The sequence below is a fragment of the Eutrigla gurnardus genome, assembly GCF_963514095.1.
Source record: "Eutrigla gurnardus genome assembly, chromosome: 19".
Lineage (NCBI taxonomy): Eukaryota > Metazoa > Chordata > Actinopteri > Perciformes > Triglidae > Eutrigla > Eutrigla gurnardus.
Window position 1 is genome coordinate 1,335,222 of NC_139930.1, and position 68,123 is coordinate 1,403,344.

At 43.3% G+C, this 68,123-nt stretch overlaps 2 protein-coding genes across 2 annotated transcripts; both read right to left on the minus strand.

The window, feature by feature from the left end:
* Positions 1-9,428: 9,428 nt before the first annotated feature.
* On the minus strand, positions 9,429-32,053 carry auh (AU RNA binding protein/enoyl-CoA hydratase). Its single transcript, XM_084034448.1, has 10 exons — positions 31,807-32,053; positions 28,316-28,383; positions 26,529-26,616; positions 25,998-26,084; positions 25,230-25,322; positions 23,213-23,269; positions 16,064-16,251; positions 15,878-15,928; positions 11,492-11,539; positions 9,429-10,167 (listed from the first exon to the last, which is right to left on the minus strand). The coding sequence occupies exons 1-10, from the start codon at positions 32,000-32,002 to the stop codon at positions 10,090-10,092; spliced, it is 954 nt and encodes a 317-aa protein (XP_083890574.1). The 5' UTR covers positions 32,003-32,053; the 3' UTR covers positions 9,429-10,089.
* A 29,194-nt stretch (positions 32,054-61,247) lies between these two features.
* On the minus strand, positions 61,248-65,586 carry nfil3 (nuclear factor, interleukin 3 regulated). The gene is made up of 2 exons (XM_084035680.1): positions 65,406-65,586; positions 61,248-62,623 (listed from the first exon to the last, which is right to left on the minus strand). The coding sequence occupies exon 2, from the start codon at positions 62,504-62,506 to the stop codon at positions 61,391-61,393; it is 1,116 nt and encodes a 371-aa protein (XP_083891806.1). The 5' UTR covers positions 62,507-62,623; positions 65,406-65,586; the 3' UTR covers positions 61,248-61,390.
* Positions 65,587-68,123: the final 2,537 nt, after the last annotated feature.

Genomic DNA, 68,123 nt, shown 5'->3' on the forward strand with positions numbered 1-68,123 from the left:
CATGACAATAACAAAATAAATTCAGAATTGAATTCATCAATATTACACATATACACATGAATAAACTGAATATAAATCATGTACCATAAATAAATAAACAAGTAACCAGAAGGTTATTTTCCCTCTCTATTCCTATAACCAGCCATTCATTCAAACATGATCTGTTTCTTTAGCCTTTTGGAATGCTTGAGTCATATCTTCATTTTCCATTAACTTACTTACTTTAAAGAATATTTGTGATTTTATCTCCGCAGGCCAAAGCACGCTCTTCTTATAGACTTATATACTTTTTTACAAAATAAAGCCATGAAACGCTTGGCATGGATGAAGCACACGTTAAAACGTTCTTATGTTTTCAGGATGATGGGATTGGTTTTAGAGCTTAGTTCGGGCCCAGAAAATCAAGCCGACCCTACCCGAGCCCGTGCACATTCTGTCTGAGCCCGGCTCGGCCCAACACATCAACTGTAATTAAGAGCCCGAGCCCGATTTCAACCCGACAATTATTTTTAATGCATGCATAGACTGTTGTATGTGCATATCCGTGGAAAGTGGGGGTGCAGCTGCACTACAAAATAATTTTATAGGCTACGTTAGTGGTGCCGCAATTAGGATAGGCCTACTGTAATTTTAAAACAACGCATCATTAGAATAACACGCTGTATTCCGCTATTGTGTTGCACCCCCGTGCACATTCACAGCATGCGTAACTCCTTTATTCTTTGATTTAGCTGCACAGAGCAGAACCATTATGAATGAGGTGTGCGCACTGTGTAGCGTAATTTGTTACGTAGGCCTACCCTGCTAAACATATAACCAATAATATTGAATGTTTATGGCCTAGCCTTCTCCTCAGATTAGGCCAATAGAGCAATGATTAAAAAAAAAGAACGAACGAACACAAACGCTTGATCAAAGGCCCGGCCCGATCCGGCCCGAGGGTAGTGGCGGGAAATATCGGGCGGGTCGGGCTCGGGCTTGGGCAGAGAAGCTAAACCCTAAATCCCGGCGGTGTAAAACAGACTTGGGAGCAAATAAAATAAATATAAAAACATAATTCAAAGTGGTCAGTAGGCTGTACGCTGACACAGATAGAGAAGTCATGCCCTCATATAAAACATCGTCAGGGACAGAAAAAGGGTTTTGCCGCTCTCTGAACACAAAGAGACCCGATCCACGATCCACTGAGCTTCTTTTTTTTTTTTTTTATCCGTGCAGTACTCCCACTTTTTTTTCTACTGCAACCAAATGGCTGCTGTTAGCTCAGTGCTCAGCAGTACCTTTTTTGACATTTTATATCCTGAACTCTGTTTGGGATTAATCACACCAAACCACATTCAGACCCCGTACGTGCATCTAGCTGAGCTAGTGTAGCTGAGAGGAAGGAGAAGAAGGACAAGCTCCACGTATCAGGAATCTTACAAAATTGCTTCGCAAAATACCGGGTTGAAACAGCTAAATCTTTGATCTAATGTTGCCTCCAGTAACACTCATAGGGCTCAGGTTCTTTAGTGTGTAATTCTCTTATAAATCCCTGTGATACACTACCCACTCTGTAAAAACCATTAGCCCCAGACTGCTCCGTCTCTCCTCTGTGCCCAGCAATCTCTGATCAGCTTTTCAGCCTGCTTCAATGTCCTTATTGGAGGTAGTGCAGCAGCTGCAACACACAAATTGCCCTCTAGATAGCATTTCCTTTGCATTGATGAAGGCCTCTCTTAAAGCAGGATGTGTCCTGCTGCTTAACATGCTGTATTGCAGCCACTCATCAAAAGATCTGGATCCGCCTGTGTCAGTGTGTTAATTTAAGGCCTATTTCCAAACAACCTTTTCTTTCTAAAGCTCTGGAAAACATATTTTTTATTAAGTTGCAATCGTTTTTAGATAATTATAACATTCATGAAAAGTTTCAGTATGTCTTTGTATCACACCACAGTACCGAAACAGCTCTTTCAAGAATTTTGAATGAACTTTTAACTGTTGACTCGAGGAACTCTGCTCTTCTAGTGCTTTCAGACCTAACGTGTGTGTGTGTACGTGCATACTGTTCAGATGTGCAGATACATTTTTGATGGCATATAAAGGTTCAAACAACCCATGTGCACGGCCAGGGAGGAAGCGTCGCATCTGCCAGACGCGGCTGACCTGCGGTAACACAAACCGTTCCTACAAGCGACAACTAAAAAAGACAAACTGAAAGATGCCACTACTGTTACACCTTTCTCACGTTTCCCTTGAGAAATGGCTGGGGTGCAGACCTCCAGTATTGAGGAACGGGTCTTTCTTTACGCAACCTTGACTTGTGGTGGGATTCCCCCCGGCTTATTGCTGGGACATCTGCCGGAAGGAGGCCAGCCACAGTGGGGATGTGCAGCCTGATGTCAGGTTTTGTGCAGCAGTAGCATGAAGCCACAGGGCATGTCTGCATTCAACCGCTGGCCAGGGCCTTAACTGTCTGTTCACAGGGTTGTACACACACACCTACTTCTATTATATCCTCATGACAACACTGACCGCACTATCAGCAAAGCAGGTCTCATTTCAGCCGACCAGCGCCTGATTCTATTCTGAACCCTAAATCCTGATCACACACAATTAGTGGAGAAAACCATGGCTGCAGCCTCTGTGATGACCCCCACAGGTAGACTGGGGAAACCCCACACTACTGGACTACTGGACTAGTCGATTGATCTTTCTTTCAGCCTGGAGATTAATATAAATAATAATAAAACATCCTTGCACAGACACAAAATAATGAATCCATGTCAAAAAGAGAGCAGTAACTGCAAACGTGCAGACTAAAGTAGATAGATGATACATATTAATTATATAATATTTTTAATATTAACATTGGATAACGTACTTCACACCATAGACATAAGTGTGAAAATGTGCTGCTGTGCTGCTGTAAGGGGGGGGGGGGGTTGTGCTGGTTCTAGAAGGAGCAGAACAAAGCTGAGAGTTCTCTGTTGGACAGAGGTGAGTTATTGCTCTGTGGAAAAATAATACAATCAATAAAATCATATTGATTATTAAATAATAATAATAAAACTATTAGTTACGCATATATTTTCTTGGTGCACCAATATATGCATGTACTGTATATATGTATGTGTATAGTGTACTCTTTACAAATACAGAGTACATACTATACATACATAAACATGCATGTATGTGCAAATACCAATGCTAAACTTCAAACGAACTAAATTACTACGAGGTTTCGGCTCGTTAAATGCAGTGTCTTTAAAAAAAAAAAAAAAAAATCTGCACAGGAAGTTAGTTTAAGGCAACAAAAAAAGAGCAAGTAAAACCTTTTCTTGAAAAAAACCTATAGGCACCAACCAGGTCACCTCCATCACGGCTGAAATCACCAGTGCTGCTTTGTTGAAGTCTCCACCAGGAAACACCGTCCTGTCTGGTTTCATGACATCATCGAGAGGTGCTCGGTGGATTTCACCAAGCTGGATTCACTGGATCTAACAAGACTCATGTTGATTAACTAGTAAAACCCAAAATAAACAGTTTGTTGTGATTTAAGTGCAATAAACGAATGAAAAAGGATGCTGAAATCACAACATAATGACATCAATGTGTAGAAAGTCTGCATGGTTGAAGTCATGGTTTGTTAGAGCTGTCCGCAAGACGATAAGCAAATAATTTTCTGTTCCGTAAACACTTATAATAACAGCATATGCATAAATATGGCAGCAACCTTTGTGTGTACTAGACAGTCTATGGTTTATACACATAGGCAAATTCCTAGTATTCCTAGTAGTTAGAATGATAATTAAAGATATCCAAAATAAGATGAATACTAGAAAGAAAATGTATTTCAAGATATTTAAAGCTTTATTTCTCCTAGTCAAAGTTTAGTTTAAATATATTTAGTGGTGGTGTGTATTGCAGATACAGTACCTTTCATTCAATTCGTCCTGGTCAAAATGCCCTCGTCTCGCTGCACATCGTGTTTCTCTGGCAATTTTTTAGGCGCGCATAAAAGTTCAAACATTCTAGACTTTTGACCGCTTATTGCGGGGGGGGGGGCTAGAGCCGAGAAGGCAGGGTTCACCTGGACAGGTAACCAGTCTATCACAGGGCTGACATGTAGAGCCAGACAGGTAACCAGTCTATCTGACATGTAGAGACAGACAGGTAACCAGTCTATCACAGGGCTGACATGTAGAGACAGACAGGTAACCAGTCTATCACAGGGCTGACATGAAGAGACAGACAGGTACACCCACTGTGAGGTGACACCCATGTTTCTGGGTTTGGGACTGTTAGCCAAAACATAGAGCAGCAAACTAACTTAGGGCAGGGGTGGATTGGCCATAGGGAGTACCAGGAGTTTTCCTGGTGGGCCGGTCAATAATGGGCCGGCAGTGGCTGCCTTTTTTTTTTTTTTTTTTTTTTTTGCTGCAGCGACATACCATTGGCCCAGGGAGAGAGACATGCACCGGCCCACAGAGCTCAGCTGCAGCCCACGGACACATTAGAGGCCCAGTGGCTTGTCTGTCTAAAGAATACCTGGCCTAGTGGCCCTATGATAGGCTACAGAGGCCCAGTAGTCCTAGCCATTTTCCAGACCCCCCCCCCCCCCCCCCCCCCCCCCCCGTCCAATTACCTTTAAAGGGATAGTTCAGAATTTTGAACATAAGACCTATTTTCCAAGCGCGCCGGTGTGTTCGAGACGTCTGGAGACGTTTTCAAGAGCGCAAGTCAATCGTTCTTAGCCAGCATGGCATTAAAAACAGTCTTGCCCACTCCACAGTGCACCCGAGGCAAATCCATTGTAACGGCAGACTATCGATGTACATATGTGTTGATAGAATGTTTGAAATAAAACCAACCTTGCATTTTTAAGGATTTATGTCTCAGCAGCAGCAGCAGCGTGTCATACTTCCTAGTAGGCTATGCAGCGGCGGAGTGATATCACCTAGCGCTTATAAGTTACCGGTTCTATAATTGTTTGTTTACCTGCTGTCATTGCTACAGACGCAGAGTAGCCTGCAGTGCTAGTTTCTTCAATCTCACAGAAATGGACACTTTTGGAGAATATACTGAAACTTTTGAAGACTCTGATGAGGAGTTTTTTTCTACCCAAACCCAACCGTACCTGTACGAGCCTGAATATACAGAGGAAGAATTGCACGAGAGGGATGCTCAAAGGGCAGAACGTGAACGAGCGTCTGTGGAGACCGAGATAGCCCCCGCTGGAGCTGAGAACCGGGACCGAACAAACGGAAACTGGTGGTGCCAGGAGGGAATCCCCCTCCCCGTCCGAGGGTTTACGGGTCTACGGACGGAGCAGAGGTCCAGGTTCGCGGTGCGTAATTATGGGTTCGCGTGGCCGTGGGCTGCCCGGTGTTTGCGTGAGGTCCAAGGGCTTTTCAGACAGGTCTGGGGGGCATAAGGGCCAAGAGTTCGGCGGTGTTCATGTGTCTATTTACCGGAGGGAATGCCCGCAACGCGTCTGAGGGTTTACAGTTCTCCGGACGGACCAGGTTCGCGGTGTGTAATTGTGGCTTCGCGTGGCCGTGGGCTGCCCGGTGTTTGAATGAGCTCCGAGGGCTTTTCAGACAGCCTTGGGGGTATAAGTGCAGACAGTTTGGCCCGGTTCGATTGCCTATTTACGGGCAGTATTTCGGGCGGCGCGTCTTAGAGTTTTGAGTCCGACGGAGCAAAGTAAAGTTCCGCTGCTGCTGAGAAACTAGTTCCTCAAAAAATGGATGATTCATGCGATGCAAGGTTAGTTTTGTTTCAAATATTATTCTATCAACACACATATGTACATCAACAGTCTAGTGTTTTAATGGATATGCCTCGGGTGCACTGTGGAGTGGGCAAAACTGTTTTTAATGCTTGTCTAGCTAAGAACCATTGACACGCGTTAGCCATAGCATAAGCGAACTCGGCAACTAGAAGAACTGAATGAAATTTCTTGAAAACGTCTCCAGACGTCTCGAACACACCGGCTCACTTGGAAAATAGGTCTTATGTCCAAAATTCTGAACTATCCCTTTAATGATGAGCAATCATTATGAGAGAGAAGAGAAACACACGAAAAACAAAGCAAAAATGGAGAGAAAACGAAAAGGCGGTGCAGAAAAACTGAGGGAAAAGAAAAAAAAAAGCTCTCGCTGCTGATGCCGCTAAGAACAGAAACATATTAAACATGTTTGTTGCAGCGGGGGCCGGCGGCTTCGAGGCCTCTGGCTCCGAGGCTTCGGCTGCGCCGGCTCTGGTGGGTCCCTCTATAGGCAGGTGTCGCAGGCGGACAGTGAAAGTGAGGCTCCCGCTGCCATGGTGGTACAGGAGGAGTAGGCGGAGATTGGTGATAGCAGGTGTGTGTGCTAGATAACATGTTGTGGATAAACACTCATTCACTAAATGTTCAGAACCGTTGTCTATGAACTTTACTTGACATAATAGATCTCTGCATAGTGTGTGGTGTGTTATAACTAAATCTAGTTAGGCTATCTAAAGTGTTGGAAAATAATATACTATCCTGATTATTTAATAGTTGCTTTTATTAACCACTATTTTATATTTTCATCAAAGCATGCCACACATTTGCAGATCTATAAGCTTAAAACTCACATGTTGCAATGTGGTGTGGTTTGACCACAGTACCTTGCTTTCAGCCTGCCAATGCCATGATCAGTTCCATCACATATGAGTGAGTTAAATAAACAAAACTCTTGAATCCAGTATCCTTCTTAAGAGCAAATGAGCAACATATGTAGTCATCATTTATTTTATTCAAGGCTCCAGAATATAAAGGGATATTATTCAGTAAAGTAGTATTATTAAGGGCTTATGTGATTATATGTACAGTACATCAACGGGCCGAGTTGGCGTGCGGAATGTGGTGGGCCAGTCTGGACCAAAAAGTCCTGGCGGCCGCCGTTGTTGTTGACGTTGTTGTTGTTGTTGTTAAGAGACGTCGCGGAGGAAGAAGTCAGGCTCGAGGGTCGAGGGGCGGGCCGATGACGTCAGCGTATTCGTTTTCGCCGTCCACACGAACACGAAACGGAGGGGTGCCGTTTTTTCTTTTCCACCCTGAGAGCTGGTTTCAAAAAAGTGCGTTTTCACGCCGCGAAAACGCCGGATCCGTATGGACGGCAGGGCGAAACGCACAAGACTTCTGCGTTTACGCACTGAAAATGTTTTCGTGTGGACAGGCCCTTAGCTTCCAGAGGGGTATTCCACCAAACTCGCTAATTAAAGCGGCGCTTACCTGGTAAAGCCTGGTTAGAACTAACGCCAACTTCCACTTGCGGCTAAACCCATTCCATTAACGCATTTCAGCCGCGCCTTGTTGAGGCTAATTCAAGCCAGGTTAAAGTTGTCTTGTGTTACGCCGTTCACGGGATATGAAGCCAGACCAGAACCGTGAATGTCGAATCATCGAGAAAATGGCAGAAAAGACCAGCGCAAAAAATATTGATGGAACTGTATGAGGAGTACAAACCCATCATAACCAATAAAGGGAATGCTGTAGTGATAAATAAAAATCGCGAGGCTGCTTGGGCAAGAATTGCCGAACAATTAAATACGGAAGTACCGTTAAGAGTAACATGTTCTAATATAACTCTGACTACAATTTGTCGAACGTGACGATAGCATAGAAGTATCGTGCCGGCTTTGCATGCCGCCGGCCACGGTTCAATTCCCGACTATGAAAGTTTGAGAAACTTCTTTCTTTGTCCGGAACTCTCTCTCTCTCTCTCTCTTTTTTTTTTGATAGGCCTAGTAAATGCATCTACATTGACCAACTCATTTATCTCAACAATTCAATTAACCTATTAATGAACTCACCTGAAAGGAATTTATGTGGCTGAAAATTGCATGCAGCAATGCCTTTGTCATTGGGATATACATGCTATTAATAATAACATCTTTATGCCTATCATGTTCTTGCAAGTTATATTTGGGTTCTGGGGAAATTGTATGACATATTTATCATAGTTAAGGTAAAATGTTGGTCTAATTCTCTGATCTAAAGACAATTATACAGGCAAAAAAACAAAAAAAAAACACACACATGAGATGTCTTCGCCGGGATGTGAACCTGCGATGCCCACATCCGGGGGCAGGAGCATCTCCACTCACCCAACTGGGGGATTTCAATAATGGTATGGCCAGTTGGTCTTAAACAAAATAAACGATTTATTCATATTTTTTTAATTGCAAGCGTGTATTCTTAGACGCTTGATGAAAATATAGTCTGTTTGTACTTGATATATGTAATTTTGGTCATTTTTGGTCTTTCAAGTGACGAAATCACGAGGACTAGGCTTGGCGGAACCTTCTGCTGGTACAGTTGTTTCCGACAGACGGACTTCTCTGAAACCCCCGCTAAAGTAAGCCTGATGGTTAGCCTGCCCCAGGGCAGGCTAGTTTGGTCGGATAAATTCCCATGGTTACTTAGCGGAGAGTGCCTCAAGTCACGTTGATGGAACGCAACTCTCGCTAAAGGTAGCGAGGCTTATCGAAATTAGCCCGGCTTTGCACTTAGCGAGTTTGATGGAATACCCCTCAGGTTCCGTCCTTATCTCTCCATTATTATGCTAATGTTACTGTTAGCACATTGCTAAACAAACAGTGAGGCTGCTGTCAGTGGAGATTGGTAAGAGAACAATCAAGCCCCGCCCTTCCAACTCAGCATTTGGTCTGTGTGGCTGCCCAGTGAGATCTGACTGCATGGACAGGTAGCAGTGCAAATGAAACAGTGGAATGGATTACATGGCAGCAGGGAAAACGTGATGTGGAGTTTCATGGATTGGATTGGGTGGATTGGATTTGACTGACGTGTCTGAAAACAGTAGCCTTAAAGTGTGGGGGGGTCCAAAGTAATGGATTTCAAAAAGCCACATATGAACTGCATGGATCATTACTTAAATATGGAACCGGACTTGTTTTGACTGTTTTTAACTTACTATTCATGATGGCCCTTTAAATGAGCTATCGCTAATCACTACCATGCTGGCTTTTGTAATGATTCTGATCAAATACGTGCTGTAAAGGTCCGTTTAAAGCTGTGTCCCGATGTAGCGTCCATCCTTTGAAGGCCACTAAACCGAACCAAGCAGCCTCTGACATTAGTCTGGTGTACAGATAATTTCCTCCTGCCTAGCAACCAGCTGAGGCTGACAAGAAACAGCAGAAGCCGTGACTAACGTTATCCGATTGAAATGGAGTCAGAGATCATATTTGATTCTTTTTATTTTAGATGATAACGGAGGATATGCTTCAGCGCATGAGAAAAATCCACTGGTCATTGGCACACAATGAACCTTGGAATCGGTTGGGTCGCCAAGGATCCATCAGCTGGATCCTCTGAATCCTGGAAAAGAAGCCGGCTGTGACTCATTCGTTCACAATCAATTGCAATGCCTGGGTGACAATGAGCAGACGGCATTGTGGGTAGCTATGTTTATTTAGAACACAATATATAGAATTCAAATACTTTGCAATTAAATGTCAAGTTGAGCAAGTCCTGCTTTCATATTCTTTGAACTTCCTTTGTTGATGCCGTCCTTCAGTTTAAAACGTCCTCCTGTGGATCCAACAATACACTGTGTGAACATTATTCAAGTGAGAAGAAAGCCAGTCAGTTTTAGGATTTAATGCAGACACCTCTGGTGTTGAGTGTTGTGAACACAGTGGTACATTTCTAGGAAAGTAAAAAAGCAATAAACCTTCTCATGAATCATTCACAGAACTGTCTATGGCTCTAGTTTCATTAGTCGAGGAGGTTAGTGACCAACTGCCAGTCATACAGCAAAGAGCAATAACCATTTTAAGTTTTTGTACATTTTAAATTAGTTAAGGACGTTTTGAAGCAGTGGCCAATGATTGGTTAGTTTGCTTGGTGGTTCAAACACCCAGCAAGTGCTTTTCACCCGAAAAATCAAGTCACTGGCAGAAACACCAGCCAGGAGCGACCCAATGTCCTGCAGGTGAAATAGACATCCTCTTGGCGCGGAACAGCTTTTCACCCAGAAATATGTTGGAAGCAGTGGAGTAGTAGGAGAGGTGAAGGCAGGTCTCAGATCTGCTTCTGGGAGGAGAGGAGAGGCCTCACTCCCCCTTGAAGTGAGGACGCCTCTTTTCCTTGAAGGCAGCCAAACCCTCCAACCGATCTTTAGTCGGTATCACCTGGAACATCAACATTCAACAAATGAGTCCACTCATTGTGTATTGCTGAGTATAGACTACATATAAAAAGCACTTCTCAGTATAATACAACCCCAGCACAGATGACACACGCCAAGACCAGAATCTAAAAAAACTGAACCTTGAGGACTTATTGCAGGTGGGACTGTACACAAACTTCATGGTGGATATTTAACTCAGATTTTGGGTTATGGTTCTTTCCATCCATCCATCCATCCATTGTCTACCGCTTATCCTGTATTCACTGGGGTGTGGGGGCTGGAGCCTGCCTGCCTCCCAGCTGTCACTGGGCGAAGGCAGGGTACACCCTAGACAGGACGCCAGTCTATCACAGGGCCGACATGTAGAGACAAACAACCATTCACTCTCACATTCACACCTACGGGACATTTAGAGTCATCAATGAACCTATCCCCATCCTGCATGTCTTTGGACTGTGGGAGGAAGCCGGAGAACCCGGAGAGAACCCACGCTTACACGGGGAGAACATGCAAACTCCACACAGAAGGAACCCGGACCCGGGACTCTCTCGCTGTGAGGCGACAGTGCTACCCACTACTCCACCATGCAGCCCCCATGGTTCTTTCCATTTTCCGTAAATGTAGTGACGTTCTCTTGTAATGAGCAAACCAGGTGAACAAGCACCGTCCACTCATTCAAACTAGGAGTTTGCCTCGGTTGTTTTCAGACTTTTTCCAAAGGTGAGAACAACTTCAACAATATGTTGCAATATGTTAATATTTAAATAATGTCATCGAACAATAAACCACATTGCTGAAATATTTTGTTCATTTTCATTGATGTCTGTCACTGTGAGCGATAGCAGCGTTTATATTCTGCTGTTAACCAATCAAAGTGAATATTTGTACCCAGCTGGTACCCACAAGGCTAATGTGCCAGTGTAGTCAGACATCTGAGACACTTTTATAAGGGTAATGCCTAACTCGCCCAAGCTTCCGTATGGTCGGACAGGGAACACAAAGAAAATGGAGAAAATACTATATGTTCATTTATTTTTAAAATGATAAACATTCAACAGCTATTCATCATACTTTAACTGTTAAGAAACTCAAATACGGGCATATTGTCAATAAAAGAATAAATAACAAATTTCTCAAATGTAAATGTAACCCAATTTCCACAGGGATCAAAGAAGTTGTGACTCTGTGATCCTCCATCATGAGAGTTGTAAGTAATACTCTTCATCTCATCCGAAGGCACATTGTAGCACTTTGACCGGAAGCCTTCATTCTGTATGAATGTGGTCACATGACCATACTGGGGAAATAACGGTTTCATTACTCACCTGGGCATAGCAGGCCTCTTCTATTGCCAGACCTGTTGCTAAATCCACCTGAAAGACAAGGTGCCATCTTTTAGTTAACGTTCACATGAGTCGGTCCTGAAGCTTTCTAATCAACGACATGAGACGAACGCTGCTGCATGGGATCATCTATTAACAGGGGTGCAAACTCATCAGGGATGAAAAAGGTGACAAGGACCCAAACCCCCTCGCGGAATATATATATATATATATATATATATATATATATATATATATATACACACACACAATATATATATATATACACACATATATATATATATATATATACACACACATATATATATATATATATTGCATATGCTTCAATGTTATTCCTCTGCCTCACTGAAGGGGGCTGGCGAGAGCCTGGAAAATGGACTTCCCTTCCAGTGAAGGTATAAATAATGGGAGACCAATGCCAGGGCTAAAAGGTTTGCTTCAAACGACGGAACATAAAATAACTCGATCGACTCCTCACATTGAAAGACAAACTGCTTTGAAAATATTTGGAACCTCAAGAATAGATTTGACTCTGGACGAACGGAATAAATATTAGCAAGGGGAGGTAGGGGGCTTCTCACCCCTCATTCGCCAACATTACATCGATATCAGAGTAAGCCTTTGCTCCGTTGATTTTCCATTATTTATTTTAGGTTTTTTTTTTTTAATGTGAAGGTATGGTAGGTACATTTAACGTTGTTTTCTCGCTTAGATTTTTCAAAGGTTCCTGAGAAATAGACACTGTACTATCCGATAACACCGTTATTGTAACCAGCAAAAATGGTTGTGATTTGCGATGCGTATGTCAGCGAACTGTCTGACATTAGCACGTTAGCCTACGTTAGAAAGCCTGATGGTACAGACACACCAACTCCGGCAGCAGACGTCAAGTCAACGGATCCCATTCATTGTCTATGTAGAGCAGGAGCTCCGCATGATGGATACGGCACGTCGAGTTGACGGCCCTGTCGCCGTACGTGAATTTGCATAAAGTTCGATGGATTGAACTTTATGCAAATGCCGTCCGTCCAACGCAATGCCGCCGGCTCCAGAAACTTCGTTCAAACTATCAAACTAGGCAGTGTTGATCAAATATGAATCCAGATTCTGTTACTGCACTACACATTTCCCGCCTCAAATGTTTTCAGAAACATGCTTTAGCGTGTAGTTTAACTGTAAAATGAGATCGTTTGTGGCCCGGCCGCCATGTTGGAAACGGCAGAGCAAAACTCAAGTCCCGCCCACTTCGCAGGACGTCTATCCAATTGATCCAACTTGAACACAGAACTGCCCACTCGCCTGTGCGTTCGACGGTCCGTTGCGTCGCTGCCGGAGTTGGTGTGTCTGTACCATGACGTTTTTGAAGCGTACCAACGTCACTCCTGTCTAGTACGGCATCAAGGCAGCTACAGACCCGAAGATGACATGATTACACGGGTTGGCCAAACGAACAAGCTTGGAATAAATATTTATGACAGCTTTCGTTCACAAAGTGCTATACTTACACCGTGCAAAGTCATTCATCACTCGGCCTTTTTACACAGAAGGTTCCTCCGTAGTCAAAGAAAGCAGTCAAAACTACCCCGCTATTGCATCGCTAGTAAACAACTTTGCCTTCCGGCGTAACGGTGTGTGTTTACAAAGCGTCCCGGCTTTGTGGAACCAGAGACGCCGTGACGAGTTCAATGAGCGTCGGAAATCCGATCAGCTCGAGTGCACCAAACAACTATGAAAGATGAACTTTTACTCGTCTCGCAGAGACGACTCTTCACCCGCAAGTGAAGTTGCCCCTATCCATCCATCGTCTACCACTTATCCTGTATTCAGGGTCGCGGGGGGGCTGGAGCCGATCCCAGCCGTCATTGGGCGAAGGCAGGGTTCACCCTGGACAGGTCGCCAGTCTATCACAGGGTTGACATGTAGAGACAGACAACCATTCACGCTCACATTCACACCTATGGGACATTTAAAGTCATCAATTAACCTATCCCCATCCTGCATGTCTTTGGACTGTGGGAGGAAGCCGGAGAACCCGGAGAGAACCCACGCTTACACGGGGAGAACATGCAAACTCCACACAGAAGGAACGCAAATCCGAACCCGACCCGGGAATCGAACCCGGGACCCTCTTGCTGTGCAGCCCCAAGTGCATCATAAACATGTTGATACAACGGCGGCCTCGTACGAGCAATGACCAGGGTTTTATCTTCTTCAGATCAACGTTGTGAGCTCGTTAAATCCGCCGGTGGCCATCGCCCTGGTAACACATCTTCAAAATGTCTGTTCCGGCATGCCAGCCCGCTCCGTTCACAAAGAACAGTGTGTTGCCTCTGTGACAACCTCCAATGCCGTCTCTGTCATCCCTTTCCCTCTCGGTAGCTTTTACACGGCGGTGCAGCAAAACAGTGATACTCCATCTACAGCCATATTTTTTGAGTCAAACGAGACATTTAGACGACAAAATCAGTTCAACATGTGACTGCAACCAGAGGCCTGTAGCACAAAGAAGGATTTGAGGTCAGCAAAGTTACGTCAGGTTTAAATGTGGGTTTTCAGGAGGCAGGGGACGATCTCAACATTTTAGCTCACCATTCTCCTCGCCAAAAATACATGCAATTCACGATATCATCAAAATATCCTTCAAACATTTAAATTGCACCAAAAGATACTGCAATGACTTGGACTAAAGCAATGATAAATACACTTTTCAGAATTCATAATGCTGCATTATTTTTTTAATTCAGACTACTCTGTTTTATCTACCCCGATTAGGGGTGGGAATCGAGAACCCTCCAACTAACCAATTCCATCGGAATCCTACGCCTCCAACGTTATCGATTCTCCTTAACGATTCCGCACCACGTTTTCCGGTTTACTCGAAATTTTGCGTCGCGGTACATTGCGTCACTCCTTCTGCGACGACCCTGCGCGCGCCGACAACCTATAAACAACGAGGCAGCATCATGGAGAGGAGGAAGCGATCGAAAGTCTGGCTACATTTCACCAAACGCGATGAAAATGCTGCCGTGTGTAATCAGTGGAGGCATAGACCCATTGTAGCGTATACGCTACAAAAGAGCATGTTGTCTTTAGAGCGTCAAAACTCCGCAATGGTTTGCGCTAGAAACATGCGTTTTTTTCCTCTTAAACTAGAGAAACGGGGCTACACAACGGTACCCTGCTTGTCCATGTGAGCGATTTATTTCTGACAACAAAACAAATGCGTAAAGTTGTAAAGATGTGACTAGATTTCTCCTCGTCTCCGTGGCACATTTCTCCGTTTGTTTATGTATATCGATCCACTTCTCATCCGCCATCTTGCTAGTGACATACAGAGTTACGTTTATGCATCGGACGCTCGTATTGGCTCCCGTATCGGCTTTTACAGCCAATAGGAAAGCCTGATTTACGCTTGGCCGTGTTTGCCCAAACGGGAGACACAGGAGTTCAAATCAGAGAAAATGATGCTCAAAAAGTTACTGTAGTGATAGAGCAAGTTAAATACATGAATGGCACAGAAGAAATTCACTATATACACACATATTTAGGGCAAGGAGAGGAAAGGACCATTCCTGGCAAAAATAAAATAAAATAAAAATAACACCCATAGACACTACCCAAAAGAATATCCATATTTCATAGACAAAAGCAGCTAGAAGCTTCAAATAACTTCTAGCATAATCCAAACAAGTGTGTGCAACTTTCTATGTTGAGCTTTTCTTTCGTTATAATGGTTTGCAGTGCTTTTGTTAATAAAATGTGTAAAAATTCAAGGTGCGTTTTTTATTTATTTTTAATTTATGGGCTAAAACCCCCTATTATAGTGTATATAAGTATTTATTGAACTACTCAGGAATCGGTAAGAGAATTGATAAGGAATTGGATCGATAGGCAGAATCAATGATGGCATTGATATTGATAAAAACGTATCAATTCCCACCCCTAACCCCGATACAAGCTAGACCCTTTTTTCAAATCACTCGTGACGTTATTGACGATTATCCCCGTCAGGAAAATTCACCACGATCAACTTATTGTGTGTTTAATCGCCTTTCACCATGAAATCCTATTATGTCCTCAGTGGTTCAGTAACGTATGCTGCTATTCCAGATAAGAGATCAACTAAAATAAAAGCACCACCAACTGACCAATGGAGGCTCGGTGTGTGGATGGTTGGATAACATTACATGGATAGGAAGAAGTTAAAGGCATAAGTCAGACAGAGGAACACAACTAACACAAATATCCTGTGGGAACGAGGTTGTGAGGACGCGGACAATTCAACATACATTATATAATTTTTTGATTTGCAAGAGTTTTGCAAATTGAAATCATGTGGGTAAAATATTGACTTCCAACACTTACCTCTATGCCCTGGTTGATTGCCAGTTTTGCCATTCTTACTGCAATTGGACCCTGTGGAGCCAAAAATCAAAGAGTGACAGCTCATGAGGTTTCATAGAAGTTGTTCTTATGAATTGTTTTGAATAAGTACGGTATTATAATGCGATAATTAAATGCCAATTAATGACATTAGTTCATTAATGTTACCTGAGGGTTGATCTCGCGGGCCAGCTCCAGAGCACGCAGGTACGCAGCATCTCCACTGTTATTCTGCTCCACTGAATGGTTGGCGAGGCCCAGGCGAAACGCCTCTGTCCCGTCTAGCACGCGGGCCGCAAAGATGAGCTCCTTGGCAAGAGAGACGCCAATCGACCTGGGGAGTCGCTGAGTCCCACCTGCACAGAAGTGATGAGAAACCAGGATGCATACATACATACAAGATTTTACTAGCTGTGACATTTCTTCTGTTTTTGTTTAAGTTGATCAGTGGAAGCACTCCCAAATGTTGTAGTATCACAAGGTAGCAACGCCCTAAAACGAAAGTTACGACTGTAACTACGGTTCTATGAATCCTGGATGACCGCCAGAGGCAGTGCTTAACACTGGATATCTTCTGTCTCGCGCATGCGCAGGTCGAGTAATAATATCAACAAAGTCACCTGTGACCTCGGATGACCCCCGGCTCAGGTATAAGTTCCGGTGTCATCCGCGAGATCGCTTCCTACAGAATCTTCTTGCGATTCTGAGTGACCTGGATTTCTGGCGGTCATCCAGGATTCATAGAACCGTAGTTACAGTCGTAACTTTCGTTCTATTTCATCCTTACTGACCACCAGAGGCAGTGCTTAACACTGGATGACTCATACCAACAGAGTCATGAGGAATCCGGAATACCCGCCTATACGGGTGAGGTGGAGGGAGTCCGGCGGAGAACCACGCCCAATGGATGGGGGGTAGCCACATTCACACTGTAATATCTGGAGAATTTGCTTGGTGATGCCCATGAGGCTGCAGCACATATGACCTCCAAGGGCACTCCTCTCAGGACAGCCCATGATGTGGAGACACTCCTAGTAGAGTGGCATTTTACTCCGGATGGTAAAGAGAGGCCGCTCGCCCCATATGCCGAGGCTATGACGTCAACAATCCAGTGGGACAGGCGCTGTCTGGACAGAGCACGACCCCTCCTGGGTCCGCCGTGACAGATAAAGAGCTGGTCGGACAGCCTTATGCCTGCAGTAGCGTCCACGTAGGCTCTAAGGGCCCGTACCGGGCACAACAGCTCAGGGTTATCACCCCCCTCCCCTAATGGGGGTTCAAACCGCGCCAGTTGGATAGGCTGGTTGAGGTGCGAGCACGCCAGCACCTTAGGAAGAAAAGCCGTGTTTGGCCACAAGGTAACGCCAGAGCCATCCGAGTTCCATCTCAGGCATGAATTGCTCACGGACAGGGCGTGCAGCTCACCTACACGTTTTGCTGAAGTGATAGCGAGGAGAAACGCAGTTTTGGCAGACAGCCACCTCAGCTCTGCCTGTGCCAAGGGTACAAAGGGTGGCGAGCATAGGGTGTCCAACACCAAGGGCAGGTCCCATGCAGGAGCTCTAGGGGCGCTAGGAGGGTGCAATCTCAGCGCAAGAAGAGGGACACCAGCCTGTGGCTCCCCACTGTGTCATTGTCGACTCTGGCGCGATGAAATAGTAGCCACGTACACCCTCAGTGTAGAAGGCAACTGATCACTGTCTAGGAGCGATTGCAGAAACTTAAGGATGGTAGGCACGGAGCAGTGCACTGGATCAACGTTCTCCACTGAACACCAGTTGGAAAATAGTTTCCACCTGTTCTGAAACTGCAGGCGGGTAAAAGGTGCTCTAGCACTCAGAATAGTTCTCCTGACGGGTTCTATGCAATCGCTCAGCAGTGCACCCTCAGACCGAGCTGAGACACGTGAGAGAGAAGGCGAGCCGTGTCCTCGGCGGCCTGAAGCCGGGTCGGCGCACAAATTAGCCAATCGTCCAGGTATGGTAGGATCTTCAAGCGCTGCGACTGCAGAGGCGAGAGAGCTGCTGCGACGCACCTGGTGAATACCCGTGGGGAGAGGGAGAGCCCAAACGGGAGCACCCTGAACTGAAAATGACGGCCTTGGAAAGCAAAACGAAGAAACTTCCTGTGATGAGGCACAATAGGAACATGAAAGTAGGCGTCCTTCAAGTCGACTGAGGTGAACCAGTCTCCTTCGGTGACGGCATGAAGGACATCTGCTGTGCGCAGCATGTGGAATGGCATGGCTTTTAAAAACTTGTTGAGGCCCCTTAGATCGAGGACTGGCCGCAGCCCGCCGCATTTCTTTGTGACCAGGAAGTAAGTCGAGTAGAACCCTCCGGGCTGAAGCCGGGGATCCACCGGCTCGATTGCCCCCTTGGTCAGGAGGGCGGATAACTCCCGATCTAGGGCTAGGTTTTTTGCCGGGTCGTGGATGACGGTCATCTTGACCCGGCCAAAGGCAGGGGGCCGGCGTCGGAACTGAAGTTTGTAACCCTGGGCTAGGGTGGAAACCACCCAGGGATCCAGAGTTTGCACTGCCCAGCAGTCCAGCTGCTGCTGGGAGAAATGTCCGACAGCCGGCCCCGAAACTTCAATTCCTGCCCCCCCGGCCTTTAGGGGCCTTGGGGGGGCGACGGTTATGCACCGTGGCCCGAGGTTGTCCGGAGGTAACGCGGGCAGGCTCCTGATGGCAGCGGACAGGCCTGGCGGCGAGTCTGAACGAGAGTGGACATCAGACGCCCCATTTCCCTCGACATTAAGGCAAAAGCCTGCAGCGAGGCATCACTGAGGCTGATGGTGGGTGCGTCCACTTCAGCCTGCTGCAGGGAAGCTGACAGGGCAAGCATCAGATGCGAGAGTGAATTGCCAATACGACCCATCCGGGCTGCTGTGCCATAGGTCTTATAAAGAAGGTTGTCCGTAATGCGACATTGCGGGCGAGGGCACCTGGCATCTGGCCTCAGGGCCTCGTCGGGGGAGACTATGAGGGAAGCAATTGTCGGCTCAACAGCCGGCATGTGGTCAAGGCCAAATTTGGCCGCATCCTGCATTGCAGCCAGAGTCCAGCCGTCTGCTGTAAGGTGGGAGAGAGCCTTAGAGTCTCTCCAGCATGCATGCAACTCCCTCAGATATTCCTCAGGGGGAGGGACGGTGAAGGTGGCAGGGGCCGGAGTGCGCCTGAAGAAAGCACTAGCCGGCTTCGGCTCTGCTTGCTGAAGATCCAGCTGCAGGCGTGCCAGGGCTGCACGAATGATGGATCCCATGGAGCCATCTGCCGTCCCCTCCACGGAGCTCTGAGCGGAGGAACAAGAGCCAGGCCCAGAGACCTGGGAGGACCTCTCATTAAAGAGAGTGGCAGAAGCTGCCACGGAAACAATGTCCTCCTCCGGAAACAGCTCAGGCATGGATGTTCGCTCGGGTGAAACAGCGGTTTCTGTACGAGCAACAGGGCGGAGGGACAGGAGGAGAGATTTCATCTGGGCCAGCTGTTGCAAGCAGATCCACCTTTGAGGACAGCTTGTCAGACTTGGCCGTTTTCCTGGAGGGAGCCCCGGCAGCCCCTGTGGCACGCCGCTTGCTCGGACGGGCGGGCAGGGCTTGGGACGACTGCCCCGACAATGTGGAGCCAGCATCGGCCATCAGGCTCTCCACCTCAGTCAGCCTTGCCGCTCTCGCAGCGAGAGGCATGTAACTGCAGTTCATGCAGGGGTCTTCTGAAAGACCCTCCTTCAGGTGCTCAAGGCCAAGACAAGAGGGACAATGGTCATGGCCATCTTCGGGTTGAAGAGGAGCCATACAGGAATTACATGCATGTGAATCCATTGCGGCAACGGTGCCAGTACAGTCAGGCCGAGCGAGAGAACGGGACATAAAACGGTTGTAAGGCTCGGTGAGAGGAGAGTGGAACACACTCTACCGACCTAGCGACCGTATGTATTCTCCATGAATTTCCCTCTGTTAATGCTATAGTGAGGGGGCGAGGACACCCCCTTCGCAAATACGGCAGCTTATCAGTATAGGGATTAAGTTATCAATATGAAGGCTAGCACAGCGCACAGGCTCCTGCTAGCACCCCCCAAAGGCAGCCTGAGCGAGAGCACTCCGCTAACCGTGGGGACAGGACGCAAACAGTGTTCAACGCTACGATGAGAGGGGAGCGAGGACACACCCCTTCGCATAAGCTAGCGCCGAGGCACACTTCAGGGCAGCCAGAGCGAGAGCACTCCGCTAACCGTGAACACAGGACCCGAAAAACGGTGATCAATACTACCGAGGGAGGGGAGCGAGGACACCCACCTTCACTGATGTGGCAGTTATCGATCTGAAGCTAGCGCGGGGCACGCGCTCCCGCTAGCGTCCTTTCAGGGCAGCCAGAGCGAGAGCACTCCGCTAACCGTGAACGCAGGACGTGTTACTTATGAAATAAATGCCAGTGAGAGGAGAGCAGACAATACTCTCCGTCTTCTCCACATTAGCTAGCTTGCTTCATTAGCGAAAAAGGCCATGAAGTAAGCCGAAAAACGATACGGGCAAGGAGAGGGGAGCGAGGGTACTCACTTCACTGACGCCGTATCAGCATTTCCTAGCTCCCGCTAGCATAACACAACACTAGGGCTGCAGCTATCGATTCTTTTTGTAATCGATTAATTTAGCACTTTATCGATCGATTAATCGAGGAATCGGATAAAAAAAAAATTGCGTTTTTAAACAACCAAAACAAATAATGCATAATGAAAATGATGTGGCTGTAAAATGATCAAGCATTTCTAAAAAAAATAAACAGAGGTATTCATTCCAACTCCAAAATTTGGCTCCAAAACTAAGCCCATTTATTAAGTGCCAGTGAGAATTTAACAACAATACAGTTAAATCAACTTGGATAAAACATGGATAACATTTAATTTACGTTTTGTTTTGCCAGCAATGGCCCTTTCCTCTCCCTGCCCTAAATATGTGTGTATATAGTGTACTTCTTCTGTGCCATTTATGTATTTAGCTTTCTCTATCACTACAGTAACTGTTTGACCGTTCTTTTCTCTGCTTTGAACTCCTCCGTCCGTTTGGGCAAACACAACAACTCACAGCCAAGCGTAAATCAGGCTTTCCGATTGGCTGTAAAAGCTGCTACGGGAGCCAATACGAGCGTCCGATGCATAAACGTAACTCTATACGTCACTCGCAAGATGGCGGATGAGAAGTGATCGATATACATAAACAAAACGGATAAATGCGCCACGGAGACGAGGAGACATCTAGTCACACATTTTACTACTTTACGCATTCGTTTTGTTGTCAGAAATAAATCGCTCACATGGGCAAGCAGGATACCGTTGTTTAGCCCCGATACTCTCTGTCGTTTACGGACATTCTGAGGCTGACTTTCCGCCATCGCGCCAACTAAATTCAGAATGAATGACCGTGTATGACGCGCTGGTGTGCTTCCTGAACAACAGTTCAGGAAGCACACCAGTCTGATTGCCTCCAACAGTCCGTGTGGAACAATCGGATCCCTGCACATAGACGCGTCATAGGAATTTAACGAGGCTTCGAGGCAGATGTTTTGCCTCGAGGAATTTTCATAATCGAGTTAATCGAGTAACTCGATGAATCGTTGCAGCCCTACACAACACCATAAACCAATCGACCTTACCGGCTGGTGGAGATAGTGATGAGTGATGATCGGAGGATCCGTCCGTCCCGGCCGAGGCCGAACGGCCTATACTCACCGATCCTCCTCTAAGGACGGCTTGTCGCAGCCTCTGGAGGGCGAAGAATACGCAACTCCAATCTAGAGACCACGAGGCTACAAGCGACGAGCCGTATAGTCTGTAATATAGGGCTTTAGCTAAAGCTAATGATACCGCAGTAACAAGCGGTAACCTGCAAAGCGAGAAGATGAAAAGGAAGCGATCTCGCGGATGACACCGGAACTTATACCTGAGCCGGGGGTCATCCGAGGTCACAGGTGACTTTGTTGATATTATTACTCGACCTGCGCATGCGCGAGACAGAAGATATCCAGTGTTAAGCACTGCCTCTGGCGGTCAGTAAGGATGAAATAGAACTTACTCTACCTTTATGGTCTATTTGACTCTAAATTGGACAAATACTGGAAACATAATTGAGTGAAGCTTACTTATATGTAGGGTCGTATGATTTCCACGATGCGGAAAACGCAGACGGAATCACGGAATATGACAATGAAAATGGACATTTATTATGGAAATGGACGTTTAGTTTAACTTAACTTTTCTCTATATGATTCCACATACACTTACATATTTCTGCAAATGTTCATGGTCTCTGAAAGAATTATAATTAGAACTACTAGAATGTTTCTTCATCATTTGTTTTATTTTGATTCATCAACCACATGATTAGACACCATTTGATGAAAAAAGCTATACATTTGTAAAACACAAAATTTAGAAAAATGAAAACGGAAAAAAACAGAATTTGGGAGAAAAAAAAACGGAACCTGGAAAAAAAGTATTTCATAGGGCCCTATATATGGACATAATTTTGTAGGAGGCAGAGTTGAAAGTGTGTACCTCGTAGCTAATATCTCCGTTTCAAACCTGATGAGGTTTCAGGATAGGATAGATGCTTTAGTGTCCCTTTTCAACACAAAAACAGAATAAACAAATTCATCTTAGAGGGTCGAGATAAACATGAGTTCCTGTAAGTGTTTAAATGAGTCTGGCTAAACTGTCACACAACGTCAGTATGCACAACTTTTAGCAGCAGGCAACCTCGGTTCTGAAAAGTGAAGCCAATGAGTTTCATAAACTTGCATTCTCTCTGCTGGCCACCAGGGGGCGACTCCTCTCTGGTTGTATAGAAGTCTATGACAAAATGGTCCTACTTCTCTCTTGATGTATTATCTCAGTAAACATTGTAAACTTGAGTTTATGGTCTCAATCTCTAGTTTCAAGTCTTCTTCAATCCAGCATGATGTTCATTTAGTACATTATGGTTAATTTAGAGTCCAACAGACAGGAACGATGGTGAAGCCCAAAGTGACAAACTGGAGGCTTTAAACCTGTAGTCCACAAACTAAGGGTGACGTCAAGATGTCTACGTCTACTTCTTATATACATGCAGTCAAGGAACTTTCCTCTGTTTAGGCTTTGATTTTGATTTAAAAGGGTCCAAGAAATGTCTCTAGCAGACCTGGCACTGTGGTTACAACGGAAAGATAAGCATTTGGACTGTACAGCAGCCACTGGGAAGACATTTTCAAAAAGCACAACAAAAACACACACATCCATGCTTTTTTCTTGAAATCATGAAATCAGAAGAATCCAGCCTTACCTGCTCCAGGAATAATAGCAAGTTTGGTCTCAACTAGTCCCATTTTCGCAGTATTTGCTAGAGAAAGATCAAAGAGCAGTATTACTACTTACACATGAATACTACTACCGTGGCGGTTGTGAGTATAGATGTATTATAAGATACAATAGACGAATCATGTATTAGATTCATTAATCATGATTTTAAAGTTGTAGTCTGTAACAATGATGGTTGATCATGTGACCACTAATGAAAGTACTTGCACTTGCTCCGTGTCTGTGGCCACATTCCTGCTAAACTCTAAATGAGTTTGATCTTTTTCCGTCAGTCAGCAGCGGTTGGTCTGCAGGTGGAGCTACTCACGGAAGTATGCTGCGTTTACCTGGAATCAGAAATCAGGAACTTCCAACTGTTGAGTCAGGCTCCCCTCTAGTCTAAAGTGTTTGACCTGGTACATTTCATTACTGCTGACTCACAATGGAGGATCAACAGGCCGAGAAAGATGACCATTCAACTTCCAGTCCAAGAAAAAGAAACAACAAACTAATGGAAGTGAAGAAGAAAGACATCAAGAAGCAAAGTGACCGCCAACGAGGGAAAACCACGGACCTCCTTTCTGTGTGGAGCATTTGAAGGCATCACTCAGATGAGAGACAGTCACACTGTTGGTGAGGGAGATGAGGTCCCAGAGGCTCGCCTGCAGTTCCATCTACTGCCAGAGAGGCCGCTAGAAGCAACGCATCTCAAATCTTACAGACACTTTAAGTTCAATCACATCACTACTCAGCAATTGAGAAACACAACTACTTAAAAGGTCCCCTATTAAACTGATTTCCATCAATTCCACACAGCTGTCAGAGGTCCAACATCACTGGATTCGATATGCATTGCCCCAAACCCATCCATGGTCCTGAATTTCAGCCGTCTAAAAGCTTGCACCTTTAAATGCTAATGAGCTCCGTCTGTCATCGCCTACTTGAAGAGCCACGGAGACGATGCTGCCTACACTATGGGTAGCATGCGCCAATGTTTACGGTGGATGTATCGCTATGGCTCGCCTATGTGGCCCAAGATGCTGGGTCCCCTTTGGTTGGGACAGATCCTTTAACGAGGGTCAGTACAAAGCCAGCTTTGTACTGACCCTCGTTACTGAAGCAGTCCCATGTGAAGTGGTTAGCACACATACAAGTTAACACGGACCGTAGCCGGCACATTGTCATAGAAAATGAAACTCTTTTTGGGCAACAAGCAATGTGAAAGAGTTAAAGCATCGGGGAATGTCTCCATTCACCCAGATCACTTGCTGCTTACACCAGGTAACATACAAATAAAAAGGATCCATTGTGTCGCTCACTGCTCTCTTTAGAACCTGTAGGATCTCATTTTAACATACTCGGTCCATCAGTTGACTCCCAGCAAGTAGCTGCTCTAAGTAATCACAGACAAGAGAAGCAAACTGAAATCACTATAGACTAGCTAGCTGAAGCTAAATATTCTTTATCCAATGTTGCAGTGTAAATGGGTGTTCACACAAGTAAATTGCATGTTAAGTCAATGCAAAGATGCAAATTTGCGGCTTGAGGCCTCAGGCGAATGTCACGAATGGCTCGAACGCCTGTCTGACGCGAAAGCCAATCAGCGTTGAGATTCTCCTCCTCCTCAGTGAATCAGGAATGGAGAAAGAACGTATGGTAGCCGTCTGTGGTCTCCATGAGATCTACGATCGGACCTCACATTTCAAACAGAGGTACAAACAGAGACTGTCAACATGGTCGCTGCCGTACAACTTAATTTTAAGATTTTAAGAGCTCTGATCGAGCCGAACACCATCCAGAAAACAAGCATTTCTGAACTGATTTGCTTACCGTCTGGCAGCCGGACTTAACAAACAATGACCCACATTTGCATTGTGTTGGACGGACGGACAGACAGTGCAAATAAAACTAGTTTTTTGCATCTGTGTTGCATCTCTGCCATCCGTGTATGAATGTGAGTGGATGGGTGAATGTTGACTGAACACACTGAGTGGTCCACTTACAGGTTATTCTGATGTCACAAGCCAGGGCCATTTCCAAGCCTCCTCCTAAGGCAGCTCCATCAATTGCTGCAATCGTTGGTACAGGCAGGTTACCTGTAAGAGAGAAGACAGCGAGGTACCCATCAACAGACTTCACATGTACTTATTAAACCAACTAAACCAGACAACTAAAATGACTCTATTCAAAATCCAACTACTCCACTATCTGAGGGAGACTCACCATCAACTATGAGATTGTGAACTTGTGTATTATTGTATAGAAGCCACAAGTCTGTATGACAGACTCTCAAAACAAGGTCCGTCTGTCTGTCTGTCTGTTCACACATCCATCTAGAGCATTGAGTTGTTGCCATGTGATTGGCTGATATTTGCACTAACAAGCAGTTGAAAAGGAATTCAATAATAGTGTGGTAGGTAAATATATGTGGAGTGACCTGATTTGCAGCCCTTTTGCAACACACATTGTGCACACATACACACCACATTACTTTAGTTTTTTTTCATTTCCCCCCTTAAAGATGTCAGTATCTGTACAGGTTATACAATTAGGTGTGGAAAAGGTAGAAAACATTCTGAAATTGTTTAAATGGCCTAATTTTACATCACAACAAACCGGCATTTTAAGAGTGATGTGTAGACTTTTTATAGCCATAGTCATTTTTATTATAGAATAAATAAACACACATTGGAGCTTAAGTTGTGTTAAGTAGAACACATTCAAGTAAAGAAATCCTCAACTTCTGACCAATCACTGAATTTCATTTTTACCCAGCTCCGTGATGAGTGCTCTGGCTTTGGACACGAACGCTCCCACTTCACTTTGGTGCATCTTGGCCCTCTCCTTCAGGTCTGCACCTGCAGAGACGAGAGACCACGCACCAGCATCAAGCTACCGGCCTGTGGCTGCTGGGACATGACGGATGACGTACACATGCTTCAAATGACTGTTTTTATACTATTTATCTATTTTCATACTTCGATGTTACCTTGTTGGCATTCTGTGGACAGCAAACGAAGAATATCATGTACAGAGAAATGTGTTAATAAACCCTTTGAATCTTGTATGGCCTGTCACTCACATCTTTGGGATCTGCAAAAACTCCTGGTAGAGGTTTCCAAAAATAAAGCTGGATACAGAATACTCTTGACTAGATCCAAACATGCTCAGCATCCCAGAGTCAATACACAAAATCAGCATGAAGACTGGACTGGCAAAATGTCCACCACTGAATAAGTACAATGGAAAGACAATCCAAGCAGCAGACTCCAATGGTTAAAGAAGCAATAAACAGAGTGTACCTGCACAGAAAATCCCTGGAACCAAACTGCATATGATGACACTGCGCACTTTGTTATTCTTCTTGATGTCCTCCACAGCCTCAAACATCTGAAATAGATTTTTTTTTAAATATGTTTCTTGTTTAGTAACTGTCATAATTTATCCCCAATGATATATAGTCATATTATATTGAGCTAATACAAACCCCTCTAATCTCTCAGTATACAGCGTTTCCCCTACAGTGTCATAGACATGCCAAAGCGATACATCCGCCAAAATCAAACATTTGTGTGTGCGTGTGTGTGTGTGTGTTTTATGTATGTGTGTGTATATGTATATACAGGTCCTTCTCAAAAAATGAGCATATTGTGATGAAGTTCATTCTGTTCCATAATGTAATGATAAAAACTAAACTTTCATATATTTTAGATTCATTGCACACCAACTGAAATATTTCAGGTCTTTTATTGTTTTAATACTGATGATTTTGGCATACAGCTCATGAAAACCCAAAATTCCTATCTCAAAAAATTAGCATATTATGAAAAGGTTCTCTAAACGAGCTATTAACCTAATCATCTGAATCAACGAATTAACTCGAAACACCTGCAAAAGATTCCTGAGGCTTTTAAAAACTCCCAGCCTGGTTCATTACTCAAAACCGCAATCATGGGTAAGACTGCCGACCTGATTGCTGTCCAGAAGGCCATCATCGACACCCTCAAGCAAGAGGGTAAGACACAGAAAGAAATTTCTGAACGAATAGGCTGTTCCCAGAGTGCCGTATCAAGGCACCTCAGTGGGAAGTCTGTGGGAAGGAAAAAGTGTGGCAGAAAACGCTGCACGACGAGATGAGGTGACCGGACCCTGAGGAAAATTGTGGAGAAGGGCCGATTCCAGACCTTGGGGGACCTGCGGAAGCAGTGGACTGAGTCTGGAGTAGAAACATCCAGAGCCCCCGTGCACAGGCGTGTGCAGGAAATGGGCTACAGGTGCCGCATTCCCCAGGTCAAGCCACTTTTGAACCAGAAATGTCAGCTGCTGGTGTTGATCCACTGTGTTTTATCAAGGGCAGGGTCAATGCAGCTAGCTATCAGGAGATTTTGGAGCACTTCATGCTTCCATCTGCTGAAAAGCTTTATGGAGATGAAGATTTCATTTTTCAGCAAGACCTGGCACCTGCTCACAGTGCCAAAACCACTGGTAAATGGTTTACTGACCATGGTATTACTGTGCTCAATTGGCCTGCCAACTCTCCTGACCTGAACCCCATAGAGAATCTGTGGGATATTGTGAAGAGAAAGTTGAGAGACGCAAGACCCAACACTCTGGATGAGCTTAAGGCCGCTATCGAAGCATCCTGGGCCTCCATAAGACCTCAGCAGTGCCACAGGCTGATTGCCTCCATGCCACGCCGCATTGAAGCAGTCATTTCTGCAAAAGGATTCCCGACCAAGTATTGAGTGCATAACTGAACATAATTATTTGAAGGTTTACTTTTTTTGTATTAAAAACACTTTTCTTTCATTGGTCGGATGAAATATGCTAATTTTTTTAGATAGGGATTTTTGGTTTTTCTTGACTTCTTTGCCAAAATCATCAATATTAAAACAAAAAAGGCTTGAACTACTTCAGTTGTGTGTAATGAATCTAAAATATATGAAAGTCTAATGTTTATCAGTACATTACAGAAAATAATGAACTTTATCACAATATGCAAATTTTTTGAGAAGGACCTGTATATGTATATATATATATATATATATATATATATAATAAAAATAAAAACTTAATTAGCAATACGTACCATTTTGACCAGATTTTTGCTTATGGCATTCTTTGCTTTTGGTCGATTTATCCCAATGACAACAATACCTGAAAGACAGAGTTACATCATACTGATTAACATTAATGTACAATAATGAAGAGCAAAATGATGTAACAGCTGGAAAACCCAAGCACCTCCAAATTCAACTCCAGTGAACCTCTACAAGTTTTACATTTGTTGTTAATTGATTCTGTGTTAATAGTTATTCTGAATCACTAAAAAGGACCACAAATAACTTATTTATTAGAAGGACTTTTCTCTTATGATCCGTTAGTTCACCTTTTTATGATGGGTATAATTAAAGTCAGAATAGAAATACGATTTGCAGAGGGGTCATTCCGTGTCATTTCATCAAATTTCTGAAAATCTTCCCACCTGACCATCTCAGAATGTCCTGAAAAAATTCAAGTACAAAGACACACTTGTTTATAGGACAAATCCAAAATATTAGATCTCTACTGTCAACAGTTTTCTCATGAAACATCATTGAATGAAGGGTAGTTTAGACGGTTTTTGGCATCATACTCTGAAAAGCCATTTTTAAACAGCAATATCTGGAAAACTATGTCACCTGTGGCCTTCAAAATTTCTCAAAGTGTATATTTGTTACTAATAGCCTCCAGACATGGAATATCAGGGGTGTAGCTCAATGATAACCTAGTATGGTAGGTACTTAAAATGTGGCTTGTTGAAATAAAGTAGTACATTTGAAGAGTGGCTGAGCCCCCATTTTTGCAGATAAAAGACTTCTATCACTTCTGCCTCTATCTCTGGTGTTAGCTTAAACATTCTTCAAAATATGGTCTCTCTTAGATGATTAGTTTCACAGATATTAAGGCTCAAAAATGGAAGTGAACACATTTTTGCCCAACTTCAGAGTCATATTCATATCAGAGTGATATAAGTATCAGGTCCAAACTTAATTTTTTTGAAAGATCATATTCTTGTTAAAATCATATTAAAAAATCGGGAGGGTGTTTTGCCTCAATTTGTTGCAGTGATTTTTTAAAATCCTGATATTGGTGGGGTTTTTGTGGCCGGTTTTGGTACTGCATGTCCTAACAGCCTACCAGTAAACATCACAGGAGGGCAATTCAATTGTGTTTTTTACCATTTACCAAAGACTTATATGTGACTAAATGCTACCGATAAATTAAGCTTCACAAAAACATTAAAATGTAGTACAGTTGTGGAGGCAATAAGTCCTTGAATGTGAGTTAAACATGCTGAAAGCAGCTTTTAATGTCTTAACAAACATGATAGCATAATATTGAAGACTGTACATTTTGTCATACTTTAAGTATATAAATCACACAACCAAATCAAATAATCTTAATTTGAGCATAGAGATTTTACATTACAGTACAAAAGTCTCCAAAGTTTGATATTGAATAACAGTTTGTCTCTATGCTCACTATGAGACAATATGTGAGTTGTGTGTATGATCAGAAATGGTGGATAGGAAGTATCAGAGATGTTTCAGATGAAGATGAAGATGTACTGGTTCAGCTCATGCACCCACATGGCCCTGCCAAGAGTTTCTACTGGCCAAGAAGAGAAGACATGTGCATTGTCCCACTGCAGGATAGCATTGCAAGACTAGACGTTCCCTCTACAGAAACTGGGTGCATGTATGCCATCAAAAAAGATGAGCACAACAGAGCAGAGATGTACATTAGACTATTTGTAAAGTGACTGCCAAATTAATGAATGTGACGAAGGAATTGGATCTAAAAGATGAAAAATGTGTGATCCCTCATAGTGAGCATAGAGACAAACTGTTATTCAATATCAAACTTTGGAGACTTTTCTACTGTAATGTAAAATCTTTATGCTCAAATTAAGATTATTATTTGATTTGGTTGTGTAATTTATATACTTAAAGTATGACAAAATGTACAGTCTTCAATATTATGCTATGTTTGTTCATGGTTTAAGACATTAAAAGCTGCTTTCAGCATGTTTAACTCACATTCAAGGACTTATTGCCTCTGTAACTACAACTGTGCTACATTTTAATGTTTTCGTAAGGCTAAATTTATCACTAACATTTAGTCACATGTAAGTCTTTGGTAAATGGTAAAAAACACAATTGAATTGCCCTCCTGTGATGTTTACTGGTAGGCTGTTCGGACATGCAGTACCAAAACCGGCCACAAAAACCCCAGCCTTAATATCTGTGAAACTAATCATCTGAGAGAAACCATATTTTGTAGAATGTTTAAGCTAACACCAGAGACAGAGGCAGAAGTGATAGAAGTCTTTTATCTGCAAAAATGGGAGCTCCGCCACTCTTCAAATGTACTACTTTATTTCAACAAGCCACAGTTTAAGTACCTACCATACTAGGTTATCATTGAGCTACACCCCTGATATTTCATGTCTGGAGGCTATTTGTAACAGACATACACTGTAGACATTTTGAAGGCCACAGGTTAAATAGTTTTCCAGATATTGCTGTTTAAAAATGGCTTTTCAGAGCATGATGCCAAAAACCGTCTAAACTGCCCTTCATTCAATGATGTTTCATGAGAAAACTGTTGACAGTAGAGACCTAATATTTTGGATTTGGCCTATAAACAAGTGTGTCTTTGTACTTGAATTTTTTCAGGACATTCTGAGATGGTCAGGGGGGAGGCATTTGATGAAATGACACGGAATGACCCAGAGAGAAACTAACGGTGTCTGTATTAGTATTTGGACAGTGAACATGCCCAAAACACAAAGTCCATCAAAAGGCTGTCCAGCTGTGATCAGAAACAGACGCTGCTTCAAGAAACACTTCAGACCAAAGGACGGCTCATTTCTCTAAAATCAGATTTACTTGTTTTCTCTCTCCTCACATGGTTTCCTAGCATCTTAGTCGCTCCCACTGGGGACCCATGGAGACACGTGGATATGCATGGAGACATGTTGAGACACGTGGAGACGCATGGAGACACCTGGATATGCATGGACATGTGGATATGCATGGCGACATGTGGATATGCATGGAGGAGACACATGGAGACGCATGGAAGCAATGGAAACAAATGAGACATCCTTTCGTCTGAAGTGCTGCGTGAAGCGATAAAGATGCAGGTGAGGAAGAAACGGATGGAATCTAAGTCCATGATGGTTTAGTTGTGTCCCGCTGTCACATCAGAGATTGCTTGAGGTGAATGAATATCAAATCATTGCATTTTTAAACATGTAGTTTTGGCACAATCTCCTTTGCCTAGGATCGGGGCTAAGAGACTTGGGACGCACCCCTGGGACATGGTGTAACGTAAAAAGGTGACGTCAACGCGTACACTCTCCTTCGCTGATAGACGAGGAGGCTCCGCACTCGCATCTCGGGATGGCGGACTGTGTCCGTACACAGTTCCGTAGTGTAACCGCGTTTGTTGCTCGCTACCGGGACTCCGGTTTCGACCATAACAACGGTTTGTCCGACATTCCACCGGTCACCGAGCCTGGCCGGGACTCACCCGCGTCTTCCCCGTCCAGGTGTCGCACTCGCAGGTCCTCCTTGGGTTCCGAGCTGTAGTGTCGAGCTGTGAGTCCGTTCACAAGAGAAGAGGACGAGACTCCGCCGAAGCAGGCATACTGTCTCGCGCTGTCTCGCCCCGTCGCATGCACGCGGACGGCTTGGTGAAGGACTCTGCGTCCCGCTTGGACTGCCATTCTCAGGACGCCGGACTCACACTCAGGACGCCGGACTCACACTCGCAGTGTCGCTTGACTTTCAACTTTGAACCTAGTCACGTGGTAGCGTCATGTGACTCATTTGCAGCCTGTCCGGGAAACACGCAGAGTGTGGAGACGAGACAAATCAAATCAGAGCGACGGAGATGTACATTGTTGTTGTTTTTTTTATGAATTATATCCTTGTAGACATAAACTAGTTGACATACCTTTACTTACAATGACAGACATACATGCCTGCATCCATCAGCAGGAAGGAGTCAAAGGGGGTCCTCAGGGTTAAGGCTGACCAAAATATGCCTGATTTATTTAGAATTATAAAACTAATATATGTAATCATATATATATATGTATATGTGTATATATATATGTATATATGTATATGTGTATATATATATATATATATATATATATGTATATATATGTATATGTATATATATGTATATGTGTATATATATATGTATATATTGTCGTTGCAACTGAAATACCAGTTTAGTCTAGTGCAGGTGAGCAATGAAATACCAGTAGACATAATATCTGAAGATCTTTTAATGCTGCAGCATGAGCCATCCCCAGTGCGACGCAGGAGTGACTGAAGAGTCACTGTTTCTATGGGCACTTATAATGCAGTTGAATTTACATATAGGTCTGACATCCTGCAGCCCCCCCTCTCCAGGTGTCCCCAGATGTTGTCTTTGATCAAAGGGTCATTGTCTTATCCTGCATCAATGGGCTTGTTTGGTGACGCCCCTGGTGGCAAATGGTCCTGCAATACGCATTTAGGACAAACAGCCATTTGCTCACAGAGATACATGATTAAATAGGAATTTCCCTCACAATATATATATATATATATTAGTTTTATAATTCTAAATAAATCAAGCATATTTTGGTCAGCCTTAACCCTGAGGACCACCTTTGACTCCTTCCTGCTGATGGATGCAGCAGTCCAGCACATGGTCTCTTAAGTTTTACATTTTTAAAAATATTCAGCAAACAAGTTGAAATCTCTGTGGTCACAGCTAGTGTGTGTCAACACTGTCTTCAAATTAGGGGTGATTTCAATCAATAATTTTGAAATAAAAGTTGGTATTTAGGTTTAGTTTAGTGGCAGCTGACAACTAAGAAAAATCAAAATGGCTAACATTTACTAGATATGAGTAATTTGAAAAAACATGTCATTTTTTCAACTCCGTCAGACGTCAACTCTGTCAGATATTTTGTCTGACGGTGTTGTCAGCATGTAAGCTGACGGAGTGGAAAAGTGCTCCCAAATCCTGCATAACAACTTCATAACATGATAATATTATCTAAGTATACATTTTGATTGAATTAAAGGTGACATATGATGACAAAACCCACTTTTTCTGGGATTTGGGGTGTTGTTTAGGGTCTTTGGTGCTGCGACACACATTCAAACTGTGAAATAAGGCCGCACATGCTTTTTTGAGTGAGAAACGGATTTCTGCCCGCCTGTTTTTTCAGATGAGCCTGTCAATTTCGGCGCTTACTCAGATGTAGGAAGAAGGCACATTTGAATATTCCCACCCATTCTAGGTCAGTGCCCACGACCCACCTCCCCATCCTCCGCTCATTAGAACATTCATAATGTCTTCTTGGGGATACGCCCAGTATGTCTGCCCAGTATTTGTATGCCGAAACACCAAAATCATATCAAATCGTTCGGGAAGTCCTTACAGCGATGATGGTGTGTTTTTTTTCTGATAAGACCTACCATTTTGTCAGAAACAGCCCAAATGTGAGACCAGCGCAGAAGCAGAAAATTGCTCTTTTTCTCCACGTTTCTGTCTCCCTCAGCCTGGTGGGGACTTCAAGTTGCCACGGTAACCCTTTAACTGAGCCTCAGGCCACAGCTACAGTTAAAGGGATAGTTCACCGGCACGCAGGTGGTCTAGTGGTTAGAGCACATGCCATGTACGCATATATGCAGCCAACCCTGGTTCGAATCCTGACCGGATGTCCTTTGCTGCATGTCACATCCCCCTCTCTCTCCCATGTTTCCTCTCTGACCACTGCTGAATAAAAGGTGTCTATGCCAGAAGAAAAATCTTAACAAAACAAAGGGACAGTTCATAATTTTTTCCAAATTGGCCCATTGCCATAATCCCTATATTCACAGCAGGTTCATTACCTTTATTAGTGTAAACTATTTTTAGCTGCTCAGAGCTACGCTACGGAGGCTAATGGGATTTCCTGGTTTCCCTCATCAAACTCATCAAATACACAATCCAACAACTCCAAAATGCTTTCTTGGACAAGTTGTGACCTGCACATTCACCACGCTATGTAATGAAAATGTAACGTTACGAGACGGAGCCGTTTTAGAGGTAAATTCATGTTTTTCAGCAAGCAGTCTCTGTATTTGCCTCTAAAACAACTCCGTCTCGTTTGAAATCTCTGAAGGATCTCATCATAATGTACACACTCCGGCAGTAGCCACTGTGGTCCGTTAAAAATTTCCCCAGGAAGATTTTGACATTTTCATGTGTGCCCTAAAGATCCTGTGACCAGGTACTCCTTGTTTGAAGTTTGATACCCTTTCCCTTGATAGTCTCTCCCTTTGCCATGTTCAGAACATGCTACATATCCTTAATCAGTTTGATTCTCCATTCATTTGTCAACACCGTCAAATGTGTGTCAACACCGTCAGTTGTGTGTTAACACCGTAAAATGGAGGTTTTTCATGTTTATACAAAAATGCATATTTCTGTTGTTCAATTGAGTGGGTTCATACATTAAAACACCAACTTATCTACATGCATGTGTCTTTTGTGCACAAAACCACTGATTGTATATATAAAAATGAAAAAAATACTCAACGAAATGAAGGTAATTTAAAATGGCTCATTTTAAAACAATGGAAAATAATATTAAAAGTGTATATAATGCAATTTATCACTTAAAGGAGTCATCACCTGGTTTTATACGTATCCAGCCCCCCTTGGATCGCTTTGGATCAATTCGTAAAACTTATTAGAAAAAAAAAAAAAAAATTTAATAAAACATTGAGCTTGTTCTGACCCTTTTTCGTACCGCGATTTTATCACGCGAGATTACGCGCGAGGTTTTGACTGGTCCGGATGTGCATTGTATAATATGTAATGAGGCGCGCGTTGATTCGCCGCAGGAAGGACAGAGCCGGGGGGGCTTGCCTGCATGCAGACTCCAAAACATAATGGCGGCGCTTCGGCGATTTCAGGTAGCGGACGGGGCGGGGTTGGGTGGTGAAAGAGGGGTGGGCTTATGCAAGTAGCCGCCACGGTGACGTCACCGAAGGCGCAGAATCAAAATCTCGTGCTTTAGGAATGCACACCCTTGTGTGCTATTCCTGTTCGGAAAAAGAGCAGAAGCGAAAAAACGGCGCCACTTTCAAACTCCAGCCTTTCAGGCAAGTTTCAACTGAGGTCAAACACAGATATGCATGTTTTAACAAGAGAAATTGCGATTTCCAGGTGATGACTCCTTTAAGCTTGTTGAGGCACACCATTTCTACACACTTAAAGACTTCACAGTGTTGGTGAATTGATCAAACACACAAAAAACATATTTTCATGTGTCAGACGGAGTTGACAAATGTCAAGTTACTCACTGAGTAAATGTCAATTTTTATAAAAATTGGTTAAATTAATTGCCTGTTCCTTTTCATGGTTGATAGATGAGACCTGTGTTCGTGAAGATATCCAATTCAAATTAATGTGGCATTGATTTTTTTGTTTGTCACTTTTCAAAAGTACTTTTGTCCCTAATCTCAAGAATCAGTGATATATATGTATATGTATATATACATATACATATATGTATATATATATGTGTATATACAAAGTAAGGCCATTCTACCGAATTCGTGCAAATTGCTGTCCCACAATAAAAAAACTATTTAACAAAACAATTAAGAATTCAGACCTTCAATATTTACTACGATTATGTTATGATCTAGTTAAACACAAGACTGTAACTAGATAGTAATTAAGCTAAATATATACAAAATCATCATTTATGCTACCTTCCTAGGTACTTTCTATTGGGAAGAAGTTGTCCCAATCTCTAAGCCCTAAATTTCAATCCATGAAAATAATACTTAAAAGAATTTTGTCATTTTTTCCAATGGTGTATTTTGAAATATATGTTTGGTTTATTTTAAACAGAATGTAAAATATTTAGATTCATTTTGAAGTTTTTTTTTAAATGACAAAACATGCTTTAAAAAATGCTGTCCCACACTTTCATGTCACAACCGTAAAAACAAGTCGTTTTACCACATGGGTGGAGCCTGGTTTTAGCCACACCCCAGAATTTCTGACCAGGAAGGGACACTGCATCCCTGTCCCTCATGGCTGCATGGTGAGTGATTACCTCTCATCATTTTTAAGTAAATGTGTTCCAAAGTCTGAAAATCAGTATGTTACATTAATAACTGTCACAACCGTACACCTATTATCTGCAAGTAAATACACTTTTGGGGGCTCAAAGCAAAATATTATGTTTTGTTGTGTGTACAACTGTTCAAACATCTGTTGCTAGCCATTTACTTGTTAGCATGTTTGAGTTATGCTAGGAATTAGCTAAAAATGTCACAACCGTAACAGTCACAACCGTAACAAACTGTAACATTACGGTTGTGAAATAATCATTATGGTAGTGACAACATGTAATGTTCCACATATTTAAGGCAATGTTTGATCATTATTATTACATTATACTCTCAAAACATAATAATAATTATTATAATATTGTTATTATTTTATATTTGATTTGTAAAGCACATTTCATTCTTAAGTGCTAAATAATGTATGATATGATAAAACATGACGATAATGCTGATTTATATTTGACATTATACAGCTAAGCTGGGAAAAAGCAAGCAGCAATGCCAAAAGAACATAAAAAGAGTGGAGCAGAGAGGGTGAGAGAATACAGAAAAAGATTGAGGGAAGATCCAGAGAAGTACGAAGAATATTTAAAGAAGGAAAGAGAACGAAACAAGAAACGAAAGGAAGAAGGAAAGGTCAAATCTATCAGTGATTTTTCTGACATGGAGTAAAGGAAGGTCAGAAGATCATGGCGAAAAAGACAGCAACATCACAGGGTATTGGTGAAAAGTCAAAGAGAGATGGAGAGATTGTGCACGGCTTCCACGCCACCTCCCACACCCTCTGCCACGCCTTCTGCCACGCCTTCTCCCATGTCTTCTCCCACGCCTCCTCACCTTCCATGCACGTCTAGTGAGACTGTTACTCCACGCACTTCTAGTGAGACTAATAAGAGACGTTCTGGAATGCGTGACCACAGAAAAATAAAGACCCTTGAAAGACCCTTTCTGGAGCTCTACTTTATGTTTTTGTACTTTAATGCACTTTCAAGCACAAAACACTTTCTGCTGTGTGTATATTTGTTTTAGATCTTTTAATGTCATGTTGCAGTAGATGCGCTGCTCTGTTGAAGTAATGTAAAATAAATGGCTCTTCAATAGTAAATTACCTAATTTTATTGATTATAAACATTTGTGTTTGTAAAATTCACATTGTAAGGCAGGTTATGAGTTAATATTAAGCAATAAGGTTGAGGGGATATAATACAACCTTGCAAACAAAATACTGTGGTCACGACCAAAACAGTGCAGTCACTACCGTAACAGTGCGGTCACTACCGTAACACTGAGTGTTTTGTAAAATAAAATAAGAATTGAGTCATTAAATAACATTTTATGATAACTATTGGTTAAATGTACATTCAATGTAATAACTAATTAACTCTGAGATCTCTATGATCAGAGTAATTCATTTTACAAGAAAGATTGCATTTAAATTTTGATGAGTTTTAGAAAATAAACTTTGAAATTTGTTTAAAAAATAATTTTAATTGATTTAGTTGTAAAACCCTTCATAATAAATTACTAAAATTATTCTTTAGAGGGTGTATGGACACACAATATTAACAGATTAATATAATGGTTTTTATTGCAGTGTGTTGCTGTGTTACGGTAGTGACACATTTCAGGCGCGGAAAAACATTTCAAGATCAGGCAGACATTAATATATTAAATTTGACTGCGCCTTTACTAGATATGTACCATAGAAATATGGTACAATATATGTATGGACAAAGTTTTTGGAAAAAAACAACTTTTGAAAATTAGTTTCCAACTCTGGACTTTGCACGAATTCGGTAGAATGGCATATGTATATATATGTGTGTGTGTGTGAATCAGAGAGTGATCCATGCAGTGAGTCCTCCTCTCTTCCGAGTGACGGCAGAGTGATACAAAGTAACAAAACCTCGGCTGCTTTGAGCTACGGCTGAAGTTTAACTCCGTGGAATGAACCACCTTCTCTTGTCCGTGTTAACTTCTAGCAGCCACTTGCTGGGGTAAACTGATGGACTAGGTCATGTTAAAATGTGATTTTACAGGTTTTAAAGAGAGTAGCGAGTCACGCAGTCAATGGTTTGAATAAGTATATTTGACTGCCGTTAGCAGCAAGTGACCCGGGTGAATGGAGACAGTAGACTCGACTCACCCGGATCAGTTCAAGGATCCGGGTGATATGAGTGGGTGAGTGAATATTCTCCCATCTCTACTGTTGGGCAGAGATGGGGACTCGAGTCGATTTCAATGGACGCAGCCAGCAGCCATTGAAATCGCTTCCCGCTAGCTGGCTAATTCAGGCTACTTCCAGCTTCTTTATTATTATCATACAAAATGGATCCCGTTCTAGTCAGAAGAGCGCTGCTACATGTTTTAGTAATTCAGTCCCTGTATATAAACACAGGAACTCATCATAAAGAATCGGCCTGTTCCAAACTGCAATGTTTGCACCTTTCCTGGATGCATTGGCTTTTTACGGTCGTACCAAAGCAGCGATTTTATTGGCCAGCGTCAGAGTAGTTTAGTTGCATATTTTTGCATGACCCGATCTGATTGGCTGACGGATCCATTGGCACCTGAAAAGTTGAATTTTTCTCAACTTTCTTTTTTCACGCAAGCGATGCAATAGAGCGGATCCACAATTCATTTCAGCATAATGTGATGCAAGCCCATGCAAAATCCGCTCCGTTGCATCGCTCGCATCACATCGCTCGCATCGCATGTTTTTTTAATTAAAAAAATTACACTTTCAATGGATCCATCAGCCAATCAATTCAGTTCAATTCAATTTTAATTATAGTGTCATATCACAACAGAAGTCATCTCAGGACACATTGAGCAGGTCTAGAATACGCTCAAAATTTTCAGAGTTACATTTTCAAAGTCTCAACATCACCAGGGGCAAGCGTTACAGCGACAGTGGCGAGAAAAACTGCGTAGACTTTTAGGCAGAAACCTCTTGCAGCCCAGGGGCCTCATTTATAAAGCTTGCGTACGCACAAAACGGGGCTGGAAACGTGCGTACGCCACTTTCCACCCAAATGTTGTGATATATAAAAACCAAACTTGACGGGAAAGTGTGCGTACCCGTAAGCAAACTCTGAGGCATGCGTACCGGTACGCACATTCTGGAGACTGGAAGGGAATCAGCAGTAAACGTGAGAAGAACTATATATTTTTGATGACTCGCACACATTTAATTACACTCCATATCATACGTTAGATCTGCGTTATCATGATGAACTCCAGCAGTGTTTTTGACGCTTTTAATGAGTGATAGTTTTTTTCATGTTAACACCTTCTTTTAAAATCTGACTTGTATCTTAAATCAAAAATAATTTTGAAATATTGAATCAGCGCTGTCACCGCAGGAGGAGGAGACGGCCCAAATGCATGTAATACAGTAATACCTTCCATTAGATCACTGTAGAACACAACGGGAATAACTAAATATTCTCCTTATTTATGTGCATATATCATCAACGCACATACATACAGCCATTAAGCCATTGTATAATTGTTACACTTATCCTCGTTTTTAAACCACCAGAGCGCAGAGGTGCTGCTGCTTTGCGCAGGACCCGGACGCTGTGCCGAGGGCCCGTAACCCTCCTCACATCACCCTCCTCACCGTCACCCTCCTCTACGCCACATGCTGCAGACTCTGGAAGGACAGAAACTATTTAACGTTTTGTTTTATATACAATAAAAGTTTAAAATCTGTTCACCCTTATACCTCTGGTCTCAGTCGCGTCTGTGTCTCCCTCCTTTTCGGACACAATCCCCGTCAAAGTCACATCAAAATCAAACCTCCTCAAATACTCTAGCAATACATTAAATCCATGTTAGGAGCGGAAAGATGTCATTTACCTTCAGATCACCGTCCGCTCCTCCGTCCCACTGACGCCGTTGACTGCAGCAGCAATGTGTTGCCCCTCGCACTGCTTCTTTTTATTCCTGATCCCGCTGCTGTGGCCACTAAATTAAATTATTGTCCGGGCCTCCACCTCCCAAACAAGTGTCTCTTTCTCCGTTTCTGAAAAGTTACGTTTCTTCGCTATTTTCCTGGCCTGTCGCCGTGATTCACCACACGGAAACGATTGCATGCCGGCTCATTTATATGGTAGAAAGTGGGCGTGTACAGGGCAGGATTCAGGTACGCACACTTGTAGGTGATCCTGTGATTTATAAAGGGAACATTGCGTACAGCTTGCGTGCGCACAGTTTTATAAATCAGATTTTTTTTTGGCGCACGCAAACTTTGGCTTTTTGGCATACGTACACTTTTAGTAAGGATCCTATGCACAGTTTTATAAATGAGGGCCCAAAAAGCCGGCATGCAATCGTTTCCGTGTGGTGAATCACGGTGACAGGTCAGGAAAAAGCAAAGAAACGTAACTTTTCAGAAACGGAGAAAGAGACACTTGTTGGGGAGGTGGAGGCACGGACAATAATTGTATTTAGTGGTCACAGCAGCGGGATCACGAATAAAAAGAAGCAGTGCGAGTGGCACATCGCTGCCGTGGCCGTGGCTCATCATGCTGGAGACTCTACCACCTTTGCCGAGTGGTAGAGTCTGCCTCCTAAAGTTTGGTAAAGTTGCGCTCTCCACGCTCCACGACTGAGCGCGCACGAGCGTGCCACTCATTATAGCGCATTTCCTCTGCGCTCTGGTGGTTTAAAAACGAGGATAAGATGATATGGAGTGTAATTAAATGTGTGCGAGTCATCAAAAATATATAGTTCTTCTCACGTTTACTGCTGATTCCCTTCCAGTCTCCAGAATGTGCGTACGCATGCCTCAGAGTTTGCTTACGGGTACGCACACTTTCCCGTCAAGTTTGGTTTTTATAGATCACAACATTTGCGTGGAAAGTGGCGTACGCACGTTTCCAGCCCCGTTTTGTGCGTACGCAAGCTTTATAAATGAGGGCCCAGGCCCTTGGGTTCCAAATGCATTTGTTGTTGGTAGTGTGATGTGAATATGCTGGGGGACATATTCGGTGACGTAATTAGCATCACCTGTGTATCAAGGGAATTGAGTACAGGTGTGTGTGTGTGATTGCGGGCGGGAGGTCGTCTGGAAGGTGATAAAGGACAGAGCAGACGGGGCACGAGGAGAGCATCTGACTACTGCGGTTCGGCACTCTTGGGAGGGAGGGTGTCGTTCGCAGCCGTTTAGGACTGCCGGCGATGAAGATAGTTAGAGAGGGGGTCAGAGGTTCCTGTGTGAGGAGGGGAGGTTTGCTGCCTCCTGTAGGAAGTTAGGGCCGGGCTTTAGAAGAGTGCAGGAGCCGCCACTGCCATACTCCCTGCTGCCGTGCGCGACACTGACGCCAGCCGAACTGTCTGTGCCGTCCAGCGAAGCCGTTCCCCGGGGAGTTGGACGGCATCACAAGCTCAGACCCCGGGGGAGGGTCTCGTCAAGCGGGCGAGTTAAGTTTGACCAATATTGTTGTTGTATTTCTGTATGTGTGTGTGTTTTATATAGGCCGTTGTGTAGTGCAGAGGGGGAGGAGGTTACAGGTGGGAGAGCTATCGTCATAAGCGGGACATCCATACGGTTCACTTTAAACGGTGAGAGTGGATTGCTGTGATTTCTCAAGTTGCTGTGATTGATAAATTGCAGTGCCTCCTGCGTTGAGGGTGTTGCGTGCTGTGATTTGAAATGGTGTGCCTTAAGCTAGAAACTAGCCCTGTGTGTGCTGTGTAGTGGTTCTTCACTTAGATGAAACGTGCAGTGATCGTCCTGTGGTGACTGGTGACCTCTAGTCATTTGTAGTCCTCCTTACCTCTATGCAATAGTTTTATATATTCAACATGTGATCATTTAATAAAGATTGTATATTTTCCTATACCGTTGTGATTATTTAAAGGCTCTGACACTGGCAGTATTTTCCTGCCAAAGGATAAAACCCATATTTATTACACTGGTGGCAGCGGTGGGATAACTAAAAATGTCAGAGTCTGAAAATAATTCACCTCAACCTGTAGAGGCCAGTACAAGTCGGTCAAACATTTCTCCCTCACTTAGTAGTCAGGCTATAACTCCACGGCCAATCTTTATGCCTGAAACTTTTACTGGGGTGGGACGAAACTGGCCAGATTGGGCTGAACAGTTTGAAATAGCAGCTGATGTAAATAATTGGAATGAACCACTGAGATTAAAGTTCATGGGCCTTCTTTTGTCAGGCCGAGCTCGCGAGGTATATAGTGGTTTATCTGCAACAGCTAAAGCCGATTATCTCTTGCTTAAAGATGCAATGGGTAGGTGTTTAGACCCATGCGATAGTGATGACTGGAACAGGGCTAGTTTCTCTTCTCGAAGGAGGCTACATAACGAGTCAACTAGAGAATTTGGCATTGCACTCCGATGACTGGTTACTAAAGCTTACCCCTCAGCGGATCCTAATACACAAGATTTGTTGGCGAAAGACCATTTTATTGCAAATGTTGGAAATGGGGAGTTGCGTGTCAGCCTTCGTAGTGCTATACCAACATCCCTGGAGAACGCCATTAACCTTGCTGCAGAGCTCGAGCTTATTAGAGGTTTAGAGAGTAGTTGTTTAGCTCCTGATGCCAAGGTGCGTGGAGTTGTTGAGAAGTCCGCCAGAGATGAACGAATTGACACACTGCTAGGGGTTGTAGAGGGCTTACGGCAGGAAGTTAAAGCCCTGCAAATAACTGTACAGGCATTAGCCAGCCCAATTAAATCTGTCCCTATACCCACAGTGTCATCTCCAGTCTCTCATTCTGTTAAAGCTTCCATTCTCCCGCCTAAACGCGACGCTGAGAGAGGTGGAGGATGCTGGGAGTGTGGGTGTAATCGTCATATACGACGTGATTGCCCTTATTTGCAGGGAAACTAGAGGGGGCGTGCATAGAGGGCCACACGCTCGCCCCCCCTTCTGCATCCATCGTGGCCCCTGATATCTTGAAGGGTGGTTCCGGCTATCTTAGAGCTAAAATAGGTGGGTTTGACTGTCATGTACTTGTAGACACTGGAGCCTCATGCTATTCCTAAACAATTGTGGCTTTCGGTTACAAAAGGGGGATGTGATTCGATAGACTATGATGGCAGAGCTACAGCAGCTAATGGGGGGGGAATGCAGATTTCGGGGTGCTGGCAGACTATATGCCAGCTTGATTCTCTTGCGCTTGTATCTCTTCTCTCTGAAGAGATTTTGTTGGGCTTTGACTTTCTATCAAGGTATGGTGCTGTGGTTGACCTGGGGAAGAAACAATGCCAGATTATGGGCAAGCAGTTTCCCCTGGTTGACCTCAATCCATCATTAGAGCCTCAAACAGTTGTCGTCAAGTCCGATACTGTGGTGCCCCCACGTAGTGAGGCCATTGTTTGGGCTCAGGTTAAAAATAGGTGGATTATCTGTAGATTATGCAGAGGGGATGCTGGAGCCCTCCACCTCTATCTCCAAACACTGTGACATTTTGGTAGCTCGAGTGGTTTGTAGAGTTCAGCAGGGCACACTGCCTATACGAGTCATTAATGTAACTAATGATGGTCTAATGCTAAAGAGTGGCATGAAAGTAGGCACATTATTTACTGACATTGAAGTGGGGGACGAGGTGGCAGAGCAGTGTGGGGACAGCGACAGAGGGGAAAGTTTACAGCCTTGGACAGTTGAGACACTTATGAGTCAGTTTGGGGTGGAGGAGAAGGGTTTTTCCCCAGAGGAGTTGAAAGCAGTTAGACAGCTACTGCATAAGAACATCACTGTGTTTAGTCAAGGGGAGACTGACTTAGGCAGGACTCACCTGACTCCACATGAAATTGATACCGGAGATGCTAAGCCAATTAAAATGCATCCCCGAAGGGTCCCTCTTCACCTACAGCAAGAGGTGACAGAGAACTTAAAGCAAATGCTCACTGGTGGGGTTATTCGTCCTTCTTGTAGTCCATGGGCAGCGCCAGTCGTGCTTGTTAAAAAGAAGGGCGGTGGTCTACGGTTTTGTGTCGACTATAGGAAACTCAATGAGGTCACTAGAAAGGACGCATACCCTCTCCCTAGAATCGACGATGCTCTGGATAGCCTTAGCCATGCTTGCTGGTTCTCCACTCTTGATTTAGCAAGCGGGTATTGGCAGGTGGAAGTAGACCCGAAAGATCGCCATAAGACTGCTTTTACCACACGCCAAGGGCTGTTTGAGTTTAATGTCTTGAGTTTCGGCCTTTGTAATGCACCTAGCACTTTTCAGAGGTTAATGGATTTAATACTTGCTGATCTGCAGTGGACTACCTGTTTAGTTTATTTGGATGACATAATTGTTTTTGGCCGCACTTTTAAAGAACATCTGATGCGCCTGGGTGGTGTGCTTTTAAAACTTCAGCAGGCCAACCTTAAGGTTAAACCATCTAAGTGTGATTTGTTCTCTACACAAGTCCATTACCTCAGGCATGTCATCTCTGCTGCAGGAGTGATGCCAGATCCAGCTAAGGTGGAGGCAGTCAGAGAGTGGCCTGTCCCAACCAACCAGACTGAGGTCCAGAGCTTTATAGGGCTAGCCTCATACTATCAACGTTTTGTAAGGGGTTTTGCTGATATTGCACGCCCTTTGCATCAGCTGGTAGAGAAGGGGAGGCGTTTTCGATGGAGTGAGGACTGTCAAAGTGCTTTTGATCAACTTAAGGCTAGTCTAATTATTGCTCCTGTGCTAGCTTACCCAGACCCCAGTAAACCATTTATCTTGGACACTGATGCTAGTGACGTGGGGATTGGGGCAGTGTTGTCCCAGGAAGAGGGAGGACTGGAGCGAGTTGTTGCGTATGCTAGCAGGGCTCTTACAAAGCAAGAACGCAAATATGCTACTACTAAAAAAGAGCTCTTAGGTATGGTGGCATTTACAAAACACTTGAGACACTATTTGTTAGGTAAATAATTTGTTTTGCGCACTGACCATAATTCCAGCTTGCCAATTTTCAATACAAGATTGTCCATCGTCCAGGCAAGCTACATAGCAATGCCGATGCCCTCTCCAGGTTGCCAGCTTTTCTTGGAAACAAGCAGCAGGCCAGTCAGGGAACGGTGGGCAAGGCTACCTCAAAAGTGTTTGCAGTACAAGAGGTTTTGTCTCCTATAGTGTCCAGTGAGGAAGGGGAGATAGATGAGTTGACTGAGGCACAGATGACTGACGTTTTGCTGCGGCGAATAATTGATTGTAAAAATCAGGCTGGTAGTCCGATGCCAGAAGATTCTGACCTGCAGAAATATGCCCCTGTTTGGAACCAGCTTCAGGTGCAGCAGGCTAGGCTAGTGAGGATTCCTCCTGCACATTCTGATGCTGCATCACAGGTGCAGGTGGTGCTGCCTCAGTCAATGGTGCCTAAAGTTCTGCAACAGTTGCACAGTGTTTCTACTGGGGGCCATTTGGGGGTGCAAAAATTGCAGGGAAAGGTTAAAGACCGTTTTTATTGGCCAGGGTGGTTTGGAGATGTTAAAGCATGGGTTAAAGAATGTGTAGATTGTGCTTCCCGCAAGACTCAGGGGAGACAGCCATGTGCACCTTTGCAACCGTCAGTTACATCTCGGCCTTTTGAACGTGTGGCACTTGATATTCTTGGCCCTCTTCCTGAGACCCCAGGAAAAAACAAGTACATTCTAGTTGTTGGCGACTATTTTTCCAAGTGGACAGAGGCTTTTCCACCGCCTAATCAGGAAGCGCATACTATCGCTAAAGTCTTGACTGAGGAATGGGTGTGTCGATTCGGGGCACCACGCAGTATCCACTCCGACCAAGGTCGCAACTTTGAGTCGGCTCTGTTTAAAGAATTATGTAGGCTTTTGCATATGCATAAATCTCGGACAACCCCTTACCACCCCCAGTCAGATGGGCTAATTGAGCGTTTTAATCGTACCCTTTTGTCTATGCTGTCTCTTTTTGTTGAGGATAATCAGTTGAACTGGGACACTCTTTTGCCTTATGTTATGTTAGCCTACCGCAGCAGTGTTCATGCAAGCACCGCCTTCACCCCATATAGGGTATTGTTTGGACAAGAAATTGTTTTGCCTGTCGACATTATGTTAAACGTAGGCAATCAGGAGTCATTTGCCTCAGTGGACAATTATGTGTCTAGGCTGAGGGACACTTTGTCTACTGTAATAGAGGCAGTCAAAAGGCACCAGGCCAAGGCCTCAGAACAACAGAAAATGTACTATGATTTCCGGGCTAATTTCCAATATTACTCTGTGGGGGAACTAGTCTGGGTTCAGAATAAAGCTAGGAAGCGTGGGGTGTGTCCAAAACTACAGAGGCGGTATAAAGGTCCGTTTAGAGTCATGGACAGGGTGACGGATGTGCTCTATAGGCTAGTGCTAGTGGAGGGAGGCCAAGAGAGTGTTGTTCACTTTAATCGACTTAAACCCTTTACGTCTCCTTTGCCAGTGCCATCAAATCCCACATCAACATCCAGAGGAAGTGAACAGAGGAATCAGTTGACTCCATCTAGCCGACATCAGCGCTCTGGGGTCCAGTTTGGTGCTAATTGGGTCTACCATCGTTATCCTCGCCATGATGCCTCTGCAGAAGTGAGGACACCACCAGCAGAAGTGAGGACACCACCAGTGGGTCGGACTGATCGGAGTCCTGCCTTGGCGGATGTCGTGGGAACACAGACGGCCCAATCGGGAGACCCATCAGCCACTGAATTAACCCCTCCTTCAGATGTGACTGTATCCTGTCCAACTTCCTGGTGTGTCCTCAGTTGAGGAGGGACGTCCACTACGTCAGCGTAGACCTCCCCTTTGGTCGCGAGATTATCGTATATGTCATCCTAGTGACTCGAGGACGAGTCCCTTTTTTCAAGAGAGGGGAAAGTGTGATGTGAATATGCTGGGGGACATATTCGGTGACGTAATTAGCATCACCTGTGTATCAAGGGAATTGAGTACAGGTGTGTGTGATTGCGGGCGGGAGGTCGTCTGGAAGGTGATAAAGGACAGAGCAGACGGGGCACGAGGAGAGCATCTGACTACTGCGGTTCGGCACTCTTGGGAGGGAGGGTGTCGTTCGCAGCCGTTTAGGACTGCCGGTGATGAAGATAGTTAGAGAGGGGGTCAGAGGTTCCTGTGTGAGGAGGGGAGGTTTGCTGCCTCCTGTAGGAAGTTAGGGCCGGGCTTTAGAAGAGTGCAGGAGCCGCCACTGCCATACTCCCTGCTGCCGTGCGCGACACTGACGCCAGCCGAACTGTCTGTGCCGTCCAGCGAAGCCATTCCCCGGGGAGTTGGACGGCATCACAAGCTCAGACCCCGGGGGAGGGTCTCGTCAAGCGGGCCAGTTAAGTTTGACCAATATTGTTGTTAAATGTATTTCTGTATGTGTGTGTGTGTTTTATATAGGCCGTTGTGTAGTGCAGAGGGGGAGGAGGTTACAGGTGGGAGAGCTATCGTCATAAGCGGGACATCCATACGGTTCACTTTAAACGGTGAGAGTGGATTGCTGTGATTTCTCAAGTTGCTGTGATTGATAAATTGCAGTGCCTCCTGCGTTGAGGGTGTTGCGTGCTGTGATTTGAAATGGTGTGCCTTAAGCTAGAAACTAGCCCTGTGTGTGCTGTGTAGTGGTTCTTCACTTAGATGAAATGTGCAGTGATCGTCCTGTGGTGACTGGTGACTAGGGCTGCAACGATTCATTGAGTTACTCGATTAACTCGATTATGAAAATTCCTCGAGGCAAAACATCTGCCTCGAAGCCTCGTTAAATTCCTATGACGCGCCTATGTGCAGGGATCTGATTGTTCCACACGGACCGTTGTTCAGGAAGCACACCAGCGCGTCATACACGGTCATTCATTCTGAATTTAGTTGGCGCGATGGCGGAAAGTCAGACTCCGTAAAGAATGTCCGTAAACGACAGAGAGTATCAAAAGTTTGGGATCATTATATATTGAAGGAGGAAGAGAATGACGTTTTTAGAGCGTCATAACTCCGTAATGGTTTGCGCTAGAAACATGCGTTTTTTTCCCTCTTAAACTAGAGAAACGGGGCTAAACAACGGTATCCTGCTTGCCCATGTGAGCTATTTATTTCTGACAACAAAACGAATGCGTAAAGTAGTAAAATGTGTGACTAGATGTCTCCTCGTCTCCGTGGCGCATTTCTCCGTTTTGTTTATGTATATCGATCACTTCTCATCCGCCATCTTGCGAGTGACATATAGAGTTACGTTTATGCATCGGACGCTCGTATTGGCTCCCGTAGCGGCTTTTACAGCCAATCTGAATGCCTGATTTACGCTTGGCCGTGAGTTGTTGTGTTTGCCCAAACGGACGGAGGAGTTCAAAGCAGAGAAAAGAATGGTCAAACAGTTACTGTAGTGATAGAGAAAGTTAAATACATAAATGGCACAGAAGAAGTACACTATATACACACATATTTAGGGCAGGGAGAGGAAAGGGCCATTGCTGGCAAAACAAAACGTAAATTAAATGTTATCCATGTTTTATCCAAGTTGATTTAACTGTATTGTTGTTAAATTCTCACTGGCACTTAATAAATGGGCTTAGTTTTGGAGCCAAATTTTGTAGTTGGAATGAATACCTCTGTTTATTTTTTTTAGAAATGCTTGATCATTTTACAGCCACATCATTTTCGTTATGCATTATTTGTTTTGGTTGTTTAAAAACGCAATTTTTTTTTATCCGATTCCTCGATTAATCGATCGATAAAGTGCTAAATTAATCGATTACAAAAAGAATCGATAGCTGCAGCCCTACTGGTGACCTCTAGTCATTTGTAGTCCGCCTTACCTCTATGCAATAGTTTTATATATTCAACATGTGATCATTTAATAAAGATTGTATATTTTCGCATATCCATGCGCCAGACACGCCTTCCTCATCCGGCAACATACATGCGTAGTGTGAACGCAACCTTACTCCCACCTGACCCTGCTATAATACATTACCATAATAAAATAAAATGAAACATTATATATAACACTGCACCTGCAATTTGCTCAGCAGAGTGAATTTCTATAGTAAAAAAATATCAGTCAGCGTCATGTGCTCCACGTCTGTTTGTTCGCCTCTTCTCTGTAACAGCTAGCCGGGTCCAGTCGATGTCAACTTGCTCGTAGCGCAGGCTGCTGTCTCGTCTGACAAGCTAGTTACTGCTTGGTGAGCTACACGTCACCACCCCAACGCACGTGACCAAGGACGTCACGGCAGCGCCTCTGTTCATTGGTGAGCACGTATTCCTGTATTCACTGGAGTTTGCTGTTGTCGAATAATCCAGAGAGGTTATTTTTTTTTAATTATTATTTTAATGCACGTGCGAGAAATTTAAAACTTGTAAAATATATCTGTCCCAACTCGTCTTAGTCTTAGTCAGATGTTTGGTATGACGTTTTTTTTTTTTTTTACAGAAAATTCAATAGTATGTCGCTGCAGACCCGGAGACCTGCAGATTCAGACCCCCGCACTTATGGCCCCGCCCCCGCACTTCTGGACCCGCATGTTCAGACCCCTTGTGGTTTTTTTGACAGTGCCACCTACTGGTTGACTGTAAAACTGCAACTGCACACAGTCTGGACCCTTATGGATTTTTGACAGGGCAAAGTCCAAATAAAACACCAAGATCTATTAGTTTGTGAAGCTTGAATTACTTTTAAACTTTTTAAAAATCTTTTGGACTAAATAAATAAATACAATCCAAATAAAACACCAAAATCTAATTGTTTGTGAGGCTTGGAACACTTTTAAACTTTTTTGGGCTAAATAAATAATTAACCTCCAATGAAATGACATGCTTTTAAAAGTTCTATTGCATGGGGTTATAATGACAAAACAATCTTAACATAGCCTACAATGAAATGAATTGGTTTCAAATGTTTTATTGCACAGGCTTTCACTTTCTGCCTTTCAAGCCTCCTGAAGAACTCGTCCACTTCACTGAAACAGACAAAAATGATACTACTGGAATAATAATACTGGAATAGAAGAACCATCAATGTATTTGGAAAATTCCTACTTCTCTCCTCTTACCTTTGATGGATAACAGGCCCTGCCAGGAAGACCTGCTCGGCCTCCTCCCATGAAATGGCATTCACTGATGAGATTCCATATATGATGGCCTAAACAGAGTTTTAAGCAATTAAATTGATTTAAAATCAATACAAAACTTCAAATATCTACCATTCATTCCAGCTTTTAAAATTCTGTAGCATGCACAAGGTTATGCTCACCTCTGGAAAGAGAACCCCACAAATAAAGCTGCAGTACAAGCAGTGGTAGTGAAGCTGTGGCATCCTAGTCCACATCTGTGAATTGTATATCCTTAAACAAAAGAACATATTTGAATTGAATTACTAGTCAGTCCTTGCTGACATATTTTCCTGAGACATTATTCTTTCATTTGGTATGCTGTTTTTAAAAATATAATGCACTGATACTACAATATATAAAAAGAGTCTGAAAAGTGTGACAACATGACCTGGGCTTCCCTATCAGGTAAGAAGACAAGGGGCTTCCCTATCAGGTAAGAAGACAAGAAGGATGTGACACACAAACCATGTCCTACAAGAATGTATTCAGACTTTACCTTGATAATTAACAGCTCTGTTAAAATGAGACTGGTAATCCTGGTAATTTCTTAGACTTAAAGTGATAGTTCCGAATTTTGGACATAAGACCTATTTTCCAAGTGAGCCGGTGTGTTCGAGACGTAAGGAGACGTTTTCAAGAAATTTCATTCAGTTCTTCTAGTTGCCGAGTCTGCTTATGCTATAGCTAGCGCAAGTCAAGTCACCCGAGGCAAATCCATTGTAACGGCAGACTATCGATGTACATATGTGTTGATAGAATGTTTGAAATAAAACCAACCTTGCATTTTTAAGGATTTATGTCTCAGCATCAGCAGCAGCATGTCGTACTTCCTAGTTGGCTATGGCAGCGGCGGAGTGATATCACCTAGCACTTATAAGTTACCGGTTCTATAATAGTTTGTTTACCTGCTGTCATTGCTACAGACACAGAGTAGCCTGCAGTGCTAGTTTCTTCAATCTCACAGAAATGGACACTTTTGGAGAATATACTGAAACTTTGGAAGACTCTGATGAGGAGTTTTTTTCCACCCAAACCCAACCGTACCTGTACGAGCCTGAATATACAGAGGAAGAATTGCGCGAGAGGGATGCTCGTGAACGAGCGTCTGTGGAGACCGAGATAGCCCCCGCTGGAGCTGAGAACCGGGACCGAACAAACGGAGACTGGTGGTGCCAGGAGGGAATCCCCCGCAACGCGTCCGAGGGTTTACGGGTCTACGGACGGAGCAGAGGTCTGGGTTCGCGGTGCGTAATTGTGGCTTCGCGGAGCCGCCCGCTACCCGGTGTTGGTCTGCGGTCCAAGGGCTTTTCACCCAGGTCTGGGGGCATAAGGGCCGAGAGTTCGGCGGTGTTTTTGTGTCTATTTACCGGAGGGATTCCCCGCAACGCGTCCGAGGGTTTACGGGTCTATGGACGCAGCAGAGGTCCGGCTTCGCAGTGCGTAATTGTGGCTTCGCGGGGCCGTGAGTTGCCCGGTGTTTGAGTGAGCTCCATGGGCTTTTCAGACAGCCTTGGGGGCACAAGTGCCGAGAGTTCGGCGGTGTTGAGCCGTGTGTTTACCGGCTGGATTGTGAGCGGCGCGTCTTAGAGTTTTAAGTCCGACGGAGAGTCCGCATGTGTGGATTCGCGTGGCCGTGGGCTGCCCGGTGTTTGAGTGAGGACCAAGGGCTTTTCACCCAGCTCTGAGGGCACGAGGCCCGAATATTCGGCGGTGTTCATGTGTCTATTTACCAGAGGGAATCCCCGCAACGCGTCCGAGGGTTTACGGTTCTCCGGACGGACCAGGTTCGCGGTGCGTAATTGTGGCTTTGCGTGGGCAGCCCGGTGTTTGAATGAGCTCCGAGGGCTTTTCAGACAGCCTTGGGGGTATAAGTGCCGACAGTTCGGCCCGGTTCGATTGCCTACTTACGGGCAGTATTTTGGGCTGCGCGTTAGAGTTTTGAGTCTGATGGAGCAAAGTAAATTTCCGCTGCTGCTGAGAAACTAGTTCCTCAAAAAATGGATGATGCAATGCGAGGTTAGTTTTGTTTCAAATATTATTCTATCAACACGGATATGTACATCGACATTGTCTAGTGTTTTAATGGATTTGCCTCGGGTGCAATGTGGAGTGGGCAAGACTGTTTTTAATGCTTGTCTAGCTAAGAACCATTGCGCGCGCTAGCTATAGGCAACTAGAAGAACTGAATTAAATTTCTTGAAAACGTCTCCTTACATCTCGAACACACGGCTCGCTTGGGAAATAGGTCTTATGTCCAAAATTCTGAACAATCCCTTTAAGAGCCGTTGTCCGAAAGTGTTTTTTCATTTACCTTTGAGTCCACTATATAGTGCCCTCCATAGAACTCCCCTATATAGGGAGTAGGGAATGATTTCGGACACAGCCTATAAGTTAAAGCATATTCCCGCCGTGCTGCCCATTTACCGGTCTAAACACGGTGTTTCTTCTCATTACTGTCATATAACGTGAAAAATCGTAACAAACCCGTTTTCCTTCCACCGAAAATGCTCACTTCTCTTTTTCGCATTGCTGCAACGTTACCGGACGAACAACGGTTATCAAGCTAAATCCGTTAACAGTTTCATATTTTACATTGCTACAACAAAAGGATAGACGTTAATGGAGAAATAAATACAACGTTTTTATTCGTATTTAATTACGACACATGACCGGATTGAAGACTAGCCGAAAGAGAAGTCGTTCAAATGTGAACGTTCACAAAGGGGCGCATTGATATTCATGGGTGTGGTTTCTGGGGTTCTGTGGCACGTACAGGAACTAAACGCCGGTCCGGAGAGAAGAAACTCGGTGTTTCGGAATTAAACGAGTCCATTAATAACTAAAAAGGCGAAGACACTTTTACTGACCTTAGCTCCGATCTGGTTACCGCATTGGCCCGCTTGAATGTTGACGATTTCCCTCATCTTGCGTTTCCTGTCTCTGTAGCTGTGTCCCAATTCAGGGTCTGCAGCCTTCGGAGGACCCAGCCTTCGCGGTCTACGGAGGCAACACCTCCTCCGAAGGCTGGGTCAACCGTCGGTAAATGGGGCGGTCTAACCTACGGAGCATTTCCTGATTGCGTCGCAACGTCATCACTTCTGCCGGCCAAGCCCGGGAAAAACACCGGTCAAAACAAAAATATGACAGACGAACATGGAGAGTTTTTAAAATATATATATATATATATATATATATATATTTTTTTTTTTTTTTTTTTTTTTTTTTTGAGCAAGAGGAGAGGCGGCTGCGGCGGCACCGGCGGGGCGGCGGCGGCACCGGCGGCTTGTTTATCTCCGGCTGGGAGAGAGCCCTGGGGAGGTAACGTTAAAGGAGAAATCCGGTCATTTTTGACCCCATTTCCGTTGTCCTCAGGGTCATCCCGACTTATAAGAAGCAAAAAACCAGACAAAAATGGACGTTGCCTAGCCCGAGATCTGTACCTGCCTGGCAGCCTTCCAGACTCGGTCCAATGCTAACCCATCGGGGCACGTTATATCTGCTTTCCTGGGCCTCAGAAAACAATTCCAAGACCTATGCAACACAGGTTGGGTCCGTACGAGACACCACGGCGCTCGTTTAGCTCAAATAGTGTTGCAAAACAACATAAATATGTGTGTTTTAGCATGAAGTTACTCACCTCAAATCACCCCGTAGACATTAGCAGTAGATAGCCGAGCGCCTGTCGTCCCTCCCAGTCACCGCAGAAACGAAAACGTTTTCCTCGTAGTTTTGATTTTGTATCCATAAAGAAACGACCGAGCAGTGCAGTCGTCCTGTCCGTAATAAATCCATTTAGCTGTTACATCCATATGTATGACTATGTTACAACATAGCAACGCTAGCTTCAGCTAGTAACGTGCCGGGTGCTCGTCCGTCCCACTCACCGCAGAAACGAAAACGTTTTCCTCGTAGATTTTGTATCCATAAAGAAACGATCGAGCTGCGCAGTCGTCCAGTCCGTAATAAATCCATAAAGCTGTTATGTCCATATGTATGACTATGTTACAACATAGCAACGACTGCTTACAGCTAAACAGTAGCCGAGAGCCAAAACAATGCAAGTCTCGCGCAAGTTCCCGTCTCCCGACGTCCTCACTCTGGAGCTGTTTTCAAGCCAATACTGTGACGAACTTCTTTCCATCGAGCAGTGCCGTCATGTCCATATGACAGTGTAACTAGCGCTAGCCTGCATAGTAAGATTGCTTAGCCTGTGTGACAGTTGAACCTGTACGGAAGCGTATTGCATTCACTTGAGTAATTTTTTTTTGGTTTGTTTTTTGGAGTAATTATTTCTGTTTTTCTGAGTAATTTATTTCTTTGGTCTGTTTTTCTGAGTAATTTATTTCTTTGGTCTGTTTTTCGGAGTAATTAATTTTTTGGTCTGTTTTTCTGAGTAATTAATTTTTTGGTCTGTTTTTCGGAGTAATTTTTTTGGTCTGTTTTTCGGAGTAAATTTTTTTTGTCTGTTTTTCTGAGTAATTTTTTTGGGGTCTGTTTTTCGGAGTAATTTTTTTTTTTTTTCTGTTTTTCAGAGTAATTTTTTTCTGATTTTCGGAATAATTTTTTTTCTGAGTTTAGACAGCATTTGAAACAATAGACGCATTCATTCCTTTGTGAAAGCTCGATAATGGAGGCCAACATGACCGACTTGTTTAGTTTGATCAAGTTCTACTTTGATCTGGGATTAAGACACTGGGAGATAGTCCTGTCTTTGAGTCATATAGATGGTATTACCATAAGTGTATCCACTTTACGCAGGCACCTGAGGACTTTGCGGCTGAATAGCTGAAGATGGGGCATGTGTATGCAGGAGTCACTACAGGTCCATGGGAGTCACTTGCAGGTTGGAGGTTCTCGCGGGAGTTCGAAGTATCGCGATAATTCAGAAAAAAAATTACTCCGAAAAACAGAAAAAAAATTACCACGAAAAACAGAAAAAAAATTACCACGAAAAACAGAAAATAAATTACTCCGAAAAACAGGAAAATAATTACTCAGAAAATCAGGAAAAATAATTAGTCAGAAAAACAACCAAACAAAAAAAAATTACTCAGAAAAACAGACCAAAAAAAAATTACTCAGAAAAACAGACCACAGAAATAAATTACTCAGAAAAACAGGAATAATTACTCCAAAAAACAAACCCCAAAAAAAAATTACTCAAGTGAATACAATACGCTTCCGTAAACCTGCTACAAAGACAACAAATCTCGCGCAGTCTCAGTAGGCTAGTTGTGTTGACAGCACGAGTGGGAGTCGCGTGTCGCGTGTCGCATGTGCAGACTGCAGTCTCAACAGAGTCAACAGATCAACAGAGTGAGATCAAAGTGACCCTCGCGCGACTGTCCAAGATTTTTCACTGTACTGGCTTGAAAACAGCTCCAGAGTGAGGACGGCAGACGGGAACTTGCGCGAGACTTGCATTGTTTTGGCTCCAGGCTACTGTTTAGCTGTAAGCAGTCGTTGCTATGTTGTAACATAGTAATACATATGGACATAACAGCTTCATGGATTTATTACGGACATGACGACTGCACTGCTCGATCGTCTCTTTATGGATACAAAATCTACGAGGAAAATGTTTTTGTTTCTGCGGTGAGTGGGACGGACGAGCGCCCAGCACGTTACTAGCTGAAGCTATCGTTGCTATGTTGTGGTGTCTCGTACGGATCCAACCTGTGTTGCATAGGTCTTGGAATGGTTTTCTGAGGCCCAGGAAAGCAGATATAACGTGCCCCAATGGGTTAGCATTGGAGCGAGTCTGGAAGGCTGCCAGGCAGGTACAGATCTCGGGCTAGGCAACTTCAATTTTTGTCGGGTTTTTTGCTTCTCATAAGTCGGGATGACCCTGAGGACAACGGAAATGGGGTCAAAAATGACCGGAAGCTGTTTAAAGCTGTTATTTTAACCCATATTAATGTTCATACATAGCTAGCGTAGTACGTGGTAATTAATATACCCGTTAATAAATGATACCGCTAAGTGACGAGCCATATTAAGTATAGATTGACATGGATAATGTCATTTAACCATAAGACTTAATACAGGGTTCGTACAGGTGCTTAAAATGTAAAATCTTTGAAAATGCTGTAATTTTAATGCTGTTTTTCAAGGTCTGAAAAGTGCTTTAATTTTAGTTTAAATCCTTGGCTTATAAAGTGATTAAATTGAATAGTAAAATGTGTACGAACCCTGTAAATAACCCCGACTTAATTCAATATTTTATTCTTGCCTCTCTTTTAAACATTTTAGTGACATGGCATCCGTCGATTGCATCAGCCCTGCAACCCCGATGATGGACGATGTGGTGGACAGTGGAGACATGCATCCCACACCCCCCACCTCCCAGATGATGTCCCACTCAGAGCCAGAAGAGTCCAGGGTCCTTAGCATCCCATCCAGTCCAGCAGCACCACCAGGGACTCCTGCTCAGTCGATACTGTATATATGTTCTCTGTAAATAGTTATTTCTGCTGATCTTTTGTAAATAGTTCTACATGTTAAGAACACCCACTTGTCAATAGTTATTGTAACTTTGTAAATATTTGTAAATATTTGTTAATTACACTTTTGAACTGCTTTTCAGTGAAAAGCAGTTCAGTGAGATGACTTTAGTTGTAAATAAGAAATGGAACAGATAATGTTACACGGTTATAAGATTTTAATTTAACTATATACAATATTTGGAAAAGAAAATGGAACAATACAATATTTTTAATTAACAATTTAAATTACAAATCAACACAGAACTTAATCGAACAGAGAAAAAAACGTCCACCACCCCCCAAAAAATTCAACGCCTCTCAACCATTCTCTCCAATAAACTAAAAAGTCTCTCCATCCTCTCTCTGCTCTCTTTGCTCTCAAGTCATCTGTTTTCCTCTTTCTTGCTGCTGTCGGTGGCCCTGTGTTCTTGGCCTCAACAGGTGGTCGTTCTCATCCCGGACCCGGAGTTTGATCAAATCCTCAGTCTGCTCCTTGCTCTCTACAACAAAAGGACATGTGAAGCACATTTCCTGTTATGTCAACATGCAAAATCATTGTACGATATAATAACGATATTAACAGTAATAATGATCCTAAGGTTAGCTCTGTATTAAATCCAAACGTTTACAGTTTTACAGCCTAGAAATACAGCGGGGCTCACAACCCATCATTAACGTTATATGTTCAGCTGCGAGAGGAGCGGACTGTAGCCTACACAACTTACAACGAGAACAAATTAACTTAACAGCTCCACGGTTACAATAAGATTTAAGTTACCATCGGAGCTTGTAACATTTGAAAGTGAAGAGTTTTAGGCTTACGTTACGTTTAAAGGCTAACGTTAACTGAGCTCCTCGTATCAATAGCCTTAAGCTACATCACGTAGCTGGCCCTACATTCCGGTGGCTACACGTATTAGCATTATTAACTTCACGCATTTTAACACTCAAATGTGTTTTAAGGCCCCTTGAACGTCCGACGTTAAGCAAAAACCCGTTACTTACATTTAAATGTGTATTCGGCACTGCTGCCGGTGCCGGAGCTGCTGCCGTCTTTCGCCGCCATTGTTGGTTGAACAGCGGCGCGCAAAGCATCTTGGGATATGGGAGGCCGCGAAGGATAGTAGCGGTGCATCCTCCGAATACAGGTGAAAGGAGGACACATTTGTCGGCCGCATTTGGAGGAGCCTTCGAATTTAGACGAATTGGGACAGCCTTCGCGCAGCTCTGTGACGTAAGCGGCCTTCAAATGCAGCCTCCGAAGGCTGCAGACCCTGAATTGGGACACAGCTAGATTGTGTGTACTCGATTCGGTCTCAACGCTCATTTTTATATGACAGAAAGTCCCGCCTTCTTTCTTGTCAGTTCGAATGTTTATTGGCTTATTTTCGGAGGCATCTTTCACTGACACAAATTTGAACCAATCAAGTGTTGACAAACGTCGCCGTGGCTTTTTTGGGGGGTTCTGCCTGGGCAATTTCATTTTTTATCTACTGGGAACATTTTTTCCCGCCTGCGGGCCGTTTTTGCACTAGTTTCGCATTCATTCCGTTTAATCGCATATTATTTTGAATGCGTATCCGTCATATTATACATCATTTGAAAGCTGAGATGCGTCGCCGGCATGACAAGTAATAGCAAATGAGTTGCTTATTATCTCCTTTATACAAAGCTGTTTATTTATTAGTATATGTCAGATAACAAATATCGAATACCCAAGAATGCTTGGTCAAATGGAATTCCCATCTTTTCCCAAAGTATTTTGATCAGCCTTCAGTCAAACCGGTTTGACTGAAATAGCTCATTTCAAAAAGCTTTCAACCCATTGAACAGTTCCATCGCTTTAATAACATGCCCCATGTTACATTTAAACTGAACAAATGTATATAACGTAAGTTCTGAAAATATTGTTGACAGAAATACACATCGGCCTTTTAACCTTAAAATCAGCTTTAATCACAATTCATTTTAAATGACTTGCTCAATTAATTTTGCCAATTAAGTTACTTTGAATATTTTCTGTTGTTGAATTCAAAGCACACTTTAAGAAATGTATACATATAAATGTCAAATGAATTAAATTATTAACACCAGTGTTACACGGAAGTCCATTGACAGCATCTGCTACCAGTTGACATAACCTACCATGTTTACCAAAGTTGCATGATTTTTGAGATATTGTGAGACAGTTTATATGTTTACATTGTGTCGATATTCAATACAAATTACAGAATGTAGCTGAAAATGTTTGTCAATGTTATTAAACTCACCTCATTGTTCAATTCCTCCTTCGAGCTTAAATTTGAGTTAGGCATTCAGTTACATTTACCTTTAGGGCATTTAGCATCTCACTTTGATCCAAAGCGGCTTACAATAAGTACATAAGTGTGAAGAAAGTGCAGTACGTGTTTCACAAGAACAAGTTTCAAGCCGTTAACCCGTAGCTGGTATACAACAGAGATAAGTGCTAAGGTACAAAGTGCAAAATACTAAAGTAAGTGCCAGTACATACAAACAAGCAATGAGTACTACATTTACTTTTTAGTTTATTTGTATTTTGGGGGGAGGTTCAGCAGGGTCTTGAGTCTCTTACAGAAGATGGGGAGCGATTCTGCAGTCCTCAGGCAGGGAGATCATTCCACCGTTGCAGCGTAAGGAACTATTTCTCCAGGAGTAGTAACATTCTGCTTAGCGGCTCTCTATTGTGATTGACAGCTCAGAGGGCGGAACCAAAGTATAAAGGAGGTCAACGATTGGCTGAACGTTACACCTAGGACTTGTGAGTTTCAGGCTCGTACTGATACAATTCAACAGTCTCCATAAACGAATGATGTCCACCTTCTCCCAGTCTTCCTCATATTCATACTGGGAGTAATGGGAAGGTGTCCTTTACAAATTCCAAACCGCAGAGAACTTTTGGCCAATGGGATGCAGCCAAGGGAACATGTGTTCCTTGTGCTGAGGTTGCTTGTCTGTACACTGGAATGAGACTCTCTAGAACAGGTGTGTCAAACTGATCCAGTAAAGGGCCGCTGTGGCTGCAGATTTTCATTCCAACCAAGCAAGAACACACCTGATCCAACCAATCAAGGTGTGAAGGCCAATCAGGTAGGTGAATAAGTCGAGTCAGGTGTGTTCTTGCTTGGTTGGAATGAAAACCTGCAGCCACAGCGGCCCTTTACTGGATCAGTTTGACACACCTGCTCTAGAACTTGATATTACTGGATAGCTCCACCCGGGCAGCTTACGTAAACTGGGAGCAGCCGACATTAACAACGAGCGAACCCAGAACCTGCTTCTAGCTCAGGACACAGAGGTGATTTGATATCAATGTGCACATTTGAATGACTTTTATTAGAGTGATACAGTAATTTTAGATAGAACATACAATGCTGTAATTTCCACAAGGTTGAATTACATAAACCCAGTGCTTTTACACAGTTTCGACGTGAACGGCAGTGAACAGATGTTAAAACCGGTATAGCTGAGCTCTACTAAAGTAAACACTGATACACTGATGGAGACGAGATGTGTTGAAGACTAAATCTCTGCTAATGGAGAGAAGCCGAATTAGACTGAGTCTGGGTTATGGGTGAAAATGTCACTAAAACATTCTGGAATCACTTTAGTAAGAAAACATTTTTTTATTGCTGCATAGAAAATACTTTTTTTTTGTGAACATCCCCAATAAAAAATATTAATCAAATAATCTTAAGTACATCATAAGGTCACCCTGCATAAATCAAGGACAAATAAATTAAAACATAATATTTTTGTATCCTATTTTTTAAACCAGGCTCTATTTTTCACTTCTTTATCATGATAGCAAGCTACACAGCTTTTGCCAAGTTACATAAATTCACTACGCTGAGTACGCTCAACGTCATGTGTTTTTATATCGTCCTGTCATTCCTCACAGGAAGTGTTGAGTTCCTCCTTCAATGGAATAAGCCTGACTGTTCCTGGTAGGCTTTTAATATATAAATGTCATTGATTCTAACTTAATAGTGGTCAAAAAAATACAGAAGGAAATGGGTTTAAAGACTGAATGAAAACAATGTGTTAGAGAAGAAAACATGTCATGACTCTGCAGTAGCATTGTACATTATACTCAATGTATCATGTCAACTATTACAGTAGGCAATTCCACCTGCTTGTTGGTTTTACTCATTTAGTAAACAGTGCGTTTGTGCTTTAACAGCTATTATTTAAAGACCTTTCATTCAAAACTGTACAGTGATCGAAACATTTTTTTAACCCCAACAACTACACACATCAACAACAAATACAAAAAATACAAAAAGGTTATGCAGAGAACCATAGTTTTGATAATGACTTGTGATGATCAGTGGTGTTTTTGGTGGATTCTATCACAGAGCCTTGCTGTGCAGCAATCAGTCTTTTCAGCGAGGACAAATCCTCACCCTCCGAGTATTCTTTCACATCCCTAACGTTTCGGTTTGAGGCTGGGCCTGTTGCAGCGTCTCTGTGCTGCTTTTGTGCCACTGCTCAGACTGGTGGGTCCAGTCTTGCATGTTTGTAACCTGGAAGGACAAAGGGCATGGGGAGGACTGAGTGGTCTTGAAGCATCCTCCATTTGAAACTCTGCCGGGAGACAAGGACCTTCCAGAAGACTCGTAGTCTGGGTCGATGGCCTCCACTTTGATTTGGACGGTTCTGGCTTTGATCCGCAGTTTGTGGGGCAAAGCTGAAGAACTGGCATCTGGCACTTTGTGTGTGGAGACAATGACGCTTCTCGGATCAGAAACGGGCGGCATCAACCCTTTAGGGACCTGCTGCTCGTCCTCACCGTCTGATGCTTTGCTCACAGTGCCATCGTCTGAGCTCCTGGGAGAGTTACTGGATGACCTAGTGAGCTGCAGGAAAGGAGCCGGCTGGGAGTAGATGCCAGTCAAAGGACTGCTCACGTAGTTTCTATAGAGTTCGCAGGGACTGCTCCTCTCTTGTGCACAGCTGCCATTCTCTGCTGGTTCCTGCTTGATCTCTGCAGTTCTGCACACACTAAAGCTGTCCTGAGTTGCAGTGCATGTCTCGGGTATGTGAGGTGAATGCTTGATGACCGATATGCAGCTGCTGCGCAAGTGAAGAGGCTCCCAAACCCTGCCGGAAGAACTCGGGCCAGCATTGGGTGGAACGAATTCTCGGTGGAGGTTGATATTGGTGGAGCTGGATACATTCTGGACTTCTTGGGCGTATGCTGCCAAGCTCACCAGGCCAAACTTCAGCTTCAGCGACAGCAGCTCAGCCTTCAGGGAGGCGTTCTCCTCCCCGAGGGCCATCAGCTTGTTCTCCAGCACCACGTCATTTATGCGGCGCTTCTCCCTGGAGCGTTTGGCTGCCTCGTTGTTTTTGCGACGCCTCTCCCAGTAAACGGGGTCTTTCTTCTCTTCGGGCATAAACTCTCTTTTCCTGCGACAAGTCGTTTTCGCCTTGAATGGAATTCCAGAAATGTTGTCTCTATTAGCGCCTTGTAAAGCCAGGACCAGGGTATCCTCTCCACGACTGGAGTCCAACTCTTGCTTGATTGATTGCATATTATCACTGTTGACTACTGTCAAATATGTTCAAAGGTCTTTAATTGTACACCATCATGCCTGAATGCAGCAACAGCAACTGCCACATTGGATTAATCCACTTGAGTCGAGGAAAATCTGTGGAGTAAGAGACAACAAGAGCTGTTCAATGTCTTTGCCAAGTTGAAACAAATCCAAGTGCAACACACGCTTTCTTAAATCAATTATTAAATAATACCACTGTATATAAGTGTTTAATTGAATAATTATAACTTTATTTATATAGCAACTTTAAAAACACAAGTTTACAAAGTGCATTTGACAGAGCAAAGCAGATAGATGGTACCTGTTGTCATTCATTATGACAGACTGTTTACATTATCTGTTTAACATCGTTTCATGTTTACATTAGAGGTGTAACCATTCATTCGATTAATCGATTAATCGATAGTCAGTCCTATAGATTCTACTAAATCGATCTGCTAAAATAAATAAATACAATGAATCGTTTTGGCTTCACCAATAATCCATATAAATGCATTTAATCGGATGAATCGTGATTCTTACTTGTGATTAATGTTTTAATACGTTTAAGACACTCTCTCCCCTGCCAGCATGTAGTCTATTGAATAATGTTCAAAATAACTGAGCAATGTTTAATTACATTGTTGTATTCAGCATAAAATATTATGCAGGTTTACTTTTTTATAGAATAAATGTTATTTTTCACCTTTCAGAGGAATACAGATAGTCTCACTCGCATTATTGCATGTTTATTTCATGGATATAGAATTTGGGTTACAAGTTACTGAATCGAATCGTTACAAAAAAAAAAAAATCGTCCTTGAATCGAATCGCCAACTACTGTATCGTTAATCGAAGTGAAGCCAAAGATTCACACCCCTAGTTTACATCAGAAACAATTTTACATATTTGATCTGTAGTCAACTTAGTTGGTCTAATAATTAAGCGAGGAGATTTTTATTCACATAAAATATTGAATAAAATGATTGTTGTGGTGTTGGTATAGAATTCTAACTATTGGTATTGACTAGTTTCAACCAGCCTTACTGTGTCATAACCGACCAATTATAAGAGTTCAGCAAAGACAAAGAGATGGTGCAAACCATGACATGTATGGAAGGAAACGTCAGTACCAAATACTGGATTAAATTCAAGGTTTATTCATGAATGAAACATTAGAACCATGCCTCGATGGTGTGGGGTTTCACTACACTATGTTCTCTGTAATGCTGTTTTCATTCTGGGAGTTATAATCCGAATAGCTTGTCATTCAAAGACCATGCAAATATGCATAAATATGCAAATCCTTTATGGGGGAGTCACAATAAATACATTCCAATAGTAAAATAAAATATGCTACTCTTTCAATAGGGGACAAGTCACAATAATGCATTTGAACAGTATTATACATTCATGGGCATCCCACCCATTCTATTTAAATCAAGCATATTTTAAAACATTTTGTTTTGTAGCTTATCACGTCTCTACCATGATAGTGGTCTGGATCACAGGACCCCCATATAGCATTAGCCTCTGGCTTTTTTAAAATTACATCTACATTACGATGGCAAATATCAAATATTATAACCATTCCTCGTCATTTCCTTCTTAACATCCAAAAGTTATATGAACAGTAAACATTTTTGCTTCAAGAATGTTTCCTAGCCCTATTTATTCATTACATTCAATGTCTTCTGTTTTCTGTCTTGACAATATTCAACATTCTTCTCTTGTTATTCATTCAGCACGTCTAGGCTACTAAAATTTCTTTTTTCAACCTCAAATATAATCTTTACATCTACACACAAATCTAAAATACATCTATCAATCTTATTTTTAGACTATATATATTGGATAGATTTGGAAGTCTACATTTTACCATGTCAAAAAACAGCCATAAAACCGATCCCCACTTCTGGATTGCTTATATATGTATGATTTTGAACAACAGGCTCGGGTTACTGCATGGATCTTTTCTGACAACAAGAACTAATTTTGGATCGCACGTTATAAAAATAGGTGGCGATATTACCGGAACTCGAGTTCACCGTTAGTTCAGGCTGTGTGGAGGGACGGCAGCGGTCTATTGTCCCAGATTCCTGCATTGTGTCCGGATAGCACAATAACCTCGGTGCTCCCGGCTGCCAGAAATGTCTATGGCTGCAGCCATTATCAATGTTTGCTGAATGGCAATACCTTCCACTGTTTGTTCTGCTCCGCACGTGTGCGTCAATTAAATACCTCTTACTACACAACAAACGGGCGTGTGACGCCATGTGCAACCGGCGGTGCGGAGACAATGTGGGCATTCACTCTGACACCGCCTCGCTTACTCACGACCCCGCCGTGTGAAGCGTCTCTACGCCCTAGAAAGTACGCGCTTCTAACGGGAAGTGGGACAAACAACAGAGCAGAAGAAGTTGCGTTGTCAAGGTTACTTGGTGAATACTGACTCACAGTAGTCACAACGACAGCAGCCACGAGGCTTTGCTAGCGTTACGTTACTGCCGTATTCTGGGTTATAACATTGTGTAAACTCCTGCTGAACGGCAGGGCCCAACGTTACGTGCCTGAATACAATTCTGTACACGTCTCCTTTACCGGCCCCTATCTGGCTTTTATCCGCTAGGCACTTCCGTTACAATAACACAGATGCGACATAACACACCTTAGCTCCAACTTGAGCCTGATTTTAATGAGAACCTTAATTCTACATTTAAAGTGTAACGTTACGCAAGAAAACATAGTGGTAAACGTTAGCCACATGGCAGAGTTTAAGCTAACGCTAGCAATGCGCGGCTGGGATTCTGGCATCTTCTTCCGAACACGACATCAACACCCGAGAACAAGGTTGGCTTCATGTCGTGCTCATATTAAATGTGTACATTTCTACTACCTGGTCCGGGGTTTGGTGTGGCTTCCTCCGCGTATGAAGCACAGAAGAAGTAAAGTTTCCCATCAGCTTAAAAAGAAATAACTGTCGATGAAACCCTACAAGTTGCGAACTACCTGGCTCTTTCCTCCCTTGGATTTTTCCTCTCAAGGTGCTACTGACTCAGGGATCTGTGTTAGTGGGTCAGCGGTTAAAATGGACTGGCAAAGTAGGATTAAATGACAGCAAATGCAGCCAATCGGAATGCAGCATTTTCCGATTTTAGCCAATGACTCTTGGCTTCAGCAGAGAGCTCAAATTTCATATCAAATGTATGTCGTCATCTGCAGAGCGCGTGGGGCCTTCAGGTGCGTCAGTGTTATCAGGAAAATTCCAATACACACCAGCACATGATCTAATCACAAACACAACTTCCCTGTCTTCATGGCTGATTAAATTGTTTTTTCCTCTGTATTATGTTCTACGCCTGCCTTGCTAATGTAGTTGAAATAGCAAACCTGTTGTGTATAGTATGATAGTAAATATAGTTTAAATGCAGAAGAAATTACAAACATGTACAGACATTAACATTTTTTAATTAATTTGAATGAAGTAAAACAAATACAAAAAAATATTAGAATATTAAACATTAGAAATGGGAAAACCCAAATGTCTTAACAGAAAAAACAAAATAATTATAGATATAGCAAATGCAAAATAATAACTACTGTATACGTTTTTTGTTGTTTTTATTACAAGACAAAAAGACAAGACACAATGCAAGAGGACAATAAGGAGAGTGTACACAGACACAATTTGTCAGGGGATGAGTGATGATCATTTGTGTGTGTGTGTGTGTGTGTGTGTGTGTGTGTGTGTGTGTGTGTGTGTGTGTGTGTGTGTGTGTGTGTGTGTGTGTGTGTGTGTTTGTGTGTGTGTGAGTGAGTGTGTGAGTGAGTGTGTGTGTGTGTGTGTGTGTGTGTGTGTGTGTGTGTGTGTGTGTGAGCAAGTAACAAATTCTATAATAATAATAATGACAATAATGATGTACCTGAATAATACAACTTCCTTTGCCACCAGCAGATATAACTACCAAAACAATAACTTCAATTTAAAAGTAACAATTGCATAACTGGTCTGAAACTAATTTCCCTTAGACCCACTGCAGTATACTCTGCAATATACTCTGCAATATACTATGCATAATAATTTTTCTGTATTTTTTTGTGCATGTGTGCAACCCAAACAAGGACCAGTTACATTCCAAACTGGTGTTGTGTTGCATCACTTTATTTGCTCATACTGCAGAACACCTCTAGGGTTCACTGTTGGGTAGCTGGTGTAACGTTGGATGTACCTGGAGGTTCTCAGTTAAAATGGCTGCTGCATACCAGCCTCTAATCAAATGGGTCATGGCTGTGAATGACCTCACCCACGACTCACTCTACAGTGTGTTGCCATGTTGTAGTGCTGTCTGAATGTTTAGTCCAAATTATTATACCTTATATAGTGGAATCAAAGTATCCCACAATTCATCTGGAAAGCAGGTCCATTTAGTATACCATCATGCATTGGGTTGAAGGAAAAATGGCAGACAGAAGAGAGTAGCGATCACAGCATATCATCACACACACACACACACATACACACACACACACACACACACAGATGCAAATGGCTAGGGGTGGAGTGCAATGTCCTCTCTTCCTCCACTGGCACGCCATTAGACTGCATAAGTCACTTGTAGCATGGATTTCCTCTGATGCTCCAAAAGGTCTGAGATGAAGCAGTGGGCATTGATTTCCTCATGTTTAGGGATGTATTCTAATCGTAGCAGTAGCACATAAGGAGAGGAAAACATATAAAGAGCTTTGTGATCTTCTAAACAATGATGTCAGGTTAGGGTCGTCTGTGAAAGCTTTATCGTAGGCAACTGGACATGCTTTAGGTTTTTGAAGATGTTCCATCAACACTCAAAATAACATCTTCTAGACATGAGTATGAGGTAGGTACTGTTCTAGAGCTCTGGTTGACCACAGATGGATGCCATTTTGTTTCCTCCATTTAGTGATGACAGGAGGAGTATCTCAACGCTGAGAGGCTTTCGCAACAGTGTAACGCACATTTCTCACTCGAGTTGAAGTATTTGAACTTGCTGTGTTCAAATACTTCAACTTTGCCTTGTTTGTGCCACGTCTACAAGTGTCTTTGCATCGATGTTGTATGCAATCGTACTGTGCAAACAAATTTTGTTGCTTTTGTCGTGAACACAGTATTAGGGGCCCTTGCTGCTGCCAGTGCATAACGTTTTCACCAAACTGTACTGCTTAAGTATTAACTGCACATCATCAACTCACACTAGTGAACAGGGAGAGGATGGTTCACTGCCGTTGTTATACAACAACTCCATCTTTGAACAGGACAGAGGTCACAATCTCTGCATCACATGGTCAGAATTCCATACTTTGGTAAGCCAACAACCAGATTCACAGATGATGATGGAAAGGTTCAGTATGAGATTGTTTAAATTCTTTTATTAGTATCAGCAATACATGTATTGTTTCACTACAAAGTATATTCTTTGGCCTAATGTAACTTGACTGTGCAGTGTACCATATATTAGACTTTCTGCACATGTAAAGCTGACATGATGACAAAATATAATCAACTGATAGGACACAACTTCCTTTGCTTACCGAGGGGAAATACACCATTTTATTCATATAACTGTATTGGATAATC

Coding starts and splice junctions, on each gene's coding strand:
- auh (XM_084034448.1), bottom strand. CDS start 32,002: ATGGCAGTCCAAGCGGGACGCAGAGTCCTTCACCAAGCCGTCCGCGTG. Junction 26,085..26,528: donor TCCAGGGATTTTCTGTGCAG/GTACACTCTGTT, acceptor TCGTCTCTGCAG/GTGCAGACCTGAAGGAGAGG. Junction 11,540..15,877: donor CAATCAACCAGGGCATAGAG/GTAAGTGTTGGA, acceptor CTTGTCTTTCAG/GTGGATTTAGCAACAGGTCT.
- nfil3 (XM_084035680.1), bottom strand. CDS start 62,506: ATGCAATCAATCAAGCAAGAGTTGGACTCCAGTCGTGGAGAGGATACC.